This window comes from Sesamum indicum, linkage group LG9, assembly GCF_026168435.1.
Source record: "Sesamum indicum cultivar Baizhima isolate 11 linkage group LG9, ASM2616843v1, whole genome shotgun sequence".
Classification (NCBI taxonomy): domain Eukaryota; kingdom Viridiplantae; phylum Streptophyta; class Magnoliopsida; order Lamiales; family Pedaliaceae; genus Sesamum; species Sesamum indicum.
In genome coordinates, this window is record NC_142665.1 from 5,090,969 (window position 1) to 5,155,689 (window position 64,721).

The 64,721-nt window shown below is 31.4% G+C and overlaps 5 protein-coding genes across 9 annotated transcripts; 1 reads left to right on the forward strand and 4 right to left on the reverse strand.

The window, feature by feature from the left end:
• Nucleotides 1–221: 221 nt before the first annotated feature.
• On the forward strand, nt 222–5,021 carry LOC105170676 (putative respiratory burst oxidase homolog protein H). Its single transcript, XM_011091545.3, has 14 exons — nt 222–817; nt 935–1,097; nt 1,206–1,254; nt 1,336–1,449; nt 1,525–2,331; nt 2,768–2,860; nt 2,943–3,058; nt 3,139–3,241; nt 3,339–3,421; nt 3,509–3,656; nt 3,747–3,878; nt 3,965–4,093; nt 4,180–4,258; nt 4,603–5,021. The coding sequence occupies exons 1-14, from the start codon at nt 466–468 to the stop codon at nt 4,710–4,712; spliced, it is 2,478 nt and encodes an 825-aa protein (XP_011089847.1). The 5' UTR covers nt 222–465; the 3' UTR covers nt 4,713–5,021.
• A 2,081-nt stretch (nt 5,022–7,102) lies between these two features.
• On the reverse strand, nt 7,103–10,142 carry LOC105170863 (uncharacterized). Its single transcript, XM_011091785.3, has 2 exons — nt 9,676–10,142; nt 7,103–7,570 (listed from the first exon to the last, which is right to left on the reverse strand). Exons 1-2 carry the CDS (start codon nt 10,072–10,074, stop codon nt 7,367–7,369), a joined length of 603 nt encoding a protein of 200 aa, XP_011090087.2. The 5' UTR covers nt 10,075–10,142; the 3' UTR covers nt 7,103–7,366.
• Nucleotides 10,143–16,341: 6,199 nt separating this feature from the next.
• PHOT1 (phototropin 1) lies at nt 16,342–30,861 on the reverse strand. 4 transcript variants are annotated; one of them, XM_088885477.1, is made up of 25 exons: nt 30,536–30,861; nt 28,739–29,301; nt 28,489–28,666; nt 27,540–27,722; nt 25,480–25,571; nt 24,669–24,939; nt 24,331–24,583; nt 24,166–24,236; nt 23,714–23,820; nt 23,429–23,478; nt 23,203–23,307; nt 22,786–22,845; nt 22,611–22,700; nt 22,037–22,113; nt 21,441–21,525; nt 20,886–20,966; nt 20,498–20,601; nt 20,077–20,126; nt 19,731–19,837; nt 19,501–19,632; nt 18,626–18,677; nt 17,788–17,900; nt 17,363–17,503; nt 16,782–16,874; nt 16,342–16,680 (listed from the first exon to the last, which is right to left on the reverse strand). In XM_088885477.1, exons 2-24 carry the CDS (start codon nt 29,295–29,297, stop codon nt 16,785–16,787), a joined length of 3,051 nt encoding a protein of 1,016 aa, XP_088741603.1. In that variant the 5' UTR covers nt 29,298–29,301; nt 30,536–30,861; the 3' UTR covers nt 16,342–16,680; nt 16,782–16,784. The 4 variants fall into 4 exon arrangements, with proteins under 4 accessions (XP_088741603.1, XP_088741602.1, XP_088741604.1 ...); XM_088885476.1 differs by lacking the exon at nt 30,536–30,861 and having other exon boundaries at nt 28,739–29,525; XM_088885478.1 differs by lacking the exon at nt 30,536–30,861 and having other exon boundaries at nt 16,342–16,699; nt 28,739–29,525.
• A 9,796-nt stretch (nt 30,862–40,657) lies between these two features.
• On the reverse strand, nt 40,658–44,310 carry LOC105170864 (putative serine/threonine-protein kinase PBL7). Its single transcript, XM_011091786.3, has 5 exons — nt 43,950–44,310; nt 42,816–43,072; nt 42,445–42,634; nt 41,931–42,322; nt 40,658–41,248 (listed from the first exon to the last, which is right to left on the reverse strand). The coding sequence occupies exons 1-5, from the start codon at nt 44,065–44,067 to the stop codon at nt 40,931–40,933; spliced, it is 1,275 nt and encodes a 424-aa protein (XP_011090088.3). The 5' UTR covers nt 44,068–44,310; the 3' UTR covers nt 40,658–40,930.
• Nucleotides 44,311–57,203: 12,893 nt separating this feature from the next.
• LOC110012598 (uncharacterized) lies at nt 57,204–58,223 on the reverse strand. Of its 2 annotated transcripts, none has more exons than XM_088884630.1 (2): nt 58,075–58,223; nt 57,204–57,658 (listed from the first exon to the last, which is right to left on the reverse strand). In XM_088884630.1, exon 2 carries the CDS (start codon nt 57,642–57,644, stop codon nt 57,420–57,422), a length of 225 nt encoding a protein of 74 aa, XP_088740756.1. In that variant the 5' UTR covers nt 57,645–57,658; nt 58,075–58,223; the 3' UTR covers nt 57,204–57,419. The 2 variants fall into 2 exon arrangements, with proteins under 2 accessions (XP_088740756.1, XP_020552536.1); XM_020696877.2 differs by having other exon boundaries at nt 57,910–58,164.
• Nucleotides 58,224–64,721: the final 6,498 nt, after the last annotated feature.

Sequence of the window (64,721 nt, forward strand, 5' to 3'; positions counted from 1 at the left end):
TTATGGGAAATAAAATGCAATTTTCCCTTCCCCAACTTATGTTTACCAAAAAAAGGGTTGAAATAAGAAAGAAAAAGGATTGAATAGTATCTGTTACGCGTAAACTCTGCGCTAGCTCTTGTGCTCTGGATCTAACCTTAGAAACACATCAGTTTCCAAAGATGAAAAACTATAATAAGATGAAAGAATATTGATATATATTTCCATTTGAACGAGACAGAAAGCAACGCCCCGGAAGAGAAACTCTTTAAACATGGACTTTGTTGATACATTGTCTGAAACAAGAATTATGGAACAACTGACTTAACTAACTCTTGTCTCTTTTCCTTCCTTCACCTCTCAGACATCTTCTTTCCTTTCCCCTCCCCGGGAGCATCGTTCCATCAAAAATTCACATAATCCATTCACATATATGATATTTAGCTCTAGCCTGGAATTGTTCGAACTTGGAAACAAGAAATCTTCATGGCATCAAAGGAAATCCCAGAAGTGCCGGGAGGAGATTCTGGACAATGGGTTCTGGAGAAAATAGAGATTGACAGCATGGTTGATGTGCCAATGGGAGATGGACAATCAGGGTCTGCGAGCTATCTAAAGAGGAAATCGAGCAGCGTAAAGAAGAGGATCCCGGTTCAGGTTTCCACCCCTAAGATGGGAAGAATATCGTCTGGTGCAAGTAGAGGGCTAATGGGCCTTCGTTTCCTGGATAGGACCAAGACTGGGAAGGAAGAGGACGCATGGAGAGCAATTGAGAAGCGTTTCAACCAGAATGTGGTTGATGGGAGGCTGTTTAAGGACAAATTTGGAGTCTGCATTGGTATATATACGTATTTTTTCTCTTGAAATTTTGCTTTGGTAAAAGGTGTCAATAGTTCAGTAAGTCTCTGTTATCGATGTACAAGTGATTGTTTTGACAATGTGTTTTTTCTGGAAGGGATGGGAGACAGCAAGGAATTTGCGGGAGAGTTGTTTGAGGCCCTGGCGAGGCGCAGGAACATCAGCACAGAGAATGGGATAGGTGTAGAAGAACTCAGAGATTTCTGGGAAGACATGACAAACCAGGACCTGGATACTAGGCTTCATATATTCTTTGACATGTAAGAAAACTTGCAGTTTTTCACATGCCACAGAAGAGAAAATGGTAGGTTGACAAAGCTAGATTTAACGACGTTTTTGGAACATGACATTGTTCGATGACTATGCAGGTGTGACAAGAATGGTGATGGAAAGCTATCAGAGGAGGAGGTTACAGAGGTGAGGTTCAAGTTATCACAGCTTTGATTGTTTCTCTTTTTTCCTCAGTAACAAAAATTTCTCGACTTTCTTATTGTTAAGGTTCTAGTAATGAGTGCTTCAGCAAATAAGCTGTCGAAATTTAAGCAACATGCTGCAGCTTATGCTTCTTTAATCATGGAAGAGCTTGACCCAGACGATAAAGGATATATAGAGGTGAACACTTTCATCTGATTGAGAAAAATTGTCCTCTTAAAGCCCTTCATATTTGTAATCATCTGGTTGAAACAGATGTGGCAACTTGAAGAACTGTTAAGAGGGATGGTTGGCTCAGACGACGTCAAAAAACGTACCAAGAAAACGGACACGCTTGCAAGAACTATGATCCCTAAAGAATACCGTACGCCCATCACCAAATTCCTGTCTAGAAACAGTGAGAAATTCTACGATAACTGGAAGAGAATATGGGTCCTCGTATTATGGCTGACCATAAACTTGTCCCTCTTCATTTGGAAGCTCAATCAGTACAAACACAGGGCTGCGTTCCAAGTCATGGGATATTGTGTATGCTTAGCCAAGGCTGGTGCTGAGACTGTTAAGTTCAATATGGCTCTCATTCTCCTTCCTGTCTGCAGAAGAACTCTTACTCATCTCAGAGAAACCTTTCTTGGTAGAGTAATCCCATTTGATGACAACATTAACTTCCACAAGCTGATCGCACTAGCGATTCTATTGGGAGCCGCTCTTCATATACTGATGCACTGTAGCTGCAACATTGTGAAGCTAACAACTTGTCCCAAGAACCAGTTTGATGCTATCTTTGGACCTGCCTTTGATTACCACCAGCCAACGTATTTGGGTGTGGTGGGGACTATTCCTGGAATTACCGGAATTCTAATGATGATTCTGATGATTTTCTCATTCACACTGGCAACGCATTCGTTCAGGAGGAACGTAGTTAAACTGCCAGGGCCTTTTCACCACTTGGCAGGGTTCAATTCCTTTTGGTATGCACATCATTTGCTGGCCATTGTTTATATCCTCTTGATCATCCATGGTTACTTCTTGTTCCTCACCCGAGAATGGTATAAAAAGACGGTACGCCAAGTTTCTCTTCAATCCGAGTTCTATTTTTTTTGGCTCTTCTGCTGCACTTTTCCCTTTCTTTCCCAACTTTAAAGAGGCCCGAAACGCCCCCAGAGCGCACTAGTTCTAGAAAGTTGCTAGACAGATTTTGAAACACATAAAAATACAAGAATACGGTAGCATCAAAGGTCACTCATCATTTATAATTAAATAGGGAGCTTCTAGATATATAAAATTACAGAATTTCCCTTATACTAAACTTGGATCCATGAAAACTAGGCCAAGTTGCAACATCAAATCATTGTATACACTCCTACAACTAGTTCATTTCCTAAATTCTCATTCACCACATGGAATTATTATAGAGTTATTCAGTGGTAAAAAATGGAGTAGTACATGTGGCCGGCGCGCTACTGAAACTAATGGTTGAAACTATTTTCTTCTGTAGACATGGATGTATGTTTCTGTGCCAATGCTGGTGTATGGTTGTGAGAGAATCATCACCCTTTATGACCACAACCACAAAGTCGACATCATTAAGGTAACCAGCATTTCAAACAACTTTTTTTTGGTCTTTTACAAGTGTAGAGCAAGAACTACAATTCCTTCTCTTCGATTTGCAGGCTGTCATATATACTGGAAATGTTTTAGCCCTCTACATGAGTAAACCTACTGGATTCAAATACAAGAGTGGAATGTACCTTTTTGTCAAGTGTCCAGATATATCGAATTTTGAGTGGTAATCTAAAGATCTTCTGAAACTCTCAATGCCCAACTACTATGCCAACGCTCAGAAACTCCGTTAATTTTACTTTACAGGCATCCGTTTTCCATCACTTCTGCACCAGATGATGACTATCTGAGCGTCCACATCCGCACATTGGGAGACTGGACATCAGAACTGAAAAACCGTTTTGCAAAGGTCATATATTTTTGCTTTTATCTGCACATATGATGAATCTTTCCTTGTATTCTTCCCACATGGCTGTAATGGTTCTATGGAAAATATTATTATGCAGGCCTGTGAACCTCAAACTACAAAGCCAAGACAGGGAAATCTAGTGAGAATGGAGACTAAGGCGTATACAGAATCTCCACAAGAGTAAGAAACTTTAATCTCTAGTTATGTTTCAACGCTTCTTTAGATAGCACGTGTATGATTGTCTCGTATATTTCATTGTCGAGGCAGATTTCCAAGAATTGTGATTAAAGGGCCTTACGGAGCACCAGCTCAGAATTACAAGAAATATGACATACTCCTGCTGATTGGTTTAGGTATTGGAGCCACCCCATTCATTAGCATTATAAAAGACATAGTGAACAATGAGGCAAGAAATGTGAGTACTAAGTAAATACAATTTCTACTTCATAGACAATATTTATAGAATACTAGAAAGAAAGTATGAAACAGATTCAAACTTCCTCAGGTCCTAAACAACGTTGAATCAGGCAACAAGAATGGTCCCGAAAGAGCATATTTCTATTGGGTGACAAGGGAACAAGGATCTTTTGAATGGTTTAAAGGTGTCATGGACGACATTGCAGAATACGATCATTATGTAGGATTGTAACATTAAAGTTGCCATGTTTTCCTGTGTTTCTTTGGACAGCACATTTTCTCATGGAAGTTGCTGAATTTTTGCAGAATGTGATAGAAATGCACAACTACTTGACAAGCGTGTATGAGGAAGGAGATGCTCGATCAGCACTGATAGCAATGGTGCAGTCGCTGCAACACGCTAAGAATGGAGTAGACGTCGTGTCAGAAAGCAGGGTACGCATCCACTTCTATCCCCACAGATCACATACAAATCAATGTAAATTCTTACTTTCTTATTTAAACTCAAAACACTGACACAGATACGGACTCATTTTGCACGGCCCAACTGGAGGCAGGTGTTCACTCATTTAGCCGCTGCACATCCATGTTGTCGGATAGGTAATATCCATACATAAACCTGTTGTAAAAATAAAGTGTAATTGTTGGTCAAGGAAGAGCTGGACTCTTTCTCTTTAAGAGGGTTAAATGCAACAGCACTATAAAAGCATTAATAGGCAAATAACTCCTTGAATAAATTTTCAAGAAAACAGGGAATGCGACTCCTAAAGCAGGAGGCACTGAGCTCTTTTTCTTGGTTAAAAAGAGAGTTGTTTATGTGTTAGTGTTTTTATAGGGTCGTGAAATGCAATTAACTCCGGTATTTCTCATCTACTGTCACAAGCACAAGCATATATCCCACCTACAATTAACCTGGTAATAGTTGAACTTATGCTGCATTTCAGGTGTGTTCTATTGTGGAAGTCAAACACTAACAAAACCACTGAAGAAGCTCTGCCAGGAGTTCAGCATAAATACGTCTACACGGTTCCAATTTCACAAGGAAAACTTCTAGATCACGGGAGAACAGTTGAGGACCGGGGATTATCGTACAATAAGTTGTCGAGCTTTAGGCAGGCTTACAGCAATACTTGAATGTTTATGATCAGCCACAGCATTCCCTCCCCGAATGCAATTTTTGATATTCCATGCATTGTTAAGTCTTAATTTTTTATTAGCATTAAGAAAGTGGCCTGATCAATGCCTGGAAGGAAACTTGTATGCAGTCATGCATGTCCATTTCAAGTGCTGCGTTCTCGTGTTCAAGAACCTCCTTCCCAACTATTCAAATTCTGTGAAGTTGAAGAGAAATAAGCAATGAACAATTGGGAGAATTTTGATTAAATGTGTTTAATTTCATCTCAAAAAGGAAGAAGAAGATACACCACTATAGTATGTATATAGCAAATGGGCGGAGGAAAGGAAAAAGGATAACCACTGCAACTTAAACACGAATATTAGGAGGAAGGAACCATTCAAAATCAAACTCGAGCATTCTTACTGTATAATATGTTTATATAAAAATAAAAATCATCACAAAAAATGTCAAAATCCGTCACAATCTTTATCCAAATAATTGGCAGCGCCTTACCAGATGTCGCAATCCGTTGCAAGTTTGTTGACGAAAATACTAGTAGAACACGTCGCGAAATTTGCAACTTTTATCTCCATCAGAGACACATGAAACACTGTAGCAAACATTTGGGACGACACTTGCTTGTGGGAAATTCACTAAGACAGTGAAACCAGCTTGTATATTTCGTTGCAAACTTTAATCTTTCTCATCTTGTCCATTTTGTCGTAAATTACGTATTCTACATTCTTAAAATCGATGTCATTTGTGGCCAGTCACAACGTCTTCGCGACAAACTTATTCCGTGGCAAATATTCTGCGATGCCTATCACATTAATAACCTTGTGTCCGTCAAACCGTTCAGTATAGTGGAGATGACATTTTTGGTACCTTAGGAATCTGTTTTTGCAATATCATCCTAAAATATTTTGAAATTCATGAATTGCGGAGAATTTTAACTAATTTCATAAAAAAAAAAAAATCACATATGTTGTGCACGTGACATACTAATTTGAGAATTTCCAGCCATTTTCGGCCAAAATTATTCTCAAATTGTTAATTTTTGTTAATTATAGGATTAAATTACCAAAATTGTCATTCTTTATATTTATAGGGTTAGAATTGCTATTTTTTCAATTTTTTGGGGGATAGATTACTAATTAGAAGTTTAAACAAATTGGCAAATAATTGAATCTCAAATTAAAGTACATATCAACATTGGGTTTTATCATAAATTTCTAAAATAGATGAATCATGAATGAAGTACGGATTTTTTTTATTTGATTAGATTAATTGGACCAGTACATGTTTAAATATAACACATTAGAAAAATGATCTACCAAATTATATTCAACCCTGATTGAAGTGATAAGCTCCAAGCCAAAAACAAGAAGCTAGCAAATACCAATAATTTGGTAATTTTAAATCACATTTTGTGATTAAGGACATAAATTTGATAACTTTTATTTTTTGTTAATAACTTTACAACCCTACTATTGGCATCAAAAAATTTTTGGCACCGGCAAGATTGGCCGAAATTGTCCTCGTCAATTTACGAATTACAAAAAATTACTTAACCAAATTGTAAAAAAAAAATATCAACCCCATATTTACATTATCAAAATTACAATTTCCTCTAATTCTATCTTTTCGGAGAAGTTCTATTTACGGCCACCTAAATAGCTCAAATTAAGTGGTAGAAAACTATTTAGTTGCAAGCAAAGAGATTAAAAAAAATAAACTCTTTTTTCTATTACATTTTTTATTTTTTATTTTTGTCTATATTTTTTGTAAGTTAAATCAATACTAATTTACTGGTCAGGAAAACAACAACAAACATCATCGTTAATGTGGCAGATGTGAGACATCTTGTCTATTTATTAAATTCAACGATGCTTCTAATTATCATTTGATATTCCATGCGTGCTGACAAATTACGCACGTAAAATTCTGCTTCTCAAGGGAAATGCTTCTGACTCGCTCTCATCAACAAAATGGTAAATAGAAAAAGAATGAAAAACGTCAATTTCAATGCAGATTGATCGCTCAACTAGGAAAATGATCACACTAGTGATAAAATTGCATGTTTTCTTGTTCTATATAATTTTGAACAAGCACTTTGATACATTTGGTCATTTTTTGTCGAAATTGCCAACTTTGCTTGAAGAAGGGGTTGTCAAGTGGTAACAAGCATGTGTTTGTTCCCAGGGAAAGTGTCATTTTTCGACAAAAATCAATCAAATGTATTATATTATTTTTTCAAATTATTATGGTAGACCAAAAGTGTAACTCCACCATATTTATAGGACGAAAAATGCATTTTTCCAGTTGAAAGTAGAGTACAAAACAAGGTTCATTTGGAAATAACAGATGCAGTGAAAACAGCGAATACTGTCCACTGAACTATATACACTGAACCAACACCAAGAAATACAGATTATATATAGACTTTCTGCAGGTTAGACTACCTTAGAGACATAAATGACATACAGTGCCATTATTTATTACTAGGAATCATCTCAATTACTGGTGGGGTGGGAGGTGATTGCTGGAGATTATTATATAAATATATATAGGTAGTTTTCCAAGCTGCGGAATTAACGTTCTTGGTCCTTTACGGCGGGGGATCTGAGGGGGAAGAGTTCTAGGGTTTCAAGGCGCTTGTTCCTGCAGCAGGGGAAGTTGGGGTCGACGTCCATAATCATCATCGTCACATCATCGCCATACATTCTCATCACACAATCTTTTGAACGATGATGATTCATCACTACTGCTGGTGCCTCCTCACAGCCTCCGCCACCCTGTATCTATATATATAAGTAATGATTCGAGAGCTAAAACCCTAATTTTGCAGCCCTAATTTGAAGCATCTAGTGCTGGATATATAGAGGGTCCACCATCAAAATCATGAGTATTACCATATTTGTTTGGGTTGATCCGACTCCAATCACATCTTTCCTTTTGTTAGACCGACAACTCCCTTAAATTTATGATGCTCAATATTCCACATCAATTATTAATATCCAGATTATCGCTCTATATATTTGCTTTATTATAATTTTTTTATTCCACCTACTTTTGTACGTATCTCAAAACAAGTTTACTGACTCAAGCAGGAGAAATAATATTTTTAATCTCATAAATTAAACCAATGTTATTTATTTTCCCAACTCAAGCATTAGAGAAATACATTAACAAATATTAGAAATTTAAATAATTAGTAAATTAAAAGAATAATATGTAAAGTACCATTCATTACTATATGCTAACTAAAAGGTTTTGTGGTAGAATATAATTCATCAGCAATAATTAATTACATGTAATAAGAGTCTGGTAGTAAGAGTTTTTGTAGCAGTTTTGTTTGTGGCAATAAAAGTCATCGCTTCATCTTAAAAAAATAAATAATTACAAGGAATAATATATTAAGTAATCATATCATGAACATATATATATATATATATTGTCAGAAATTCACGACCCGAAGATATCATCGGATATTAATTATTATAAATGACTAATTAACTTCCTAATATATATAATTTATAAAATTATAATGATACTGATCACAGTACAATAGGATATATTTATAATGCATAAGTATTCAAAATATAAAAGATACTATTAGATATTATTATCAAATGAAATATAACCCTAGAAAAACTTATACCAAGAGCTAGGAATTAGAAAAAAGAATAAAATTGTTGATAATTAGTAATGAATTTAGCAAGGAATAAGAATTTTAAGTTCATGTGGTTTCAAAATTAACATTAAAAATGAAATATATTTTTCTTGGTATAATTAGAAAGGAATTTTAATGTTGCAAAACTTAGTGACAACCCTTGGCAATCAAAATTCCCCCTAAATTAATAACAAATAATTTCATTAGTAAAATTTCTAACAAAAATTAGCAAAAAATTCGATATTAATTAAAATCAGTAATGAACTATTATCAAGTAAATATTTTTCTTGCTGAATTCATTGTTAAACATGAATTAGCAATAAATTTCACTATTTTTCAAAGAATTTGTAGGTCTTATCAAATTACATTATTTCTTGTAGTGTAAAATAAAGTACTCAAATTAACTTCATAACTGCATAAAGATTATATATAACTCGAGTAGATATATGAAATGTGGCCATAGAATTTTATGAATTGTATACGAAGCCTGAATTTCTATGTAATTCCATGAAGTAAATATTTCATTGTACTGTTTCTTTCTTAAAGTCATGAAGTTCTGTGCACATAATGTAATAATTTTTCTTGTTAGAATAAGATATATACACATATATAAATATATTAAATGTCTTCTATCTTAATTAAGTTTAATAATTACTAAATTAAAGAAAGGTCTTTAATATATAATAAATCTATGTCTCTAAATGTTAGCATAACTTGTCAGTCTTTACTAAAATATAGTATTAGATCAGACAAGTAAGAAAAAAAGATCCTAATTCAATCTCATTAATTAAACATTGCCTATTATGTATGAAATTTTTTTTTTCACTAATCTAATTAATGAACTTCACAAATGAAAATTATTATGTGTACATATATAAAACTGTTAGAGACAACATATTATAATTCTTCTTTATTATAGTATTTTTTGTTCTTCAGAATTAATAGCGATCATATAATTAAAAGTTATCGACAATTAATGTCGTCTAATACTTAAATTGAGAACACATCTTTGAGAAAATTTTGATCAGCCTGATTAGATATATAATACTAGGACGACAAATTAATACCATCTCAAATTTTAGCTTATGGTAAAATCGTTAAATTATTAAGAATCAATATAATGAATCAGTTAAATACTAGAAATAAATTTAAAAAGGTAAATGTTTCTTTACATATATATAGGAAATTAAACAAAACAGGAAATGTATTGTAAAGAGTATCCAGTACCTGTGGATAAAGATTTCGGGCTGTGCAACGACTGGATGATAAGTGATGAGTGAAGCCAGAAAGATTATGCTGATGATTATGTTGATACAGACCGAGTAGGACGTGTTGTTGCAGCAGTTGGTGGGCGAGTTTCTTTCTCAGCTTTTGACGATCCCTGGCTTTGTGGTTCTGAAACCAGTAAAACACACTTTTGCCTTGAATCTGTCCGTAAAATGAGAGATGGGCAGTGATTTTCTGTATCTGGGAGGCGTTAGGGTTCGTCAACCCTCTTCGATACAGTTCCTGCAGTATCATGAGCTGCTCTGGGGTCGGACACCATCTGCTGGATTTAGGAGGAGACATATTGCCTGTGATCTTTAAGGTAGTATATAGGCTTCTAAATAGGCCATTACCATTCATGTACACACCGGTATAAATAGATAGGAGGCCGGATGACTCAGAACTGGGATTTTGGGGGTGGGGTGGGGGGTGTTAAAGAGGAGAATAAATTTGTACCAAACAAAATGTCATACTGACGTCGTGTTGCGGCTGAGGCACTCATCACTGGAGCTTTCAGTTCAGACACAGAGAGAGAGAGTTCTAGAGAGAGTTGGTTGTGTTGTAAATTTGTAATAAGAATTCATCATCAGCCCATCATTTAATTCTGATATTTAAGACTCTGCCTATTTCCTAACTCGCGACCTTCAAATACATATACATATTTTTAGATTGATATCCAATGTATGCTGATGATTTCCTTTCAGATTATAAAGCGTGATGAACGCTTTAAGAAAAAACTTTTTAAGATGGAAGATCGATTTGCAATGAAAAAATTATAACAAATTGAAAATGTAATAGAATTGTGACGTACGTCATGAACCAATGTGAAAAAATTGTCCCAATATTCGATCCAGAAGGACAAAGAAATTAAGTTTTCGACAAACAATTTGTTGCATGATCATATATAGGTGCAAATTTCCTGGGAGCTAGCGTAATTGGAGGAAGAAATTACCTTTTTTTAGTATTTTTTATATGCCACACATTATATTTGAACACTAAATTTGAATCAACATCGTCAATATTACAGTATAAAATTAAAATTATCGATTTTCATATTCGAGCCGGGAAAGAGCTCTAGAATTAATGAAAGAGAGACTAAATGCAAGTAGTGGATCAAAGATTCATTGCCAAAGGACTCTATCTTAGACTTTTAGAATTTGCCCTAGTAACAAACTCCTTTACCTTATATACAATTTTATTTAATTAGCAAGCTTTCTTCACAATGGGCCATCCAATTCCTTAAAGACTATTGGGCCATCTGGATCTATACACCTATAACCTATCAAACCAGTTGGTGCATTATGAACGTAATTAGTTAAATTGTATTGTGTTTAGTTAAATTATGTTAATTGTAGCACACATTTAAACATAGTATGCTTAATTTCTTGACCTTGTACGTTAGTTTCTTTTTAGCGTACATAAACCATTGTAATTATGGTATTTGTGATGACATGATATATATGCTACCCTATTTTTTTATAGTAGCATAAATTAATATATGTAGTTCGTGTATTCTTTGAAAATTATTATGTTCTAAACATAAACATTTTTAAATCGTCCTTTCTTGAAATATATTATATATATTCTTGCACAAATATTTGCACATTTTTAAGAAAATATATATGGGTGTTCATGTAATATGCAATATCGTTGTACTGTAAATATTTATATATATATTTTTTAAATCATGTTTTTATATTGGTTGCAACAATAATAGGGTAATTACACTTAAGTCCCTCTAAAAATGCTAAATTACACATTTTTTATCCAACTAAGTTCTTAAATTACACTTAAACTCCCTCCGAGAATTCACTGCACCTGATCCCCTTTTGTTAGGGTTTGGACGAAAGATGTTGACAGTAACAAAAAAATTACATTAATTGCTAATGTTACCTCGCATTTAATGTTTTTATGTAATAGGTTTGTACTTATAAGGGAAAAAAAATATAATGATATAACCTCATTCCATATATTTAAGTACAAAAATATACTTGAAAATATTAAATTAGGGACAAAATTAAAAATTCATGTAAGTTTTTTTGCTACCGTCAATATTTTCTGTTCAAACCCCAATCGAAATGGGTCAAGTGTAAATTGATAATTTTCAAAAAAAATATAAGTATAATTTCAAAAAAAAATAGAGAAAATATAATTGGAGGTCTAAATATAATTACCTCATAATTAATAATATTAAGAGAGTTAAAGTAAATGTATGAGAAGAACCTACTCAAAATGTAGGTATTAGACTAGAGTTTAAGGAGGGCATTTGTGAGTTTATACAAGTACTATAGTATAAGTTCATTTCTATTGAGGTTGCGTATGACCTATTTCGAAGAAGTTTCCTATAGATAATTATTATAATCAGATATAATTATGGGGTGGCACAATTAGACTTTGATGATCCTAATGTCCAGTAATAGGTACAGGAGAATAGGGTGATCAGTTACTAGCAGTTGAATGGGAATTTTGGCTTTTGAAAAATTGTACGTGGTTTTTACGAGCATATAAAATTTTTTTGGTGTGAAATAATAAGAAAAAAGAAATTTTTGAAAATAATAAATCATAATTATAGATTATAATGAATATGGAGAAATAAGGAGAAAAAAATGTGGAGTAGTGGGTAGTTAAGAAGAAAAAAATATAATTGTGATATTATTAATAAAATATTGAAATTATTAAAATTGACCAATTTTTTTAAAGGAAAAAAATGAAATAAAGGGTAAGTTTGAGTTTTAAAAAATGGGTACGCCAAGAGATCTTTTTTTCTTTATAATAGTATAGATTATAAAAACAAAATTAATTAGCAGACAAAACTACAGAATAAGCTGGTTATACTGTTACTATGAGCAGTGGCAGTGAGTTCAATCTCCATGTTTCATAGTAATTTCATGTATGAAGAAAGAGCTGATATATAAGGGGGAGAAATGTAAATTTAGTTTTGTAATTTATGGGGTTGTATTTTTTATTTTGTACAATAAAATTTAATTTTGTATAAAATTTTGGCAATTTTCATCTTTTTTGATTGAAAATTGTATGTGACTTACACATTACCTAATTAAATTGCAATTTTAATCCTGTAACTTAGGGAATGTCGCCATTTTTAATCCTATAACTTAGAGGAGTTGACATTTTTGAACCTGTATTAATTGAGTTATAGGACTAAAATTAGAATTTAATTAAATTATGTACAAGTCACGTGCAATTTCTCAATCAAATTAATTGTAAAAATACCAAAATTATAAAATTACAAAAGTAAAAGTGATTGCCAAAAATTTCCCCAAAAATTGCCAAAAGTAAAAGTAAAATTGCCAAAATTATAAAATTTCTCAATCAAGTCACATGCATCTTCACAACTGCGCATCAATTACAATCGCCCAAGATGAATAAGATTAACTTGATGGATATATTTTCTATGCGCTTTGAAATGGTCTACAGTAATAGCAATTTTGTCCTTTATGTGCTCTACATATACATGTGTAATGTTCTCGTGTATTTAATTATAATTTATAATGCTTAATTATATTTACTGTCTATATATAAAAAAAAAAGTGACAAAACAAAGACTTTAAATATTGTGATGGCAAATAGTAACATAAAATTAATTAATTTTTTATAATTGCAGGACGTTAGGCACTTAAATTTTAAATGTAGTGGAAAATTTCAGTGAATGAACAATTGAACCAAGTCCAACAAGTACCAAAGAAGGGAGGAAGAGATTGAAAGATCACGTCAATGTACGTCTCTTTTTCAAGATCAGTCTTGGGATCCTTCAGCTTCTTCACAAGGGATAGCATCTTAACCCCATGCTTCTGTACAGAAGGCCCTTCAATCATCTTGGCACCAAAAAATACTTTTTTCCAAGCATATCTAATATGCCGGTTTGGAATCGCATGTACCTAGCTCATGTGGAGCATTATCGATTGGACATCATCATGCCTATCGTACTGTTTCTAAATGTCATTGGTCATTGACGCCAATATGATACTATGAAACTTTCGGTTGTCCTCATGCCACTTCTCGAACGTCAAACGTTCTTCACATGTGGACCCTTCCGGCAAGGCCCGAGGAAGAGATTTATCCAGAATATAGGTCTGGTTCTCAAAATCTAGGGCAATCCTAAGATTTCGCAGCCAATTATTGTAGTTTGTTCCGTTAAATTTATTAGTCTCAAGAATTGCAGTGAGTGCTTAGACATCAACATCAAATATAAACAGAAATTTAGTAGATTATTGTAATATTATATATCAAGTTTAAGACTTGGTCTTCAGTCATTAACCCGTACCACTATTTTTTCAAAAAGTCTACCACTCTCAAGTGGGGTTTTCGAAAAATCATTTCCTAGTGGGTTTGGGTCTACAAACGCAATTCTCCATGCCCTGCTTTTACAATTCACACGGAGAAAAGCTTTATGGGAGGTAACCTATACCATTTTGATCCAATGAGATCCCCAAGTTATTTTGCCTTGCCTTTTCATGTGATTCCGAGGACTCCAAATTAAGTTTGTTGTAATTGAGACCTCATCATTATAAGATTTTGCATGCATCAATTTTAAATATTGAGTATAAACAGATGCATTCCAAACACATCATATTCCAAATATTAAAACATACACCACATGCAAAAACAAGCCTAGCACGCCCTTGCTGGATGATCACAAGCCTAAGTGACCCACTGAGCTCGCAATGAGTATATGATCAATCTAGGACGTGGCCTTAACTATTACAAAATAGTAACCCATTATCATTCTAATGGCATTTCTCTTTGTTCTTCTTCCGTCGTGAGCCCCGTCCAACGAGCCTAGGCCTTCATCTCCTTGGAAGCTTACATTTATTCAAAATAAATGAACCTCACAATACTAACTACACTCATTACAACTGAAATTGAAAACCCCAATCCAAAGTTGGGGGTGTACAAAAGGAGGGAGAAAGCAAGCCTTATTATTTCAAGGCTAAAAACAAAAGAAGGAATTAAAACAAAAAGGCATGCAGGCCTCACCCAACATAAAATTAAACAATGCATTCGGTCAATGGACTTTGTGATCATCCCCATTGTTTATCCAATAAATAATTATTAATACATTTATATCAAATATAAACATATAAAACAACTAAACATGATCCTTATATTTAACAATAGATATCCAATATCAAATACCAAAATCATAATTAAATGCAGAAAACAACATACTAATAATACAATTAAAAAAATAGATTTCAACCATACATTCAATGTACAATTTTTTTTTTTTTTTGTTTGCTTGGAAATTAATTTCAAATTAATTTAAGGCACAATATAATTTTAGAAAAATCCAATTTAACTAAAATTAAAATTAGCCCAAATTAATAATTCTAGAAAAAATACAAAAATTAAGAATCCAATTTTCCAAGAAAAAAAAAAGACAAAAATGGCCCGGCCGTTGGAATGAATCCATGCAGAAATGTTGGGAGAAAATCATAATTGCTTTCCCTTTGGATTGGATTGGATGCATGAAATGATGGAGAAGTGAGGAGAGGTGACGTGAGAAGACTTTATGAGCAATGGCCCCTTTCTTGAGAGCATTTCAATTTAATGTTTGGCTGTATTCACATTTGACATGCCACTCTCTCTCATGCCTATGATGACGTCAAACTTCCTACTGTGCCTCTTAAATTCCATGACCCATTCACTTTGTTTGGAGTTGAGTTGTATTACATATACTTTTAAAGATTTTTTTTTTTTAAAAAAAAAAAGGTGTTTTTATAAAAGTTTGAACTTTATATCGTGAAATTGATTTGCTCGTGTTTTTCAGGGGTTCTGTGTGATAATAATATATATATATATATATATATAGAAATGGAGAAAAGATTAAATAGGGTTGTAGTAAGAACAAGACATAAAGTTGAAATGCACTGATAAGGTTATCTACGACCTGATTAAAAAAAGGATTTTATAATGAATTAAATTAGCAGTGGTCCTTTCTTGTTTCTGCTGCAAATAGAGGGCATTAAAATATTGTCATGGAGATAAGGGACATATCATGCATAGAATCTACAATTAAAAGTCTTAATGAATTCTGCCTACCGTATGAAATAATCACGGATTTAATGACTTCTGCTCCTTACCTAATTCACAAAACAGATAATAATCATAGAAACTACAACCCACCGGATTCAAGATTCTGCAACCCGCTCCTTTCTTCTCCTATGATTTTCACATTTCTGAATTGCGGAAAGCATAAGCCACAAAGTATATGGCAAAAGCAAACCCAATGGTGGCCGAGACTGCAGTCTGCAGCACATCAATGATGGCAGCCGCAGGAGAACTACAAGACCCTCATCACCATTGCATGCACCTGACAGTTTTAGTTGTATACATAATTAATACTGCTGGATTGGGTTGGGTTGTCCAATCCGACCACTAATCGGGCACAACCCGCCATTCACACCGGGCCTGTAGCAATCAAATCGGCCTTCAATTATCATAGTAAACACTAGACTCGGGTGGATCAGATGCCCAATTCACCCAACATCGTTGAAGTAAAACGCCCCCTAAAAGATGTAAATATAACTTTTGATCTAGCAGAATTACGACAAATTTCAATGGATGTAAACGTAATTTACCAAAAAGTTAAAATAGTTGGAACAGAGATAAGAAGTGGGTGAATTAAAATACAAAACCGAATTGAAGGGAGTTTTGTACATTAAACAACCATAACATGTTGTACAGCTTTCTGTGTACAAATTACACAAATTCATAACTACAAACTACAGAATGCAAAAAGAATGGGATGCCTTAAGAACAACCAAACTATTTCACAACCTTCAAAATGTTCAAAAGAGCAAAGATGGACATTGTTTCAAACTAAAGGATGCAAAAAGAGTGAGGGGAGGCCACAACTTCCTCAGGAAGATCACCAGGATTATGCTCGAAATAAATCTCAACTACGAGCTGCCTCAGTCGGTAGATGTGTCGTAGTCTGTCATGGCCCTTTAAGAAGATGCAAAATCTTTCAGTTGGTGGAAGATGTTAGTAGAATTTTCCCAAGTAAAATAACAACAAAATAAAACATGAAAAGGATTATAAAATACCTTTCAGAAGACGTTCTTCTGCAGATCATCTAGTCCAGGATCGACATCATTTTCTTTCTCACTGAAAAGGGGAGCATCAAGTGCGGGCAGGTTCTGCAGAGTTTTAGAGATATTAGTTTATTTGTGAATATGAAGTACAATAGATGGATGATGGAGCATTGGTGGGCTTTTGTTTTCCAATGCATGTAGCCAACTGCGGAGCAAGAAACGGAACTTATTGAAAAGCAAACTAGGAAAGCAAGAAGAGCTTCTCAAGTAACTTTACATTTTATTTTGTTTAAATTCTATGATATATCATTCCCATATTAGCTGGAAAATAATTTGGTATTTAAGTAGTTTTTGAGGCCTCTGAATCATTTCATCAACACATACTAGTAATCAGCTTCCTTATGCTGCTTCTCTAGTAAGATAAACCTAATAACTAAATATATATCAGGAAAATCCATAATATGGTATTGTATTATATATCATCTCACGGACTGCAAACCGGACTCTTCTCAAGTATTTTAGATAATTGAATTTTCTCTATTGATAGAGACGCATAGCCAGAGAGATTCAATAACAGGAGTTTGTATCATTACCATGCAACGAACAAGAGCCCAATTGATTCCCCGGAAGAAAGGATGCTGCTTTACTTCATTCGCCCCTTCTCGCGATCCCAGTCTGCTTTTGGGATCTCTATGTAGCAAACGATAAATTAATTGCTTTGCTTGAAGACTGACCTGCAGCAGGGCAAAGATTGTCAAACATCTGCTGCATTACAATTATAAGCTAACAACAAACATCCTTTGTGAAGTATAAACACTGTAAAGGACATAACTAATATGCAGTCATTTCATAAGAAATATCTATTTGTAAGCAATGGCATATGTATTGCCTGTGCACAATTTTGCACTTAGAGAACAAAGATTTACGCATTCTGAGGCAAAAATTTGTTGTAGGCATCGTGTTTGTCTGTGCATGCGCTTTAAAAATTAAAGAATCCAGAATAGCTTTGGAAAAGCACCTCTTTACTTCTTGGAAACTTTAAATCCTTGTGAAGAATGTTTGCAAAGGTCTTCTGCCTCGTCTTTCCCCTGAATGGCGTGTATCCATAAAGCATTTCATATAAGAGAATTCCTACAAAGCAACAAGAACTCAATCAGTGATAAAGAAGACTAGGTTTGATAGTTGATATACAAGAGCAACGAAAAATAGTAGTTATTGCATGTCAGAATCCACTTGCAACTCAAAGAAAGCCAATGTTCCAAAGAGTTATCACAAGGTTCATATGCTTGAGGTATGGAAACTGTAAAGATAATCAACATTTAGTATTTCCTAGGAAAAAATCATTTGAAGATTGCAATTGTGTTAATCAGATCAAAGGGCTTTAGTTTCTTCATCAATGGGAACTTTGGCCCCTCAAGTGCATTTTCCGCATTTAATATCTAATGAAGCAGTCAATCGGAAGTCCCCAAATGAATATTTCATGGCCGTGTATTCTTGGTTTGCAAGTTGTTGGCATTTAAATAAACGTGGCCATTGTTCGACATATGCATTTGTTTGAAAAGATTAATGCAGCATAAAGTTTAGACGTATACTTGTATTATCAGTATGTCGAATAACCACGTGGGAAATATATTGACAATTATTTCTAGTAAAAGAACTTATATATTGCATGTATTAAATATTTATATGGATCTTAGCATTTCAAGACTTTGCATAGACTAAGACATGAAGGCCATAAATTCTGAGTGCTCGGAAAAATAATAAAAATGTAAACAAAGTACTGAAAAGTAGAGTTCAATTCAAGAAAACAATTTTAAAAAGCGCAAATGTCTAATCACAGAAAGAATACAAATTACCTAGAGCCCACCAGTCCACTGCACTAGTATGGCCTGCCCCTGTAATGATTTCCTGTTTTCATGAACAACCTAAACAGTCAGCAGCGCGAAAGTCCGTACTCGAGATGAATAGAACAGGGCAGGGGCAATAAACCTTTCCATTTTTCTCTTTTTATGAAAAACCATGAAAAACAATCTCGACATTTCTGTTACTTGCACTTTTAGAACATTTGGAAGCTGAGGGTAGGCATTCAATGCTTTTAATCTATGTTTGATTGAAACTAGCTTTGACTTGAACTAAGCATGTTAAATCAAAACCAAGTTTGCAAAAATTTCTGCTTTTGTGGTGGGATAAATTAGACAAAGTTGTAAGTTTGGCTGTGGTGAAAGTCGGGAATGCTTGAAAGCAAAAAAAAAAAAAAAAAGTGGAAAAAAGCTGAAATTGGAGTGCTGGTGGTAAAAACTTAATATGAACCATTTTACAAATAAGTTGCAAAAGTTGATGGGGAAAAAGCTTATTCTTCTTTTGGCTTAAATGAGTTTAATTTATGCAGCTCAAGAGCATAAAAAACCGCTCTTTTCAGCTTATTTTTAGTATGAAGCTGATAAGAACTTAAGCTATTGCAAGCACCCCTTAAGAAACATATTTTATGGAAGATGGCAAGAAATGGCAAGGAAACTAAAAGTAAGCCACAATTGGAAGGATAAGTACTCATAAAGAAAGTAATGTTCTAAGTTAAATATTAAAATTAACTTAACATGACTCCAGCAGTTCGGAAGAGCTACTATCTATATAAACGGCATGATGACAAACGACTAGAGCACCATAGGAAACAACCAAACAAAAGAAAGAAACAGAAATGGATGTTGTCTAATCTGTTGCAGAAAACACTGACCGGAGCTATGTATTCTTCAGTACCAACAAAAGAATTTGATGCTCGCATTGGTTCTGCCATAAAGATTGGAGCCTGCTGACATTTTTGACTTTTCTGATGCTTTTTCTTCTCATTTGCCTCTGGAATCAGAAGCTGCACAATGCATAATAATACTCAATGTGTTTTGCTAGATCATAAGCCATCTTCTTATAGTCTAGAAGGTAGATTCTAGTAAAGATATGAGAACACACCTGTGGCTTGCAAGATGTCAAGCACGATAAATCAAAGTCCGTTAAAGAGATATGCCCATTGTCCTGAATTAAAACATTTTCCGGCTTTAAATCCCTGTAGATAATACCTGCAACCAGAAAGGATTATTGCAGAGAATATACAGGAAAATACTAAAGAGGCCTCTCTCTTTCTCGTGTATCCGATCCAACTATATATACGCATATGAATATAGTTGGAATTTTCTCCACCATTGTACAGCTTCAATTTACAAAGCAGCAATGGAATTGAAATATTAAATGAGATAGAATTTTTGGGTCTTTTCTGGTGCGGTCTTGATTTTTTCAATTTATGTAAATAAAGCTCTACCTTGACAGTGAAGATACTCCAGTGCCACTATCACTTCTGTTGCAAAGAATCTACCAGAAACGATGGCCTTATATTAGTCCGATATCGGGGTGCATCACCAGAAACATAATAGCAATCAAGTTGTATTTGCACTAAAGCAAGTGGAACTTCTCATTTTTAACTGAGCCATCTACAGATCAATATTCAAATGTAAAAAGCATCGAAAAGATTGGATCAAAGGAATGTAATCAACTATCAATATCCATAGGTTGTGGCAGTGAAAACTTTAAGTGCAACAGCAAAAGAAGAATGAACACAAGTAACAACAGTTCTAGCATAAATATTCCACAACAGATTTTTTATGATGATCCAATATAAGTTGCCTTTAGGGAATACACCTTTTTCACATACTTCATACAAATTTTGGGTACTAAGTGCATACCTAACAGCATCTTCTTTCAGAACTTTTGTTGGCTGCTTTTCGAGAAGGAGAAAGAGCTCCCCACCGGGGCAGTAATCAGTTATCAAACAGATATGAGTTTTGGTCTGCAAAGCAATTCGAAGGATTAACAGCCCAAAATAGTTTCAGATAAAAGTGTGACCAAACAGTAACTAGAATTATCCATATAACTGGAATTCAGACTTAAATACTGGCAGAAATCATCTACAGACAAGAAACAAGATGGATATGCTTGGTACTTAAATGTGAACCAGTTTTCCTAGAGCCAAAGAAAATTTTACTTTCTTGATAACAATTTCTTTTCTAACCTAATCCAGAAATCAATATAGGGATGCATGCATGTGCAAAGATTTCTTCCTCGTAAGCCAACCTGAAATGAAGCATACAATGCAGGAAGAAAAGGATGGTCCAACATGTCTAGGATTTCTCTTTCTGCACAAGCTCTATGCACCTGCAGGATCCAAAGAAGAATATGAGCAGACCAAAATAGACAGGAAAGTAAACACCGGCATACGTGATGTTTAAAGGGCAAAAATCCTGGAAAATTTATGATGTTAAGATCCGAGACACAATAAACGTTCACCTTTTACAACAATTGTAACTAAATAATCAAGAATCAGTTCTTGATCTGCTTTCTTTATATGTTATGAGTGTGTGTGTGAGAGAGAGAGAGTGAGAGAGACAGCATAATTACGAGAATATAATCATACATCATTATACAACAAGGAGGTATAATGATGCAACAACTTCATGTGAGACCTTTAACTTGGCCATTATACATAAGCAACTAGGTCACAAACTAAGCACCGACGACACTAAGCCATCACAATTAAACATGATGCAACAGAAAGGTATAATAACTCATATAGTCATTGATCATCAAATACAACACCTTGTGAGAAAAATAATAAAGTTTTGCTTATACCTTGTTTCGATTGAGCATTATACCCTTGTCCATTGCTTTCATGGCAAAGTATTGCCCTGTTCCACATAGTTCTACTAGATGCACACTGCAAGGAGTTCAGTCAGTTTTATTGCTATCAACCAAGACAAAATTCCTCCCTAAGAAATGGAGGGACAATGTGCCCAGTGTACATGTTTTACGTGCAGTTGTCTACATCTATATATATTATTTGGGAATACAGGTAGCAGGACATCCAAAAGATGTCAACCATGTCTACTGTAGCATTTCTTCGTATTAACAACTACTTAAGTAAAACAAGCAGAAAAACTTAGAAGTTATCAAGTTTAAGTTAAGACCACACATTTTTTGACAACAGAAACTGGCAGATGGATATGTAAGAAGTCTAGTCAGCACATGAACTGATGTTGATCTTGTTTGAAATGACAAGTAAGAAGTCCAAAAGTAAACTAAATTGTCTCGCATGTAAAGAATATATGAAATAAAGAGTCAACATACTAGTCTGCAACTTGATACAATAACATCACGCTGTTCAGCTAATACAGACTTTTTGAAGATATAAAAACACGAGGGACTCATTATACAAGTAAAACACATACCTTCCAGTATCACCAGATCCTAGTGGTTTTATTGGCTTAAAATGTTTCAAGCCTATCTCTTCCCCACTATTTAGAATCTGAAAATGAGATAAATATATGTGCATGCATTAGATCAAGAAGGCAGTAGAACTAAATTAAAGAGCAGGTATAAGCTGCCATTTAAAATTGGAGTATGCCCTTTTAGACCTTCAGGCATGAAAATGATTTGCATCCATTACGAAATGCATGACACTGGTTGCCACATAATCTATAAAATGGCGACAAAACTACTTATTAATGGACCAAGCACAATTCAGAACCATATTAACAAGATTATCAGTTAAAGATATCTATTAACCAAGTGAATTCTACATGTTGCATGAAAATGAACCTTCCACAAGAATAATTATTTGAACCTTCTCTAAGATGAATTTCCATGTAAAAAGTAAGAGCTAACCTCTGTGTGTGTGTCTGTGGATTTCTTATAGATTTGTTTCCAAGATATAAACATTGCTATTTAAGTATGCATCCACCTCTTTTGAGCACATGAACGAGTTTGAGAAATCGTAGTTATCAGTTATACATGACAAGATACCTGTTGAATAGCTTTCCAGGAAGGGCTATCCTTCCTATGGGGCTTTGGATGAACAACTTTTGAGTGATTTTTCCACAGGTCCTCCGGTTTCTGCAGGTTGAGTTGAAATCATGACTTCCAATTTAAGTCCAAAAGAAAACATGCCAAAGAACTGATATAAATAATTGGAAATTACCGTATTGGCATCCGGAAGCTCTCTCACAGCTTCATCAACATTTTCAGCAGTTTGTTTCACCTGATAACAAACCAAAGCCAGTATTATTGTATCCAAACTTGAGTTGTTCCTTAAACATCCCCAAGTAACTATTCTACATATTAAACCTGTCTAATTCATGAAACGAAGGGAATGAGTAATGGATTTGAAGTTACGGATTTCAAATCCCTAGTAACAAAACCTTTGGGTTTGTTTGGATAATTCTAAAAATTCAAAAGGATTTCAAATCCTTTAAAATTGATGTTGAGCTATGTTTTGTTAAATATTGATGGACTTCAAATTCTTCACTGTTGAGTCATTTGAAATACTTTCCTCGATTCCAAATTTATCATATAGCTAAAAGAACTAATTCATGGAAACTGAGGGGGAAAAGATTACCAGTTTTGCACTTTCTGTTGCTGTGACCTCAGGGATACAGTTATGAACCGGTTCTACATATTCGCTTCCATCGAGTTGGACCCCAATAAAATACTGGACTTCTCCCTGCTCAAATAAACACAAATCAAATCAAGTAAATAGGGGCACGCCATAGTACACCTCCTATATTAAATCCATAAGCAGTAAAACAAATCATAAAAATCAGAAACATATCATGAATGCATACCTTCTGATCACGCATAGGCTGCAGATGAAACAAATTCCAGAACTTTTTGCCTGTGAATTAATCAAAGGGGGACAGACATTACGAAAAATCTTTGGCAAATTCGGCTTTTAAATACATAGGAAAAACTGCATATCATGTAGCTGATCAACAACTTAAAACTATGCTCATATATTTTCTTGCAAACGCAATCTATGCTAGCTAAATCTCCAAACAGAAAATTATAATAAACCATTTCCACTGTAAAGTAATATATCCAGTGAATTTATCAAAGTCCATGATCAATACCACTTTTAGTATAGTTGATGAGCTGGACGGTGACCTCGGTTTGGTTATCAATGGCTTCTCTTATTTTCCTGACTGTAGCAGGATCAGTTTCCGGGCCCTGAAGAAATCTGCAAAAACACACAACATGTTTTCATGTTCTAGATTAAAAAAACCAACACATATATGATATATTCCGATCTGGAAAATAATCATCTTTCCGTTGGTATACTTAGTATTATTCTGAGTTGAAATATGGATTTGGGATCTTAGAGATAATTGCCATGATATCATTACGGTGTTCAACCTTCCATTTTCCATGCAGCTAAACAGCAACAAAGAGGTTTTCTCATAATTATGAGGTCCACAAAATGCAACAAATGCAAACACAGAGCAAACAGAGATAACCTTGGCTTTATTAAGAAAAAAGAAACCCAAACTCATTCTCTCTATCAAATTCCAAAACCATGTTCTACCTGCAATTTCTCCCCAAGATTTCTTCTCGACTGTACTCTGTCAGCTCCAAGAAACTATCAGAAGCAAATATCTGGCAATCATATCAACAGAAATTGTCATCAGCAAAAGCAAAAGAAAAACACATCAACACACTCTAAACAAGTAAGACCACTGAATTTACTTACAATAGGATTATCAGGCAACCTTGGATCAGTAATGACAAAATTCTTCTCTATACGCTCAAGAGTGGTGGCCAAATCAATACCCTTTCTCATTTCCTTCTTCCTAACTTTATCATCCACACTGTCTGGCCTCACATCATCCTCACTCTCTGAAGAATACTCATTTTCCTTCTCGTCATCCCCATCATCGTCTTCCACTCCGAAATCCGGCTCCAGCTCCTGAGCAGAACTTCCCCGCCGCCCCTTCTTCAGAATCCTGCACATGACAAGAACAGAAAGACTTAAAACTTTTCCCAGATTTGCATGGAAGAAAAGCAGATGAATTTCGGTGAGAATCCTACGCCATGAAAGAGCGACGAGCGGGTTTTCTTGGAGGCTTCTCCGGGAGCTCGCTGATCTTTTGCATGGAGGTTCTAGTGCCTGCATGGGAATGACGGCGTGGAGGAGGCGGGTGGTCAGAGCTCCGCCTTGTTTGGGTGTCGAAGATTTCATGGTCGCCTGATTTTCTGAGAGGGGGGCGGTTGGTTGACTCGCTGAGCGCTCTTGCACGGGGTTTCTTCACTGCCTCCACTAGCTCTGTCACTGAGCTTGACGCCATCTCCTTCTGTCGGGCTAAAAAACCAAAAAATTGAAGAAAAATTAAAAAATAAAAATAATAACAATTCATGAAATTTTAATTATTTCGTTTTGCTCCAACCTAAATTAATAACATGATAAATTCAATGTATGTATTTAGTCCGAATTCCGAAAAACCTTTCCTATTTAGTTCCTTTTTCATAATTTTCATCTTATGATGGCAAATTTTGTCTATCATATTTATCTAGAAAGACACATTAGTTGTCACGTGGCAAAGAGTAAATATAATTTGATAACAGCCGCAGGGTAATTTCAGTAATTTCACATATAATAATTTGTATTTATCAAAAAAAAATTATAATAAGAATAAAAATATATATAGAGACTTTAAATGAGAAATAAAATTAAAAATTTATGTAAATTTTTGTTGTTGGGGTCAATATTTCTCATTCAAATTCTAATGAAATAGAATCAGGTGTAAATAGAGAATTTGATAAAACGCAGTAAATATAATTTAAATTTTTTTAAAATAAATATATAATTTTATATTTAAAAAAAAAAATAAACGTGGATTACCATCGTAACGGATCAAAGACTCGGGTAGGCCATTGGGCCGGGTCATTTTCTCCTTGGTTCCTTCTGTATGCTTGCTTACTTCAACTTGCATTCTGCACCAAAAATGTTGCAATTAAATATTATTCATATATAGAAAAATGAGAAAAAAAAAAACATCCCTCTCATTTAATTCGGAAAACCAATCCTAAAAAAATTATATGTCAATAACTTACCTTTTATAATGCTAACTTTATTTAATCAAATAATGGATCAAGAATATTCAAAATGCAATACTTATCATCAGTAAACTATATATATATATATATATATATATATGCAATCACCAACATTTTATTAGCTCCGCAACATATAAGATGTTCCGAAAAAAATTTAGAGGGTGTTTGGGATAACCGTATAAGCTTTTCAAAAAATCTTACGGTAACTATAAAAACCAATGAGCCATTTAATTTTAAGCTTATTAATATAAAATTATTATTATTAAATTTTATATATTTTATAGTCTTATTTTATCTAAACACTTCAAAAACTTATTTAAAATCTGATATTTTATAAGTTTTTAAAAAACATACGAATAAGTGCATTGTTTTTAATTTAGGTCATTTAGTGTTTTCGTTCTTTAACTTTTTAGAACAACATTTGGTCCTACATCTTTTCAATTTTTGTAATTTCAGCCCCCTTATTTTGTCGGAGTTCACATCCACCAGCAAGAAGGGTGAATTTCGGTAAAAACAAAAGAATTAAAATCACAAAAATTAAAAAAATACATAATCAAAATGCTATCCTACAAAAATAAAGGACAAGAATACTAGCAAAAATAAATAATAAGAACAATAGCCTCAATTTTAAAAGATCACTTGAGATGCACATGCATTTTACTAAGAAAAAGGAGTGAACTTCGACAAAAATAAAAAAGATGCAGGATAAAAGTGCTACCTCAGAAAATCAGAAATCAAATAACGTCAAATAATCTAAGTTACAAGATCAAAAACACATCTAACTAAAAAGTATCTATAAAATGCAAAAAATTATAAAAAAAAATTAACACATTTAGGCAAACTCCATCTGAATTGTAGACCATATATTTATAACTACCCATTAGTTACTTCAAATTAACTTTTAATTTTGATCAAATATATTAAAATCAAGATTTATACATTTTGATTATTTGGGGGGTGTTGTTCATGGGATAAAATGATCCACGTTTGTAGTAGTTTAAAGGGAGAAGAGAAGGGACCCCAAAAGGAAGAATAATTGGAGGATAAGAATAGGGTAGGGTGCATTTTCCAGCTCTATTAATCTGATATGACTTATGCATGTTCCCACGACCCCAATTGTTGCATTGCATGGACCACCCTTCATAATTATAAATCATTTTTTTTTTCATTCCTAAATATTATTATATTTTTCTAATAAATATTTCATTCTCAATTTGAATGTTTTAGTATCTTTTTTTATTTAGTAGAGTGTCTTCATATTCTTTTTAAAAAAATAAATTTCAAATTAATTTTGAATATCTACTGATTATCACGATTATTATCATGTTTGGATCTAACTTCAGAAATAATATTTACGAGCAATCAATAATAAGGAGAATGATTTGATTATATTTTTCTCTTATATATACATATGTATATCTTAAATGATTTGACTAAAAAGAAAAAGAAATATTTATAGCATTTTATAAGCTCAAAAAAGTTCAAACGATTCCATCAATCAAACTCACCTATACAACTCGACACTCAAACCTAATTTTTCTACTTTTTAAAGTGATTAATTAATGTCTATAAAAAAAAATATATGTAAAGTTAATTGTATTTTATCCTATAAAAAAAGGAAAAAAATGGCTCTGGGGCCCCTGAATTTTTGAAAAAGAATCTCATTACCTTTTTCTAAAAGTGCAAGGGGTTGCATTGGCCTTCTTTTCTTTCTTATGGGGTGTTTTTATGATTAATATTTTTTAACGGGTAAAATGCAATTAACCCCAAAATGTATATGAATAGCAACCTCTCCATTAAGAAATGGAAAAATAAAAAGGAAAAAGGGGGAAATGACAGTTATACCCAATATATTTGAGGACTTTTCCAGTTTCGTCCTTGATGGGTGCAATAGTGAGAAGATTCCAAAAAGGGGTTCCATCCTTCTTGTAGTTGAGCAATCTCCCGCAATAGTGCGTCCCCTTTTCCAGTGCTTCCCTTATTTTTGCCACGTCCTCGGGATCCGTATCCTTGCCCTGTAAAAACCGGCTGCACCAACCCCAAAATCTCATAAATGCCCTTCTCCAATCATAAATTAATTATCCCCGTCCAAATACACTCTATTTATATATTTAATTAAAATATTTTTATAATAGTTTTTTAAATAAATGAAAAAGGAAAAAGATAAGATGAATAATTTATAGAAAATTTGTATGAATAGAAAATTCTTGATCGAACCAATTAGCCCCATTTGTCACTGCGATTGAGCAGTGCAAATATATTTTTCGCATACATTACAATTTCTATGTTGTTTGATTCTCTTTTTAAGTAATTATTTTGTAGATTAAATGCATCCTTATTGTATTGTGATAAAATCTACAATTTATAGCTTAATTATTGTCCAATCCCAGTTATTCTTTACCCAATTGCACATTAGGTCCATAATATAATTTTTAATTTCTACATTAACCTTAAAAATGATTTTAGTTTTGATTTAACTACATCAAACGATTGTGAAATTGAGAATCCAAATAATATAATTATTTTTTCATAAAATTAATTATTTTATAATCAATTATGCAATTTTTAGACCAAATTCGAGCTGATTAGTTATAGAGATGATTATCTTGTCCAAAAAATAAATAAATATATTGGAGGGTATTTCAGCTAAATAAAATATTAGGACAACCAAATTTAATTACACTATAAGGAGTTGATTAAGTATTTAAAGACGAGAGTCAAAGTGTTAATTATATTATCCAATGAAGATATATATATATATAGATAGATAGATAGATAGATGTAATATTCTTACCAATTCCGGCCAATGACCTCCTTTGAAGTGTAGCCAGTCATGTTGAAAAATCCAGCACTTGCATACATGATTGGATAATCAGATTTTGTTGCATCTGATACCACAAACGTTTGCTGGAATGTTGACAGTGCATCCTTCAGATCCTCTGATACTCTTGGAAACCCTCTCTCTTTCCCTGCTATTTTTATTAACATTAATTAATTATTGCATGGGCTAATTAATTAATTTAATATTAATATTAATCCGTCACCTGTTCCGTCGTCAGACAGGTCGCCGGAGCTCCGGACGGAGTTGCCGGAATCCCTCCTGGAATTCCCCGCTTTGTTGGGCTCATCGCCGGAAGTCCTCACTTTCACCCCCTGTGGTTTACCCGTCTCTTCATCAGTCTTCAGGACCAGGCCCCACTCAGCAGCCCTCTGCGCCGCGGCGCCTACTTCTCCTTGCTTCGGGGACTTTGCCGGCGACTTCTGGCCTTCACGGTCCCTGAATATCTCTGCTATAGTCTTGGAGGCCACCGGCGGCGGTTCTGGTGGCGCCGCCGCCGCAGCAGTTGGGTCCTTGAGGGCCATCCATGAGGTGATACCCTCAGCATTCGTTCTCCCGGATTTGGAGGAGAGTCTCCGTTCTGGTTCGGGTTCCGGGTCGGGACTGGCAGCCCAGCTCTGCCAGGACGGCTGTGATGATCGGAAGACAGGGTGGGATGGCCTGGATGCAGAAGATGGATTGAAGACCTCGAGCGATCCCCGTGGGTCCCTCGGTAGAGGTGGTATGAGGGGCTTATTGTGCGGGTTTGGATCATTCATTTCCATATATCTGGAGGATGAATTCAACTGTGCAAGCTGAGTGAAGATACATACATATGTGTGTGTGTGTATATATATAATCTAGATGAACAGCGCAGTGTTAATTGATTGACCAGAGTTGTATTTCATGCATGATTGTTTTTACGTATTTCTTGAGATTTTTTTTCCTTCGAGGGAAGGACTTAGCAATGTTGAAACTGATGTTTTTGTCACTGCTGCACATGTGACTGTAACATAAACAAGGAAATTTATGTTTATAGGAAGCTTGAGGCAAAAGCTGAGGGACAGATGTGGGAAATTGATTTTTTTCTGACTGTCTATTTGTGATCTTCACTGGGCCGAACTCTTCACCACCTCACATTTTCAGGGGCAGTTTGGTCAAGATAATTCTATTGGATACTTATTGGGATCCATACCCGAATATCTCAATCTGATGTGGGAAGCATTCGGATCATACAGTTGAAATCATGTCAATGATTCACATATAATTATACAATTCAAATATATGAATAGATACTCTTCAAGTTCATCTTTTTCACACTTATATCACTTTCCTTAACAATCTATGGCTAAATGATATTTTTGACTATAAACATTGTGGAACTGCAATCAGGGCCTTCCCAATATTGCTTTTACGTTCTTGTGTCTTGCAAGCTTGTTGAAAGTCATTCACAAATCTTTGGACCTACTTGTGGGTTATTTAGACCCTAAAGACCAAATTTATTATTTGAATTAGTAATGCAACTCATATTCCCTTTCATATACTTTACAACTAGCTAAATGTGTATATTAAGTTCATATTACATATGTTTATGAAAAAATATTATACATGTAATTTATAGTATGTATATATATAGTAAAATGAAATATAAGATGTAATTAATACCGAGTGGGATAGGATTCAATTCGGTAATTAAATGTCGAAAATGACAATATATCTAAAAGGCAAATGTGGGTAGTTCATGAATTAAAGTTCTTGGTTATCAATGACAATGACTAATTGATAATATAGCAAACCTGGCTCCATACAGCTTGGTTTTAATTTAACACAAAATATAGTTTGTACATACATAGAAATTGCAAGTAGTCCACATCCAAGAAACTGAGTAGTGGCATTGATGATATGAAAGTCCCCCAGAGTCACAGACAGCCTTTCTAAATCAAACATATTTCAACACAAAATGCACACATGACAAACAACGACCATCATCAATTTACTCAGTACTGGGATGATTCGATCTTACCACAATTCAGTAATCAAAGATTTGCCTGAACTTGATCAAAGTACTCTCTTGCAGACCTGCAAGAACATATGTACGTGGCTGAAAACCCTTTTCAAATTTCAGGAAGAGAGAGAGAGAGAGAGAGAGGTGGAGTTTCAGGCTGGAAAATCAGAGAGGCAGAAGTAGGGTTTTAAATGGTGAAAAGGGGTGTGAAGGGAGAATAATTGTTGGAAACAAATTGGCATCCCATGCCTGTCCACCTACAATTCACATGCACCAAACACTGATCCCTATGCCTTTAAAATTCCAAAACCCCATCAATGTTTTGATCATGACCAACACACACAAAGTTTTTCTGTACGTTTTACCGCTGTTGGATCTGCCTTTTGGGTTCAGATAAACATTTACAGAGTGGAATATTGGGATGGCAACAAAAAATAAAGCATGCACAAGTACAAGAGAAAATGGGGGGGAGATGGGGTGGACTGATCATTTGTATTTGCAGTTTGCCCTACTTAATCTATATCATTGATCTTGATTTTGGGATGGATCGCTGGGGACACAGCAACATGCATGTTATAAGTAGTGTATATCATGAGATCTTTCCAAAATACTTTTTATGGTTAGAGATAATGTTGGGTCGAGTGCATATGTTGCCTAAAGTTCAACAACCCAAATTAAAGCTGAAGAGAACAAAAGTACAAAACAACCGCTTTTGTGAATATAAATTTGGGGTGCTAAAATATGACATTTTTGTCGCAATTAATTACTATGATTAAAAGTAATAATAAATATTAATTAATTATGACTGTGTAACGATTATTAATGATTTTTTTTGCAAGTGAAGCCAAATATTAGCAGTGGACACCAAAAATCATGACAATTAATATTTTGATCATAGTTAAAATCACGACAGATGTTAATTAATTGTTATCAAAATTTAAGGTTTTAATTGATTTTATTTTACCGTTGTAGAAAGTATTGATTTATCGTAATATTTTAGTGTTGTCATTTATAATATAGAAAAAGAATCTATTTTTTTTTGCAGTGGGTATATGTTAAGTGGGTGCATCACTATGCAAGAAACATTTAGAAGTAATTATATATTTGATTATATATAATGACAATTTTAATTCTATCAGACTAAAAATATAATTTTACCTAATTACAACACTAAAATTGAAAATTTTCCTTCTGTTATCCCCTTCTTTCGGGTTAATTATTTTAATATTTATAAAAAAAATTATATAAATATAATTTACATAAATTATATAACAAAAATATATTGAGTCGCAGATGTGATCCGCGACTCGACTCAAAAATTATTTTTTAAAAAAAAAATGGCCTTTATCATGGATAACATCCACGACTTAGTACCGTTTGTGATATCCACGACTTGACGTCAAATCATGGTTGACATCCACGACTTCAACTCGTGGATGTCAGCCACAATACTATTTTTTATTTTTATTATTTTTTTGTTTAATTTTATTTTTTATAACTTAATTATATTCAATTAATTTTTTAACAACATATTAAAATTCAAAAAATCATACCTTATGTTTGTTTTCGGTTTTGGGCCATCTCAGAGATGGCCCAAAACAGAAGCAATGTTTGCCCTTGCTTGTTTTGCCATGTTTTTGTCTTGTTTCTAAGTATTTTGTCTTGTTTCTAAGTATTTGATTTTTAAATACAAATATATTTTATTTTAACCACTTAATATTTTATACGTAATATTTTCTACATCATTGAAATAATTAAAAATTTTAAAAAATATAAAATAATATAATTATTCTACGCGGTTAATTCATATATTACATTATTTGAATAATGTATTTAAATTTATCACCTCGAATAGAACAACTAACAAAAAATATTGTTAATCCATTATTAGAGTGCATTTAATTATTTTTAAAAGTGTATTTACATAAATTATTTTTTTTCATTTCCATACATATATAATTAGGAAATAATATTTATTTTAATCCACTCACAACTAAATAAATTATATATATTTTTATACATATATATATAAATATATATAAAAGAGACATGATTTGACAATGAACAGTATTTTTTGTCTCCCCACTACCCAACATCAAACATAACATACTTATTTTATATTATATCCAAAAACAAATCCAAACATACACACTATCTCTAACTTATTTTTATTTATCTTTGTTTTTCTCTCTCTATCTCCATAAAATACCCAAAAACAAGTTAAAAACAAAACCAAACATAATGATAATGTTAGAATCGTAATAATTTAAAAAATACAATGAACTATACAAATATAATAGTGTATATTTTTTTATACAATTCTAAAAAGTACAATTAAAAAAGTCAATTATTATTGAGAACCCCGTACCGCACATTTGATTGTGTAGAAGAATCTGTTTGTTGGGTTTGTTGCTTTTCATGTGTTTGCGGTCAATCCATCTCATTGTGAATACGTGATGTTTGGTTTCGACTACGGCGTGTAGAGATACGAATAGTAGTGTTGTGGACCAACTCAAATTTCGGGACATCTCTATAATCTTCAGAATGCACGGTTCAAATGACTTAGAATACGTATTTTTGTAAACCATTAAATCATAATAATCATTTAACATCGATGCAACATTAATTATGTATGCAGCGCATACTTTTTTAGCGTGACTACAAGGAATACCAAATTGAGTCCACTTGCCACATGAACATTCTCGGCTCGCAATTTGACAATATGGATATTGAGTCCATGTTCATTCTGATGTTTTGTAAAACCAAGGCGAACTGTTGAAAGTGATGGTATATGGTGACCGTATGCTCAACAATATTTTGTTGCCAACGTGTGAATATCTTGTATGCAAAATCCGTCCACAGTTGGTTGTTGGTCAACATTACACTACTCTTCGCAAACCTCTCATGAAAATAATGGCCAGTATGACGAAGCGTCATCTTAACTATTGTTGTCAATGGTAGGCGGTGAACCCCTTTCAAAACTTCATTGATGCATTATGACCGGCTTAAAGACCACTTTTCACTTGACCTTCAATCTCTCAGTTACCAAATACTCGCGACGTATATGTTCTATTGAGTGATCTTCCACTTGACCGCGCGTCAGCCTTGAATTTAACATTTCAACGATAAAGTGAAGAATTTTTCGCGCGTTATTTTCTAAAACCTGGTATTATTACTATATTTTTCAAATTAGAGGATATAGAAGTGCTTGCATTTTTATACCGTGAATTAGGCAATGCCAACATAAAAGACAAAGTTGCAATTGGTGGCGCGCTACAATTGTTACATGTAAAATTTAATTATTAACTTATAGATTAATTTTTTTGTTATAAATATTAATTAATATTGCATGCTTGTATTATTTATAAAAATTTGGGCATGCTCACGGATCACCTCCATTTTGCCCCGGACTTGGTGCTGAACGATTATATATGGGCCAAGTCCAAATTGCACTAATCATTTGCTCCCAGCAGCACAGTATGGTGCTACATGGAATTGTGAGTACACCTTCACCCAAACAGTACGAGCCATTATCCGGGTCATAAGAGATATATTGGATGAGATGCAGGCAGATCAAGTAACTTATATTTAATATTATACGTACATTTATACCGTGAATTAAATGCGTATTAATTTACATCGTTTCATTTATTACAGTTCATCTGGCAGCCGTATGGCATAGACTCAGATGTCATTATGGCTTACACCGCTGATTTAAAGCCCCAGCTGTGGATATCATCATGTCCCTTAATATTTTACACAAGTGGAAATGCATCGTCCTGAAGGGGTCCTTCACCAATTCGAGATGGATTTTTGAAGCGATGGATACTCGGGACATGAGTCTACATCAGATCTTCCGAAAAAATCATACAGGCACAGATTGGAACCTGCAGCACATACAATATATCATTAGATGGCAAAGACGATATGACATGATTGTACAAAGGCTACCCATTTTCAATAGAAGAAATAAAGAACGAGGGTATTAGAATGATACTACAACATAACATGAAATTTTGTGTTGTCATCTACTGACTGACATGTGGAAAGCGGGTATACCAATCTGGAGAAATACCTATATTGCAAGTTGTGGTATATTATATAATATCGCATACTTTATTTTAAATATTTTTTCTACAGCATAACATTCATTGTTTTCTACATTCTTTAGGCAGAAGAGGTGAATGCCCCTGAAGCTCTGTGTCAATATAGACACTAAATATTGAAGGCATAGTCAATTGGTGGACAGATTCGAACATGGGTCATATATTATGAAGAAAGTCATAGCCCATCAGCCACAACAAATTGCTACACTATCGATTATACTCCTACCACATCCCACAGACAAAAAAGAAGTTCTAGCCGAATGTCTATTGGTTCAGTTGAACGACATGATATTGGGATGGATATAGTTGATTCTTCTATAGTGCATATACTTCGAGATTATTACGTGTCCCAACCGCCTCAAAATTACTACATGTATCAACCGCCACAAGATGATTGGTTTCTATTGGCTCCATATATGTCAATCCATACAGAAAATTATTTTTTACAAGTACATATTAACCTTGGCCTTGGCATTAATCAATCATATGCATCAGGATACAACATTTCACTAATTTCATTTCCATCATCTAGCGTATATCGTGATAATGTGGAGTCTAGTTCTGCAACAACATCAAGTCGGTTCGATATTAATCCGATGGTGATGATAATAAGATACAAAATGAGTCAATGCAAAATATGGGCGAGGAAATAAGAAGAAGACTTCGGGTCAACGCCACAAATACAATTGTGAAACGGGTGTCGTGGCTAACATCCACGACTTCAAGACAAGGCTATCTTTTAAAAAATAATAATAATTTGTAAGTGATCCGCGACTTGACATATTTTTGTTATGTAGTTTATATAAATTATATTTATATAATTTTTTTGTCAATATTAAAATAATTAACCCCCTTCTTTCTCTACCTTTTCTTTATGAATGAAGTGATGTAAGCAATTTTCCATCAACATATGACCACCATAAGTTTCTTTTCCCTCCTAAGTGGCCATTAACTGCCACGTGAGTTTCTCCTGACTGCTGCTCTTAAAAATTTAACATAAAAACTATCTTTGCAATAAAAAATTGACTTGCAGGACTAACCGTTGCAATTTCGTTGATTTGGGAGTCAAATGCACGTTTTTAATTTTATAAGACTAAAAATACCATTTATTAAAATAACTAAATATTAGACATATTGAAGAACATTTTAGAATTATCAAAGAAAAAGGTTGTAAAAATTAAAAATATATGTGGAATATTTATAAGAAATTTAAAAAATATAGAATAATTTGCTTAATTTATCCAATTTAATTATTTGCATCATAACTTTATTTTATTCTCAACCACCTACAATAATTATTTTTTGAGTATTTATGAATAGGGGTGGCAATATCCTACAAAAATGTATGTCAAATTAACAAAATACACTTATTAATGTAAAACAATAGTTTTTATAATATTTCATAAATTATTAATAAAAATTATTAAAAAATGTTACCTTTGTAAAATTCCACCGAAGCAATTATTTTCTCACTGTCAACATATTTACTATATTTATAATTAAAATGAGAGAGAGAGAGAGAGGTTTGATGCATTGAGAATTTGAGGGAGACGTGTGTGTGGTGAAAGGAGAGAAAGTTGGGACTTGGGAATAGGTTTAAAGGAAGGGTATTTTAGGTAGATTAATAAATTGGTATGAACTACCTTCATATATAAAATTTTCATTTTTGTCCCTTATAAATTGATAAATTCATTTTGTAAGCAAAAAGGAATGAAGATATTATGTAAAAGTAAAGGGCAGATTATGTGAAAAGCACATAATGACTTTCACATTAGACATAAAAGAATGTTTCTTTTTTATAATTAGTATAGAAATATACGGGGATGAGATGGAGTAAAATATTTAACTGTAAAATTAATTAATTATTTATCATATATATCTAAAATTAATTAATTATAAGGATAATTACACTCCTTTCCCTTAAAATTTGATATAGTTGCACGTAGATTTCTTGTGGTTTATTGAATTACATCTAGCACTCACAAAGTTTGTTTCTATCTAATAAATAAGTCCCCTGTTGGTCAAAAATTACTGAATTTGCTGATATTTAAAAAACATTGAATGAAAATTAACATTTACTCTCGATTAACTTATTACTAACTTATTACAGGTCAAATAATTTTTTGGAGACTAAAATACCCATATAACGATGAAAATATACCTCATCACATGCATCAAAGCGTGAAGGCGTATGTGGATAATTGATAATAAAAAGATTTATTTAACCTGCAATAAATAGTAATAACTTAATCGAGGGTTAATATAGATTATCTTTTTGATTGTTTTATATATATCAGCAAATTTGATAAATTTTAATTAACGGAATGATTTATTTTTTAGATGAAAGCAAACCTCAAAAGTATTAAATGCAATTTTCCAAATCACGAAAAACTTATATATAATTACATCAAACCAAAAAAATGGAGTGCAATTATCCGTTAATTATATAGAATTAAAGGCAATTTTAGTCTCTTAACTTCAGGCAATTATCATTTTAGTCCCGTAACTTACTAGGGTTCCAATTTAGTCCTCTATAACTTAAAAAAGCTTAATTTTGGTACACATTTGGTTGGAAATTTGCCTCAGTCACCCAGAAAAGTTACATGGCCTTCACGTGACTTTTTAAATTAGGGGTTTCGTTTTTATTGGCTTAAAAAGTCACATGGCCTAATGGATTAAAGGCAATTTTAGTCCCCTAACTTCAGGCAATTCTCATTTTAGTCCCGTAACTTACTAAGGTTTCATTTTAGTCATCTATAACTTAAAAAAGCTCAATTTCGGTACACATTTTTATTTCCACGTCATCGCCACATCGTCGCTACGTGAGTTTTTTAAGCCAATAAAAATGAAATCCCCGATTTAAAAAGTCATGTGAATGCCATGGGACTTTTTCCGGTGACTGGGGCAAATTTTCGATCAAATGTGTACCAAAATTGAGCTTTTTTAAATTATAAAGTATTAAAATAAAACCCTAGTAAATTACGAAACTAAAATGAGAATTGCCTTAAATTAGGGGACTCAAATTACTTTATTCCAATTATATATAAGGAATAACATATTTCACGATAAAGTGAAATTGTCAATTCTCATATAGAAGACAAGAGAATTGGAATAATTAGAAAAAAAGAAAAAGGTAAAAACATCTTTTGTACAACAAAAGCACCTGCGCCCAATTCCCAGAGAATTCTCACATGGAATAACTCAACAATCAATTACATTTATGCTCCTCACTTATAGGTTATTTTCATAAATCACCATTATTTTATAAAAATTAGAAATAAAATCACCAAAAAGTTAACTTTATTTACAAAAGTTATTCTACTTTTTTAAAAATTATATATACTTCCCTAGAAATTTCAGCATTACTACAAAAACTTCCGCTGCATTTTGATTGCCAAAGATGGTTTCTATAATTACACAAAAGAAATAGTGGGTTGTGTAAATAGATCATAGATCAAGAATTGTAAATATAATTATCCCTAGTTATTTTCTACATTATAAATTACTATAATTTAAAATTTATAAAAAAAAACTAATATTATCTATGTTAAATCAACAAAATCGATTCGAAAATTTAAGTTCTGACTATGAGTAATCAACATTTGTTACCTATTGTCAAAATATTTATCACGATTTTTAGCATTAGCTAATATTTTTCACTTGTATGAACAACTGTTAATAGTCATTGCACTATCGTTAATTATTTATTATAAATTTTCGTGATCTTTTACTCTATCACTATGTTAATTAATCATAACGAAAAATTATATTTCTTCGTAAGCAAGCTAAACCTGTTACAATAGTTTAACTTATGTAGGTCATGTTTGGTTTGACGAGGACTTCCACATAACGGTCGAAAAAGCATAGATTCTGTATTTTTTGCCACATTAGACGTGAACGGTGCTTCGGTGTGTGAGTTATTGTCAGTTCTAATTGAATTTTATAAGTTTGTTTTCTGAAAGACGTTTCATTAGGGAGACGAGATCTTATAATTTATATCGATCTACAATTAATTCAGGACGCATATGTATATCGTCAGTCGTTCAAAATATGTATCTGAAATAAATATATAATCTTATATTTAGAGACAACGCCAAATCATATGTCATAAAATATAATAAACTATGAATGGAAGGTCACATGTTTGTCTTGAAAATGATTGTGATGATAAGACAGAAGCGTCGTAGAAAGGTTCATACATGAAACTATGGGGGTACCAAAAGAGACGTAAATAGGGTGGCAGAAATTACCAAAAGATGCATGGGAGGGGAACAAGTGGTAGGTCCAGGGCACGTGAAGTGCCTTTTTTCCCAAATTTCTATCTTATCTGTAGGTCACATCACCCACTCCTATTCTCCTGATACCCCAATCCAAACACACAACCAAAACTCTATTTTCCAATTTGCAATATCAATAATAATGGATCATTAATTTTGTTAAATAAAAAAATAGTGTGACTCCTCTAATTTTTTTTTAAAAAATAATTATATTTAAACTACTTTTAAATATATAAAATTATATTTTTTTGCTAAAAATATTTAAAACGCAATATGAGTGGTAGAATCAACTGATGATTTTAAAATTGTCATTAAGAATATTTATTAAGTGGCAATAAATTTTATCTTATTCTTATTGTATTATTAGTAACAAAATTTATGCATAAAGTTGTCACTAATAGGGCTCAAGATTTTCTGTGAAAGGTCTTATTTTCGAACCTACGTAGGTTTCAAAAAAAGAAATTATCGATCACATAATATAATAATAAAAGCTATTTATCGTCACTAAAATATAATTATATATATTATTAATTATCTACAATTTCATGTACAATTGGTCGCCAATTCTTTAGTAACATCAAGCAATCAAAATAGATGTGATTTAAGTGGAGCCAAGTGGGACAAGGCTTTGATGATTTCGTCTTCAATGTAGGCTCACAACAACTCTTGAACCATTTCCTGATTCATCACTTATCTTAGTATTGGGCCTTGAGTTGGAGTCTTTTCTTGTTTTTGGTTTTTTATAGTTCTGTTTTTTAGTAACTTTTTTGGTGCACAAGTTGTGTGCTTCATTTTTTTTATCTGGACCCGACCTGAATTTTCGGGTCTGGTATACTAGACCCGTTTTCCAGACTCATCGGGTTGGGTTGGGTCCAGTCATAAGTAAATGAGTAATGGATGAATTTGGGTTTAGGTAAATTTGGCCCATTACAGGCCTAATCTCAAGTGAGCAATGTTACAGTTCGCTTCTCTGAGCCAATGAATTTTCCCCCTTCATTTCCAGTATTCACTGCCAGCTCAATCTCCTTTCCAAGTTTATGATACCGCGTCCTAATTTATTGCTTACTCTAATCGGAGTCATGCTTCAAAGTATCCGTCCATATTCATAATTAGATAGACAGTGAAAATTGACTGATTCGATATACTATTTGAAGTTATTTAATTCAATATTCAAAAAGAATTGCATAAATTTACAACTTTACTCCTCATTTAATATTTTTATATAATAATTTTATACTTATAAGGAAAAAATTACATTCATGTTAACCTCACTTGATATATATATATATATAGTATAAAAATAAACTTAAAAATATTAAATGGGAGGCAAAATTAATTTTTTTTATTGATATCAGTATTTTCCGTCCAAACACTAATGTGATGGAGGTCAAGTGTAAATAGTAAATTTTCAGAGTGGATTTAATTATAATTTTTTAAAAAAAATTAAAAAAATATAATTTCTATTTTTAAATAGAGTATCAGTATAATTAATCCTTTATTAATTAGTGTAAAAGGGATAACGCCAGTTTATGAACCACTTCTTTACGTGTTCACAGTGTTTTTTGCATCATTGGTTCAAAGTATCACTGATATTTTGATGACCAAACATGTTTTGATAAAATTTAATATTAAATCAATCTACCAAATTAATAAATAAAACTTTCAATCTCCTCAGCTAAATAAATTTTCATTTCCACATTTTACCAAGGAAGAAGGTATATATATATTTTTTTAAACAAAAGGTTGCCCAGAAACGATAACGAAAATAACTCCAGTCTCCAAACATAAAATGCGACTCCAGAAAACGTAATTACCAGCTTAAGTTGCTCAGGAAATATGGCAAAAATCCAAGAACACAACGATCCGATGTATTACTGTACAACTATGTGTCTGTGTGCAAGGGAACTCTCTTCTTCATCATTCTCAAACATAGCATGTGAAGGTAAATCTACAAAAGGTAATGAAGGGATGGATTTACAGTGCTGATCGGAGGTACATTGCATGACAGCAAACAGCAGAATGAACAATCCTCAAACTAAGTCCTCTAATTTCTCCTCATTCCCAAAGCCCAGATCAAATTTCTCTTCACTATCCCTTTTAAGGCTGCGCGAAGAATGGACGCTTCCTGGGCTCTGGATTGGATGGATCTTGGGGTCGTATTTCTGTGAAACAAGATAGTTCAAAGCATTAACGATATCTGCAATCTGCGGCCGCATGTTTGGCTGCTCCTGGATGCACATTGCAGCAATCGCTAGAGCTTGGTACAAGCCTCTAACGGGATATTGACCTTCTAATGCTGGGTCGGCCATTTGGAAGAATTTCTTACGATCCTTGAACAACGGCTTCGCCTGCAAAATGAACAAGTGTAAATTCATATCATATGCTTATTGGAATTTTACTACGAGCGTAAGTAAAAACAAAGTAAATGGAACAAGTTGCATTCAGGAACGTAATGGCATGATTGAAAGCAACAAATAAATGTGAATCACTAATCTATCATGTCTAGATGATAAAACAGACTGTGACAAGAATCAAGAAACTTTTGAGAAGTCCAAGCGTCTCAAACACCTCTAAGGTACTTGGTTCGTAGATCATGAAACCGACACCACATTCAGAGCAGGTTATGTGCTTTTTTACTGTAGGCATCATTACGTTTAGACGGAAGCTGGAAAGATAAGGAGAAGTACGAAAAAGAGAAGGCCATCACTACGAAAGAATATAGCATAAAGCATTGGATACTCCAACCATAACCAACTTGCAAAATCAACTAAGCCAGTGGAGCCATTTTGGATGGCCCTAAAGGGAAAACATCGAATCCAAGTGGACCACACAGCCCCCTGGTGAAGCCCTTTAAATTGCCACTAAGTACTGAAACTCAATCTCCTCCGCCAATGATTTATACTTCAACTGTAGCTTGTCAAGTGGTAGTGCCAGTAATAACAACTTAACTTGACAAATTGAATACAAGTTGTGACACAGATAAGAAATTGAATACAAGTTGTGTGTAAAAGGGAAAATCAAGATACTAACCCATTCAACAATACTTTGCTCCGGACCAGTTCTTCTGTTGTCAATGGCTCTCCTGCCCGTGACAATCTCCAAAAGTACGACACCGAAGCTATAGATATCTGATTTGAATGTAAGTTGGCCAGTCAAAGCATAATCAGGCGCACAGTACCCATATGTGCCCATCACTCTTGTGGAAACATGGGTTTGATCTCCACTAGGACCCACTTTGGCTAAACCAAAATCAGATAGCTTGGCGTGATATCCCTCCCCAAGCAAGATGTTGGAACACTTCAAATCACGGTATATAACGGGAGGTTTCATCTTGTTATGCAAATACTCTAAGCCTTTAGCCGCACCAGCCACTATCTTCATTCTAGTGTTCCAATCCAGGACCTTTCTACTAGCTCGACGGACTGTACAAGTAAAGCAAGTAAATCCCGTGACTTTATGGTACTTAAAAGCAACATCGCACAGGGACAAGAAGCATAACAACATCATATACGTGAAAGCAGGAGGCGTGAAAATTGAAAGATACCATGTAAATGATCCTCCAAAGAACCTAATGGCATGTACTCATAGACTAACAGCCTCTGGTCTCCCTCTGCACAGTAACCAATTAGTTTAACAAGATTAGGGTGTTCTGCATTACTTAAAGTTAGGACCTCAACCACGAATTCTCTAATCCCTTGACCCCCGTTGCGATCTAGTTGCTTGATAGCAACAACCTGCATCATACCAAACAGAATGAATTCAGATATTGTAACAGAACAGGCATCAAGCAGCTTTGTTATTTGAATTTACCAACAAATGAAGCAACTGAATTGCAAGAAAACGAAGATAGATAATTCACAGATTCCCTTTGATGAACATAATGCAATTGGATTACTTGATATACATCCAACTGACCTCACCGGTACCCTGCAAACGACCTTTATAAACTTTACCAAATCCTCCCTCGCCAAGAAAATACTCTGCCTTGAAATTCTCTGTTGCATCAACTAACTCAGCTAAAGTGAATTTCCTAGCTTTGAAGCTGTCCGACTCGGGTGCAGAATCAGGACTCAAACTAGTATCTCTTTCCCTTGAGCTGTTCTCCGTGGCAGAGCGAGACAGAAATTTATGCTCCTCCTTCCTAGATTTGAGCGAGCTCGATTTTGAAAAATCTAAAAGCATAACACAAAAGTAATTTGAGAGAAGGTGAAAAACAATAATGGCCCACCGAATAAATAATAAACATTAAAGACATAAAATGCAGATTAAAGATGTAAGGCCAGACATCCTCAAAAAGATGATTCTCCAGACAGTTCTAGCAAAACAAACATATTCACATCATAGCCAATGAACAAAAATTCAGCCTTTTGTAAATCATTCAATGTACAATCAACACAAAGTCAAGAATTCATCAATAAGGGCAACAAGGTATGTTATATCCATATACATGCATATAAACGTAAGATCATATTTATTTGACGAGAAAAAGGGAAAAAATAAACACACACACAAAGAATTAGATGTATACAAAAGCCATCATGAAAGGAATTGAAACATGGACTTATAGAACAAAGGAAATAACATTCAGGGATGATCTGAAATAAATTTCGTTTTTTAGTGTTCTTTTTTTCTTTTTCTTTTTTTTTGGGGGGGGGGGGGGGGTGGATAAGAACACAAAATCAATTAAAAAGAAAGAGGAGACGAAAGGCGCATGCAAGTCAACAAAAATGAATTTCGAAATAGAATGATCACAACCCAGCATGCAAATCAAGAAAAACGAATACCACCAAGATAAAAATAACAAGAAAATGAAGAACATCAAATCCTTGTTGATAATCACCCCCCACCCACCCAATAAAAACGAAAAGAAAGGGGTACGGAGAAAGATCGTTTCTTTTCTGAAAACCCACGTCAAAAATTCCAAAACGCACAGAAAAACAAAAGATCAATCCTTTTCGAACACCCACAAACTTTTTTCAAAATAAATAAAGGAGAAAGATGGGATATCATGTAAACTATGTTCCATAACATACACACGCACACACACACCTGATGATCTCTGCGCATGATCATCATCTCTTCTCAACCGCTGACTGCTGTTGCTCTTACTCTTTTTGTATTGCTTCTTATCAATGGATGAGTATCTAGTGCAAGGGAAACACCCCATGCCTTTCTCTCCTCTCCTCTCTCTCTCTCTCTATCTAAATATATGTATATATATAAGATTTATATCTCTCTCTATATATATGTATATGCAGCTGTATATATATATATATGGTTATTCACTCAGCTGCAGAAAACAGAGAACGGGGAAGAAAGAGTTAAAATCGAAGACAGAGTTTTTCAGAAAGAGAAGAAGACAGAGGAAAGAGAAGTGAACCTTAACACATTATTTCCTTTTGTTTCTTTCTCCCCACCACATACGACCTTATATTTTCTGCAATACTATGCTGCATCCAGCGTAATGTTTCATCCCAAACACCATCAAATCACCGCTCGCCACGTTGCACTATCTCCATCCGTTTCATGACGCGTTCGCTTTTGGTTCGTTAGGTTCACACTAGGAGTGCCCCAGATCTTTTATGTCTATTTCTTTAACAGGCATGGCTCGGGTCACGTACCTGTGACTGTACGCTTCGGTAGGGATACATGACAGGCAGAGGTAACCCCTTGGATCCCGAGAGTAAATTATGTGGGTCCAGCCTTTTCCCACACACGGTACGTCGAGCGTGGTGACGACGATCAATGCGATAATTAATTTGGTGGTGCTGGAATAGCATAGGCCTGGCAGGCAATGCGTTGACTTCTAAGAATGAGCCAATCGTTCGGCGACGCGTATCCAGGTGAAGTTTGGTTGCGGGAAGGTAATTACTGGGTAGTTTTAATTTTGGCAAACGCTGTTACCAATTTCCGTCAGAGAATTTTCTGAATATTCCGGAAATGAAGCAATTCTTTTTTTCTTTATTTCCTTTTCTTTTTTAATTATTTCCAATTATAAAATCTGGCAGCTGAAGAAAAGAATTTACCATTATGAAAAAGGAAAAAATGAGTAAAAACAATTTTTAAAACAGAAAAGATTGCATCTTGCATTTTAAGTATAAATTATAACAGGTTTCTTCAGTTTTGTTACAATCATAGATATTATCTCGTTATTTAAAAAATTATAAATATATCTTTTTAAATTAATAATTGTCTCACAAATATTTTCTTATAACAGTCTATTATAGGGGCATTTGTTAGATAATCGTTAATTTTAAAAAATATTTATAATTTTTTAAATAACGATAAAGTATTTATAATTATTATAACATGAGATGAGACTGTTATAATTTAATTGAGTTGCATAATATATTTTAGCAAAAAGTGATTATGATATTTTGATCCACAATTATTATGTAAATACCGATTGTAACTGAATTTAAAAAATTAACCTTACTTTCAAGATTAATGAAGGAATTCAAATTTATGGGACATAATCGATAATTGGATAAAAAGAATTATGATAGTATTAAAAGCTATAAATTGCCATTTTTATCGAAATATTGGCTTGGAGAAATTTAATTCCACAAGCTATAATGCCCGAATACTCTAAAAAATTACTCGATGTAATAGTGGACATAGACACATTATATACAGAATTTGCGTGGCCGAAAATATAAAAAAAAAAAAAAAAAAAAAGGACACGGTGTCGCATACTTTTTTAGATTTTTTTTGTAATTTCCAAAAGTTTCAATTGTCTTAAAAAAAGAAAAAAGAATTTTGGACTTAATAAAAAAAAAAGATTAATTCAATTCAATCAAACTAAAGACTTTGGGATAAAATTATTAAAAAATTTGAGAGATGATCATGATGATTTAACTAATTTAGATTATTAGAAATTTTTCATTCCTTACTTTTTAAAACAAACTAATTCTGTATATGTTTTAAGCCACGTTTGGTTAAAAAGTTAGATATAAGACATGCTTATTTTATATTTTATTTTTATATTTTTCATATTTTAAATTTAATTTCATGTGAAATTGATAATATATATAAAATAAAAAAAGATATCACACATAGTTGTTTCAATATTGTGTCGTGTCCAGTTTTCTAATTTTTTTTGTGTCTCAGTGTATGTATTGTTGTGTCCGTATCCATATATTACAGCCCACAAATTATTATAAAAAGAAAAAAAAATCAAACGAGATCAGAAATTGTATTTTCAAAGTAGAAACAGGTTTAACCCGCTCTTATTTAATCCCAATTCAATATCTCCCTATTGTTTCTTTTCATATATCTTTTTAGAAATGATAATTACATGTTATATCAATATCAATAAATTAACAAATACATCAACTCGATCAATAAACTCATAGCACAATAAATTTATATTAAGATAAAATAAGGTACAAACAATTTAGAAGCTTATGTTTAAAATAAGATCCAACGTCTTATAAGCTTTTAAAATATATTATAAAATATAGAAGTTTATAAGATACTTAAAAAAGCTTAGCCAAACAGCCTCTAAATAGATCCGTAATAAATGAGATTTAATGAAAGTTAACTTAATTGTTAAGATTTAATCGCTTTGAAGAGAAGGAAAAAGAAAAAAAAAGGGATTTCCTCAAGATTTTTCCATAATCTTCCTTAGAAGTAAGAACACAAAGTAGAGATTTTTCTTTCTTGTTGAAAGTTACAAAGATTACTTACATTAAAGAATGTGATTCTCACATATGAAACTTGAAAATTACAAAGCTAACCAAATCAAACTTTTCTAGAAAATAAAATTAGTAAATTACAAAGGGCTTTTTTTTATATTTGTATAACTATATATATCCTCGTTGTTTGGTAAATTACGAATATCATAACTATATTATAGTAGCAGCTTGCTGCATTGTTTTTCTCATTAATAACTATATTATAGCAATATCAGTTGAAGGTTTAAATGATCGAATTAAATCAACAACTTCTTCTCTCATCTCTTGCTCTCTCGAATTTCTCTCCAAACTCCAAGTTTTGAGCTCCAATTTCAGTACAAGGCTATTGAGTATTGTCCGAGGTGTTTGTTAGTATAACTGCAATACTAAACAAACGATAACTGTCTAATCCTGAAAAGAACTGCGTAGTACCCGATGCATTTTTGGACGGGACATATAATTTCTTCAAGGCAAGCAGTTTTCCTACGATTCGGTTAGTCTGCAATTTTCATTGGACGAGAGTTGTTATGATAAAACTCTCATTGTAAGTTATCATTTAATTTATCGTAAACAACAAATCAAACTATTGTCGTCATTATCTTGTTTCGATGTGAGTATTTGTATTTTAGTTTTAAAACTGATTAATATATCTAATTGTGAATTTCAAAAGGAAATTTAAATTATTTATGCAATTTTCCCAACACTAAATGTATCATTTATTCTTTCACAACTATTTATTTTTCTCCACAATTTACTTAAATACTCATAATTCGTGATGTAATATTATTATTTTTTTTTTCTTCATTCATTAACACACGCTCGCGCACACATATATATGCACACACATGACACAACAGGTGTGCGACCTAACAAATTTGCAGACGCGGCATGTGCGACCTCATGGAGTGCTGCAATGGGAACTGCATTCTGACTCGTAGGCTCAGTGCGATTTCAGGATGAGTGTCATGGACCACGATCTCAACGAATGCGATCTAGTGTTCGACCTCAAAATCACATGTCCGATAAGTAGAATTCTCAACACATAATACTGCAAAATGTTTATATAATTAAACTAACCTTAGGAATGTCAATATATTTACCGACAAGTAAAGGAAAAGCAGTTGTGTGCACAGATTGGGAGGTGGAGGTGGCAAAAGCAAATCCATTTTTATATTGTTGTAATAACATATGCGTCACTCATCGCCGAAAGAAAAGATTATAAAAGTATTAGTGGACGATGATTAGAGACAAAAACCCAACAGAGCTTTCAATTTTAATTAGAGCAAAGATGGGATTAACTAGTGATTACGTGACACCTAAGTATGCACGTGTACTGGGTAAGTTGGGGTCTGAATATCTTAGTCAACAACAAAAAAGCAATGACGATCTTCATCTTGTCCGAATGTTAATTCAGAGGCTTACAGGTGACGATGCCTAATAATTAAGTAATTACAGATTATGGCGTGCAGCAAATCTCTTGGTTTTCGTGTGTGCTTGCTCATAATGAGTTACATATTAATCAATTAATTTTCCAAGAAATTGATACAATTTGTTACTTAATTGATATTTTATTACGTTAATTATTATTCGCTTTGACTCTACATATGATTAGGACACTATAATATTGTAGAGATAAGATGAATTCCGGACTTGCTTATAAAATTTAAAACTGTACTTGATATAATAGATTTGAATTTGAGGAAAAAATCGGAAAAATGAATTTCAAAAGACATCGTACATTTAAAATTTATTAATATTTAATAAAATATAATTTAATAATAGAATAAAATGATTGAAAATTCTTTAATTTATAATAATCCAAATAAATTTGAAAATGTGAAATTTTTTATTTCAAATTTATAAATCCAAATGCACGTACGCAACATAAAGAGAGGGTTTGTTTGGAATTCTGTTTTTACAGTTGTTTTGATCAATTTTGATTAGTGGGCTTGGGTTCAAAGATGATTTGAATGTAGGGAAGAATTGGTTTGAATATTTTCATTTTAATTTCTGAGTTATGTATAAACGAATAATAAAGGTATATTTGGTTTTTATATTTTCAAATGAAATAAGACATTGAAACATAAAATCATATTTTGTTAGTGAGTATATTCATTATTGTTTGGTGCTATTATTATATTTTAAAGGACATTAATAATAATAATAATAATAATAAATAAGTGTGGCACATTCTACATATATGAATAATTTTTATAAAATATTTAAAATAAAAAAGTTTTTAAAATTTTATAGATTTATATGTGCACATTTTAGATTATGAGATATTAAAACTTTCAAAATGTATGTTACGTATATAACAAAACCTAAAAACTATTTTAAATTATTATTTGATTTATAATATATTATTTTTATATAATTAATGTAAGTGCAATATATAATTATTATATATATTATATAAATATACTTCATATGAATATCTATCAAATATATAAAAAAAATATATATATATTAAAACAATGGGGTCTAGGTTCGAATCATCAAGATCCTGGATCCAATTATGATTGAAAATGTGCTCTAGATGGAGCAGGTCCGGGTCCAGGTCCGAGGTTGAGAGTAAAATACAATGAGCTTCCCTAACATAATTATGAATACTTTTTATTATTTAAAAATTTATAAATAGTCCCTTGATAAATGATAAAATTATATAAATATTGGATGACTTTACCATTGTTGTATTTTTTTTAAAATAAAATAATAATAAATTATAAAAAAAATCAGACGAAATTGATGGAAAAATTTGAACCATTGTAAAAAAAAATATTATCCACTTAGTTCATAAAAAAATTTCAAAAAAAATTATAATTTCATAATCCATAAGGGCACATTGATCAGTTATGAGAAAAAATAAGTGGAAACCTAATGAAGATAAAGCTAATTTTTAGACGATCATTAAAATTATGAGAGTATTCATAATTTTTGAAAAGTAGAAAAAAAATGTTTATAATTATGAGAGTATTGGAGTGGGCAATGCTCTGGTGGATTTGGGCTTGTTGAATTTCAATTGACCTTTTTCGCGACCTGCTCACTGGATGATCAGTTTATCGCCTACGTGACATGAATTGATGGAATTATCTCTAATATCGGGACTATACACAAAAGTCATTTTGTCAGTGAGACGAGATTTTCGAGGCACAGGCTGTTGCTGGATTTCGAGGCATTTAAGGCCCAACACTGCATTGCGCCTAAACCCAACAACTACCTTAATATTCTTATTTAAAATTTTATTGTTATCGATTTGTCATTTGAATAAAATTAAATTTATAATTTAGATTTTTTAGAGTTATATCTTTTGAAATTTAAATAATTAGTTTTAATTTATAAATTGATGGATCATAAAAATTCACTAAATAAGTTTATTTAACAACATGTATTGTTTGATTTTAATGTAAATTTAAAATTTGAGAACTTACAATTTTCTAAATATATTGTAAATGTAAAAAACAATAAATAAATAGGCCTCAAATGTGTAAGACTCAAGTTTTACCCAATTATTTTCAAGTATAGTTTGGGTAAGATTTTATCGGCATTTTATAAGAATAGAGTATGAAAAAATTGTCATGGATATATATTGAATCTGGTTTTGGGTCTGAGTCCGAATGGAACAGTACCGACGTATTAACAAACCTATCAACAAGTTTGGATCGCTGAATCTGAAACTAAAAATATTCAAATCATCGCTAACATATTATTTGGAATTATTTGAATAATTACATATTATTTAATATTCCAAAATTCTGAACTCATATTTTAACTACATTATGCCTTTTGTATAATAAATTTTAAAATTTATTGAATACAAAATTATTATTATTATTATCATTATTATTATTATTTTGTTTTTGGGTACAGGAATTAGTATGTTCTAGAATTTAGGAAGTTGGATGCTTTTTGGCTGCTGACTTCATTCTTGAGTCTTTACTGACATAGCTGCTTTTTGAAATGAATGATGAGTGAGTACATCAGACTACAGCTAGCAACCTAAACCTAAACCCCAAGTAAAAGTGCAAAGCATAACCAGAAAGGGACATAATCCTTATCTGAACCCTGTCGATTTAAGGTTGTCAAAGGAGATCTACAAAGTATCTTATTATATATTTGAGATAATTATACGCCTTTCTTGATATTTATGTAATTTACTAAAAAAAATATGATTCTTCGTTACTAATTATTATTATAATTAAAAAAAATTATGATAAATACAAATCAATCATGATTTTGCAACGGCCTTTAACAGTTATTTCTGCAGGTGTAGTGAAAATATTAATCTTAGTCAAAATCATGGTAAATGTTTTGACTACAAATTATGAAAAATATTGATTAATTATGGTGAAAAAATCTTAAATTTTTATTTTGATTTTATTTAATCGTGATTAATAATATTGATTCACCACGATTCTTACGCCGTGATCGTTTATAGTGTATCGAAAATCCAAAAGTGTCTAAATCTAGACCCCTTAATGAGTGAAAATTTATCGAGTTTATTGATATTAGTACAAAATCGAATATAAATAAATATTTATTTTTAAATTTACTTATTACAGGCTAAAAAAATATTTTTTGGCGAAACTACTATTGTATATTTTTACACGATATATGTGATAAGGTATATTTTCAACGGGCATTTTAAACTAAATGAGTATCATACTTAGATTATTATTCTTAATAATTTGCATTTTAAACTAAATGACGAGATACCCAAGGAAGAAATTCTAGAAGATGATGTCTTATTTGACTTATGACTTGCATTTTCACCACAAATTCTAATCACTTATCTGAATTCTACAGATTCTATAGGCTTGACTTTCACTATGCCATCACATTAATTCTTTATCAAATAAATAATTAATTAAAAGAGTGAGTGAATTTTGTGCAAAATTCTCTTTCTTTGGCAATTAATTTCCTTTTGTATTTCATACAAGACATGAAAAGGTTAAAAAAATGTTACAAAACTCAAGTATTTAGTAATATTACAATAAAATGAATTATTTCATTTATTATAAATGACTACAAAATAAAAATTATGATAAATCAATACTATTTAAAAAAATTAAATAAAAGAATTCAAAATTTTAATTTTTGATCATAGTTAAATAACAATAGCTATCATTTTAACTATGTATAAAGCCATATACTCATGTATAGCGACAAAAAAAGGTGCACAAAATTGTCACTAAATATAATTAGTGACTCATGTATAGCGACAATCTAGTGATAATAAATCGCTATAAATGTGTCACTAATTGTATTTAATGATAATTTTATACATATTTTTTGTCACTATAATCATTATATAATGAAAGATAAAAATTATTGTCACTTAATATATATTATTAGTGATAACTTTAAAATTATCACTTGATAGTTTGTCACTAATACTATATTTTTTTGTAGTGAGATACACCATAAGAAATTTAACATTTAATTATAATTAGTTATCATGATTAAAAATAAATAATAGTAGTAAATAGTCAATAACCACGGTCACATGACGATTGTTAGCTCTAGTTTTTGTAAGTGTAATTAAAATATTTATCATGACTAATTTTTATTTAATTATTATTAGTAATAATTATATATCACAATTTTAGTTGATGACGGATAAAATTTAATTAATATTAATTCCCTAGTGATACTTTATCCGATACTCAGATGATACGAATCTCAGTCTTTTTCTTTGATGGATCAGTTGTCCACAGCTAAATCTTGGAGACCAAGCTATTGAATTTAATTGTCTCTACTCCCCATCACATAAATTCAAAAATTATGAAAAAATAACAAATTATTCTCTCTCTCTTGTATAGTATATTTAAATTATTATTCAACTAGAAAAGACGGAGATGTATAAATATCGTTTGATCAAAAAATATTTATTTGACTTGCTATAAGTTTGTAATAAGTGAATCGAGGGTACATTTCATTCAACTTCTCACTGATGTCGGCAAATTTTTTGAATTTTACTAACGAATAGATCTATTTGTTGGATGAAGACAAATTAACGTCAGGAGTGCTAGAGGTAATTTCTCAAGCTATGGATTTATGTATAATTAAATCAAATATCAGGGTTGGGTGGTGAAATTCTCTCTATATTTTAAGTGACATATTAAAATATTACTTCATAGTTTGTCACTAATATTATATATTATTGTAGTATGAGAATACAAATATAGTAAGAGAGTGTCTGCGAGAGTTTTAAAAATTGTTTTTCACCTTTCGGCTTCAAGAAAACACTTTTGAGGTCATTAGAATTGCAGTTTTTGCTTTTGAAATTGTTAAAAGTTAGAAGCACTATGGGAGTGATTCCAACTGCTTTGATTCTTCTTTTTAAATAATTTTAACTTCTTTTTGGACTAATTTACGCTCATTACAATAATTTTAATAAAATTTATTATTAAATTTGCACATCTAAATTGATATTAGAGTTTTCAAATAATTTGAATAACTTAACACCAATAAAATTTACACTTTTACATATTTAATATTTTAGAGCGTTTCTATTTTATTTGCTATAAATATGATATTATTCTTTACTATGATTAATTAATAAAAAAATATATTTTTGACAATCACGGAAGATTATTTATTATGTATGATAAACAATTATATGACTTAGTAGAAGCATTATTGAATTAAATATTCAATTTTTTTTATTAATTTTAATATTTTAACAATATATATATACATGACAACTATTTGTGTGAGAAATAAACTACTCTAAGTAATATCTATTATTTTTTGAGAAAAAAAATATTGTTAACATAAACATATGCAAATAAGAACAATATCTTTTGAACATATCTGGATAAAACGATCTTTAATCTATTAAGCTTATTTTGTGGTGTTTCTTTTACGAAAATACAACCTAATTTAACTTTTATTTATTTTTATTTTCTTTTATAAATATTACCCACTTTTAATTCTACTACAAATTTTAAGAAAAAAATAATTATTTTTACTCTACATTTATCGCTAGTTATTTATGATAAAAATCTCTACATAAATTATTCATCAGCAATTATTGTTAGTGACAATTTTTACAAAATAATTATTATTAATTAAACTATTACTTTATTATAGTAATTAAAAAAAATTCATGTAACAATATTGATATCTTCACCTTTTTTTTTTTTTTTTCCCTCAATTAACTAACATTGTCTTTGTTCAATAGTGTGAGGATATATACTATTTCATTTTCCGGAGGAGAGACATAGACATAATCATGTGAATCAGCAAGTAATCTGGACACTTTGACTTTAGATTTGCACGTGTGGTGCTGCAGAATCTGCGCTGAAATTCAGATGAAATTTTTGTGTGAATGCCCACCACATTTCTCACATTCAATCACTCTCACTCTTTTTTCTAGTTCCAGGTATTCACAGGGAAGTCAGAATTCCAAAATTCTTGATAATGATTTCCACATAATTACATTAGTATTTTAATAAATTAAGTAGTTAAATAAAAATAATATATTATGTACATTTATGTTAGTCTAATATTAATATAGATATATAATTGATATTTTCTTTATTGATACAATGATAATTTCTAGTCGTAGAATCTATAATACCTTAAATTTATATTTTTCAGTAAATATAATTTTTTATACCAATCTTATTTTTATTTAACTATAATAATTTATTATTAACTAATGAAGTATTTTTTTTATTTAAATGTTAAAAAAATTAAATAGTAAAAAATATTTTTTAAATTCTAGAGAGAGAAAGAGTGAGAGAGATAGGCTTAAAAATTTATAACAAGTGAAAACAAACCTAAACAAAAAGAAGGAAAACACGGCCCCATCGTTATAAGATTTTATCTAAACATTTTATAAATTTATTGTTAAAATAAAATTTAACATCGTATAAATAATTTCTAAAAGCATATAATAAACAATATGAACTGATAATTTTTTTAAAATAAATTTAGTCACTCAGTCTCTAATAAAAATAGTAATATAACAAAAAGAAGACCCACAAACAGAGTTAATTATTAAATATGAAATGAATATATTATAGAGATATTTACTTGGAAATTTCAAGAATGGAGTTGAACACCAAACATTCAACCCATTTCACACTTGTAACAATTTTCCCCCGTCGACTTTTAATTTCCCAATTTTAAAATGCAATATGATATTTAATTAAGTGCGTTTCGTGTCACCTTCTTCTAGTAGTGGTCCAATTTTTCTTTTAGGCAATCCAATTCATTGAACTCGATTTTATCAAATTGTACAGTGTTTACATATAAAAAATTCTTGCTCGAATCAGTTTTAAATGAATTAAATTAATAACAGAGTAATTGCATCACACTAGTTTTATGATTGATCATTTTTTCTGAACTGTACACCAATCACACAATAAGTATACTATACTTGTTATATGATTGGTTTATATTTGCTCGAATCGAATGTGGGCTAAAATTTCCCGTGTATATATATAAATATATATCACAAAAGAAATAAAAAAAAAATTATTAGTTCCCACACTATAGGGCACTACAACTTAAAAATAGTAGACAAAATCAATATGAAAGTAGGCCAAATAAGGGGATAAATTGCATCTTTTAAAAGCTTACGGATTATCTTTTGTTTTTATTTAAAATTATTTTTTTTTACCATTATAAATAGTCAAAGAGCGGTTACATTTAATATAAATAATAATGTAGAAATAATAGCGACGGAAATCTAGGTTAATTGGCAAATTGAGGCTCCACAACTCTAACTTTATGGGTTTGATCTCCAATACTCCAATAACGTTTGAGATGTTATTTATTACTCTAATAGTAGGTGTTGATTAAATATAATTATTTAATATATATAATTAATATATAATTATTATTAATTATTGGATATAAATATTTGATATTGATGATTGTAATTAATTTATTAAAAAAAATAATGTGAAAAAGTAATACAGGTGGAAGGTGAAAATAGGAAAAATATAATGTGAAAGCAATTAAGTCATAGCTGCTTTTTCCACTAGAAAAACAAATATGTGATCACTAGTCAAAACCACGAGGCATATGGGGCCCTCAACGACTTTAAATTTGATTATTTTTTAATAGTCAATTTAATCTAAATAATTAAAAAGAATAAAAGAAAAATGAGGATACATTCTTGGCCCAAAAGGGGGGAAATTAGATGCTAAAGAAATAATAATAATAATAATAGTAATAATATAATTTGTATTGAACTTAATTAAATAATTAAAATCAATAAAAAAATAATGGATTAAATACAACATGACCCTTCTGAAAATATTATAAATGAAATAACCCTTTAAACCACTAATAATATCTTAGTCTAGTGGTCAAGATTAAGGTAGGATTACATGAATAAATTTGATATTATTCATTATTGTGATTTATTTATCGTTATTTAGAAAAAAAAATCCTAAATCATAAAAAGAGAATTGCAATCCGCTTAACTTTAAAGAAAATGACAACACTATCCTTTGCACTTGCAACAATCATTTTTCAAAAAAATAAAAAAAAATAAAAAAAAATAAAAGCGTTGCTTTGCTGAATTTTATTTTAGTTTTTTTTTATGAATTTTATATTTATTAGTATTTTTATAAGAGGGTGAAATGCAATTTTCTCCAGAGAATTATGCATAATTATTTTGAACATTATTTCAGTGAAAATAAGTCACTGACTCAAGTGTCCAGAGAAATTGAGAAATCAATTTTCATCATTTTTTGTTTTCTAAAAAGATAAAAATAAAATTATTTTGAAGGTCATCAAGACCGTCAGAAACTATTCACACATCCGATTGTACTGTTGAGTATAACAAGTGTTGAACCTTAAAATACTGTAAATATTCAAATAGAAAATAGTTGTATTTATTTTGTAAGTTTTTGTAAGAATGGTAATTGTTATAATTATACTAAGAGGTTAATTAAGGATTATTAGGATACAAATAAAAATGGAACACAAGGTATAATAAATTAACATGAAAAGAGATAAATATGCAAAAAAAAAAAATTGACGTAATTTACGAAAAGATTCAAACAATGAGGGAATATTTAGTGTACTAAAAGATTTAAGCATACTGATCGGGATAAATTAAGACATCGTCTCAAGATGTATCCTTGTAATTTTTTGTTAAAAAACATGAATTGTTTGTGAGTAATAAAGAGATATATGAGAAAAATAAAGACATATAAAAGATTAGAGATGTCAAATTCATTACATCATATGTATGCACAAATGAAGATAAACAAAAGTGGACAAAAAAGGGCAAAGAGTAATGAACTGAAAACGAATCTCTTCTGATTCTTATCCTTTTTTAGATCATAAATCATTTGAAATCAACTCACAAGTTATTCATAGCTTTATAGTTGTTGTAAAAGTGGATATTTTTACTATTCTCTTCGTCAAGAATTTCAAGCCAAAAAGCTTTTCTCCTCATGCTTTTTCAAAATAGTTCATTACCCATAAATTTTATTAATTTGATCCAATCAAATAAATTATAAAATTTATATTATATGATTAATTATTTTTCTTGAACTAGAGCAAAAGCCAATCTGAATAGAATTTTAGCAAAATAAGAGAGAGAGAACTGATGATGCTGTAACTACGAGAGAGAGAGAGATGTAATAAAAAAAGTGGATGAGAGAGAGAAAAACACACTGAATAATTATTATATATTTTTACAAGAGATGAAATGCAGTAAACCCCAGTTCCAACCCCATCAACTCCATACCAGAACTCAACAAACAAGGGAGGAACAGCGAGCGCTAGCTACTCACTACCCGCACACTGGTATATATAATACAGCACAATGCAAACGCGAATACGCCGGAGGTTTCAGCCCTGATCATCTCCGTCACCCATCCGAAGCGTAAGCGCTCGGCGGCTCACTCGTGGTGGTAGAGCTGTCTCCACCGCCGCCGCCGATGCCGATCTTGGAAATTGCTTTCGAGGCCAGAGATGAAACTGTTCCGGCGAGGCTTGCAAAAATCTGGGCTTTGACGCGGCCCCTCTTCGGCGGAAGGGTGGTGTCGCCCTCCTTGTTTTTTCCTGGCAGGGGGGCGGTAGGGGCAGTGGCCATGAAGTTTATGTGATCTGCAGAGAGGGAAAGGAAAAAACCAAGAAACAGAGTGAAAGCAGAGTAAAACTGTAGGACCAAATAAACAGAACAAGAATGGATTTGAAACTAAGGATTCAATTTCATAGTTACAAATCCGTCGCGTTTTGTTTGTTTGATTCAATGCCGCAGAGAAGATGAGAATTTTGATTTCATATTCGTCTAAAATAGAGTCAGAATCATTATAATAAATGAATAAAAAAAACAGAACAGGAATGGAAAAGGGTACCAATCAATGAACTAGTAAAGAAACACATGAGGCCCTTCAAAAATTTAAGGTATAGGAGGTAAGTATGGAAAGAAAAATTCGCATGAAAGAAGCAGAGAGAGAGACAGAGAGACGGAGAGAGAGAGAAATGGAAATCAAGATGAACAGCAGAGAAAGGGTGATTACCGGGCTATCGATGAACAACAGAGAAAGGGTGATATCCGGTCTATATATGGGCAACACCTATGCGTAGAGTATGGTAGTAGATCAATTGAAATGTTTGGGACATCCCAATTGGTCCACGAAACTGTGAGACATCCCAAGTCTTCCTAAGTAATATGCTAAGTTGCTAATCAAATTAATTTATGTGTCCGACTCACTTATATAATGAAGTGTTATTTTATTTTGATAATAGTTATTGATTATGTTTAATTATTTAATATGGATAATTAATGTATGATTGTTATAATTATTTTTTGTTGTTAGATATCAATTTTTTTATATTAATAATGATAATGTATTTATTTAAAAATAATAATAATTCATCGTTTTCACATTAAAAAAAAAAAAAAAACTTACCATATTATTTCTTGAAAAAATAAACAAAAACTTAGCATATTATTCGTTCCACATTATACGGAAGGGACAAAATGAGAGATTTAATTTTTTTATTCAAATATTAAAATTTATTCGAACCCCTTTAAAATATGAGAATTTTTAATAATTCCTCATGTTCATTTTGTCTTCTACTTTTCTTGATATATCACTACAGTTTCATAATTTTCAAATATATTATGCTATTATTTCAAAGTATTAAAGACAAACGAAATACTAAGTATATAAGTGGACTTAATATTCCATAAATAATACAATAAAACTGCACAAGTATAGAAAAAGTCATCATATATATGACTCTTGTGTTTATGTTGTTGCAAGGAGCTGTGGTTTTTGGTATTTGGTCAAAGCTGATTGGTGGAAACCACCCCACCACCAGCACATGGTTTCCCTCCCACCCTTCTTCTTGTAGTAAATGAAACAAAGAAAAAGAATTATTCAAAATATATAGGCCATGTAATGTTTGCTACGCTATATTTAATTATCTGTATTATTTTGAATATGGCAATTTAATAATGTCTTTACTTTACATATTTTATTTGAGATAATGTGTTAGGATTATAATATAATGTATTTATCACCATAGATGATAAGAGGGATTGAATTAGAATTTTACTATTTTTGGGGGTTGAGTTATATAACTTAAATAGTGTCTTCTATCGGATTTGACCCTTTGTATCCTATCCCCATACGCTAAAATAAATGCACTGTAGCAGATTCTGCTTTTACTTATCTTTTTGTTCTCAGTGTTTGTTTTTTATTAGTATTCTAGCATTTAATTTTTGTTGAGTATGTTGACAGTTAGAGTCCAAAGTGAGTTAGTTTTCTTCTTTAGTTAAAACTCTATTCTTTATATATAGTTTCACATCTTTGTAACTTCAGGACTTGAGTTTAGATGAATAAAGCATAGTTTTTCATATTTTCGATTCTCTAATTTATTGCCATAGATGTACTCTGTTTTCCACACTTCAAATATTCACACGCACTACTAATTTATACTATTTTCTTTATCCGGACTAATCATACCAAGTCTTCATAAATGATTAAAAATACACTCCAATCTTCTTACTTATATAACACTATATGTTAATTATTCTACAAATTAATAAATATTTGCATAAAATCACACTTATTCTTTGTCATTTAAAACTTGAATTGCATTAGTTATTGAATGCTCTTTCTATATTTCGATAAGAAAATGTATTTTTCCAATTTTAAGTTGAATTTATAAATATTATATATACCAGTGAGTAAAGTAATTATTTTTTATAATTATATATAATTATTTTTTATCATTTTAATTAATTCGTAAATTTAAGAACAAAGTGAGTAATTGATTAAAATCAATAAGAATAATTTATTTTATAAATAAAAAATATTAATATAATTTTAATTAAAAAATAGTTAAAAAAAACATACAATCATTTGCCATACCACACACACTGCATTTCGGCTGCTGGATAATATCCGACTAAAGTATACAAAAAGAGAAATGTTTCCCAAAATCATAGCATGTCTGACTACTGCCGTACGGCTACCCTTTTCTTTTCTTTTATATATACAGATCTTTGTATTACGATTTTTATACGTATATATACTAAATAATTTTTTATATTTTAAAATATATAAATCAACAAATCATATATATAAAAAATAATTTAAGGTATTATTAACACAACAAAAAAATTGCGTAGTAAAAATGAGGCGAAGTGAACTTTGTAAAAAAAAAGAAAAGTAGTTACAATTATTTTCTAAAGTTATCTAATTATGAGTACAATTATCGTACCTAAAAAATGGTGTAGTGGTGTTATTAATCGTCGTTTGTAAATATAGATAAAAATTCATTATTATATTAGCGTACATATATTAGGAAAAACCATCACATATATTATTTGTATTATATATTATGATAAGTTACATTGGCACCTATTGAGACAACGTCTAACAACATAAATATTTCTTATCTTTTGTAAAATTATAGGTATACTATCTAAAGAATTCTAGTGTAATGTACTTGACGAGGTGTTTGTTAAGATTTTTGCAATTGAATAAGGACTATGTTTGTAATTACAACTATAATATCAAGAGATGTACTTGCAATTTTACAAATGACATAAGCTGTTCAAGATGTGTCAATATAAGTTACATGTATATATTAATGATATAGTCCAATATGGCAGGTAATAAATGCACTAAAATCTTTGATGCACTGAAGAATAACTATTAGATAAATTATATCGACACCTCCTAATAAAATTATATTTAAGTATACTGTAAAATTACAAATAAACTCCATACAATTGTACTTATTTCAACACCTCTCAAGAGGTGTATTTATAATTTCAAAAAACAAAATATGTGTATAGTAAAACCTAAGATCCTCAGAGTATGTCAGTATAATTTATCCTAACTTTTAGACATTAAATTATGAATTGGATTGTTTATGTGATGATTTACAAAAATTATGTTTACAATACATTTTACTGTCCCATAAAATTTAGCTTGACTGTTAATATACACGTTTTTTAATTTTGTTCATACCAACTACAGTCATTATATTTTAAAATTAATAAGATAATTGCGTCGTCCTCCCCTAAGGTTCGATGTCTTACTCGTAAACCCCCTATGATTTTGAAAAAAATTACATCTAATATCCATATAAAAAATAGACCATCTGTTTAGTCAAAATTCATCGAATTTGTTGTTATTAATAAAAGAATTGAATGAAAATCTATGTTTAACCCCAACTGATTCATTACTAACTTATTACAGATCAAATAAGTATTTTATCTTTATAAGAGTAAAAATATATTTTCTCACATGCATTAGCGTGCTATTAAAGTGTATAATAGTAGTTTGGTAAGAAGCATGTATTTTTTTTGAAATAGCTCTATCTAACTATATTATTTTTATTATTATTATTTTGAGAGAAAGAGAGAATCAAAATCCAATAAATGAGACAACAACCTCAGTTTTCAAGTTAAATGTATCTTCTGCATTAAGCTAAGAGTCTACTGTGTTGAGTCCCTTGTCCACCTTTATGATTTCCGTATTTCATTTGAGTTTGAGCTACCAATTTTGATGGCCCTACTAATTAATATATTCCCTTATATTTTTAATTCCATCAAAATAAGCTACCATTATCTTTGTATAGGGAAAAAAAATGCTATTTTAATTTTTAATTTATGGGTGGTATTTTTGGTGTTAAACAAATTGATTTTCGTAATTTAATCCCGTAATTTTAAAATTATGATTATTTTAGTCATTTTTCTATTCAATTCTAATCATGTAATTTGTATATAATCCAATTAAATTGCAAATTTGATCTTACACTCAGAGAGGTTATATTTTTGCTCCTATGTGGATTGACTTACAAAATTAAATATGTCAATTGTTATGACGATGATATGACATTATGCAATTTAGTCAATCTTGCATCATAAAAAGTCAATCTCTATAATGTTAATTAAATGATATAAAGATTTTACTTGTTATCATATTAATGAGTTGATGTTGGTTTTTAGATCCCAAACAGATTATAGTATATGATGTAATGTCATTATAATAACATCTGAGACATGATTTTTAAAAGTGATTGTATATTTCATTTTATAGGGGCCTACATTGACATTTATTTTATATATGCTCTCGTAATAAAAAATTAAATTACACTTACACCCTCTCTAAAAATTTATTATTTAGATCTGACCATATTTGGATTAAAAAAATGCCAAATTTAACAAAATAATTACATAATTTTTTAAAATTTTACCTCTTGTTTAATATTCTCGTTTGATAATTTTGTACTTATAAGAAAAAAATATAACGATGTTAATTTCACTATATATATAAATATTATATTTATTCCTTTATAAGTACAAATAAATACATGCGAATGTTAGATGAGGGACAAAATTAGAAGTTTATGAAAATTTGTGTTTTGTTAACATTAGCATTTTACATACATATCCTAATGAAAGGGGGTTAAGGGTAAATAGAGAATTTTTTGAGGGGTGTAAGTATAATTTCAAACACTAAAAGAAAATAAAAGATTAGTGACAAAAAACACCAATTTAAAATTATCACTAATTATAAATATTTAATGACAAGACTGTTTATTTTGTCACAATTAGAAATTTCATTCTTTTAATAATCATTATTATTTTATAAAAATTATTATTAACATGAATTAATGACAAAAAAATGTATACAAAGTTATCACTCAATACAATTAGTGACTCATGTAAATGACGATCCAGTGACAACAAATAATAATTGTCACAATTTTATGTTGTCACTGTAGATGTGTCACTAATTATGATAGTTTGTAACTAATATTATATTTTCTTGTAGTGAAAATTCTTAGAGAAAAATATAATTTCACAATTTAAATGGAATCCACATCTAATTAACCCTAATTTTTATTTCTGTGATCAAAACAAATTATGAAAAAAGTTGTAAGTATTTTTTATAATTTTAATTTATTATAAGAGGTGGATAAGTGAGGCGACTTCACAATAAAATCTAGGACCGGCCCGAACCCATTTACTTTGGATGGGCCCCAAACGTGTTATTAACGTGTGAGGTGATTAAGATTTTCCGTGTTAAGGGATTATTTTGTTGTGATTTGTAGTGTGTGAGTTGACATATGATAAACGTGCGACCTATGTATCGTGTTTTTTTTTTTTTATATTATATTTAGAGTTTTGTCATTTCAATTATAACTGATTTTATATTTTGGTATTTAATTTTTTTTAATATCAAATTATTATTTTAATTTTATGAAATTTTATACTTTGTCATTTATAACTATTTTTCATCAAAAAAATTTTATCGAAAAAACACCACATGCGGTATATATGTGATATTTAAAGGTTATGTGCTGTGATATTTTTTTATATATGAGTATGTATGTTTTTCCAACAAAAAAATCAACAAAAAAAGGTTATATATGACAAAAGTAAAAAAAATTTAAAATTAATATGATAAATTGATACAAAAAAAAAATATATATATATATATAATGTATAATTCGAATATCAAAATATAATTTACCCTCATATTTAACGAGTAGTTGTCTCAATTGTCAAACCATCCTTGCATTCTTGCCTCATACTCATTGCATTCCAACACCATCACTTTACACTTATAATTAATAATAAATTACATTAACATCTTACGAGGTTAACTCGAAATATATAAATATTTTTGTCCTGCACAAAATTATAAATATATTTACTAACATTGTAGATATAATTACAACTATATTTTTTATTCAGAATCGGCGGTTTATACGAACACCTCTTAAAAAAAAATTATACTAACACTCCACGTGGGATATATACATAATTTTACATATGACGAGAAGTATTTGTGTGTTTGCAGAAAGAAAAATTATTTAAGTGACAGATATTTTTATTTTGTTATAATACTATTTTTGCATATTAATAGTTTGTTCATACTAATTTGTAAAAATTGTCAGCAACAAGAAAATAATCATAAAAGAGAAGGGATAATTACGCTCTCTTTCTATAAGATTTAGTATAATTATACATATATCTCCTGTGATTTTAAAAATTATATAGAGCACCCCTAAGGTTGCATTCATTTAGCAAATAAGTTCCTCCATTAGTTAAAATTCAACTGAATTTACTGATGCTAATTACACACGGACTCCTGCAGTTTGAAAAATTATATTTAGCACCCATAAGGTTGTTTTTATTTAACAAATAAGTCCTATTAGTAAAAATTCCATCAATAAATTCGATAAATTTTGGTTAATAGAGGAACTTATTTGTTAAATCGAAGCAAACCTCAAGAATGCTAGATGTAATTTTTGAAATTATAAAGGATCTACGTGTAATTATACTAAATCTCACGAGAGCACAGTGTAATTATCTCTAAAAACAAGTTTATGCATAAATTAGTCATCCCAAAATAAATTATTAACTTGTATCCCTCTATCTTTTATTTTGTGTAATTCCTGTAATAATACGATCATTTATTTTGTCTCCCTCTCTTTCTATGAAGACTACGAATGAATAGAGGTAAGAATTTAATTAATCCGAAAACGTGTTGGCGTCATTATGATTACATATTAATTGTCATTTGTCAAACATGGTACAATTAGCATCAAACTTAGAAAACCCGATTTCTTAAAAAACCAACACTTTTAATTGTGATGATGTTTAAGTTGTGGCAAATTATATGTATTAAAT

Excerpts from the sequence above, each read along its gene's own strand:
- LOC105170676 (XM_011091545.3), top strand. The coding sequence starts at position 466 with ATGGCATCAAAGGAAATCCCAGAAGTGCCGGGAGGAGATTCTGGACAA. Across the intron at positions 2,332-2,767 it reads GAGAATGGTATAAAAAGACG|ACATGGATGTATGTTTCTGT; the intron begins GTACGCCAAGTT and ends TTTCTTCTGTAG. Across the intron at positions 3,657-3,746 it reads TGAACAATGAGGCAAGAAAT|GTCCTAAACAACGTTGAATC; the intron begins GTGAGTACTAAG and ends AAACTTCCTCAG.
- LOC105170863 (XM_011091785.3), bottom strand. The coding sequence starts at position 10,074 with ATGAATGGTAATGGCCTATTTAGAAGCCTATATACTACCTTAAAGATC. Across the intron at positions 7,571-9,675 it reads CCCGAAATCTTTATCCACAG|GGTGGCGGAGGCTGTGAGGA; the intron begins GTACTGGATACT and ends ATATAGATACAG.
- PHOT1 (XM_088885477.1), bottom strand. The coding sequence starts at position 29,297 with ATGGAAATGAATGATCCAAACCCGCACAATAAGCCCCTCATACCACCT. Across the intron at positions 27,723-28,488 it reads GAGGTCATTGGCCGGAATTG|CCGGTTTTTACAGGGCAAGG; the intron begins GTAAGAATATTA and ends GGGTTGGTGCAG. Across the intron at positions 25,572-27,539 it reads AAAGTCCTCAAATATATTGG|AATGCAAGTTGAAGTAAGCA; the intron begins GTATAACTGTCA and ends TTTTTGGTGCAG.
- LOC110012598 (XM_020696877.2), bottom strand. The coding sequence starts at position 57,937 with ATGTGTTTCTTTACTAGTTCATTGATTG. Across the intron at positions 57,659-57,909 it reads CTTTACTAGTTCATTGATTG|ATCACATAAACTTCATGGCC; the intron begins GTACCCTTTTCC and ends CCCTCTCTGCAG.
- LOC105170864 (XM_011091786.3), bottom strand. The coding sequence starts at position 44,067 with ATGGGGTGTTTCCCTTGCACTAGATACTCATCCATTGATAAGAAGCAA. Across the intron at positions 43,073-43,949 it reads TCATGCGCAGAGATCATCAG|ATTTTTCAAAATCGAGCTCG; the intron begins GTGTGTGTGTGC and ends TTATGCTTTTAG. Across the intron at positions 42,323-42,444 it reads TTTGGAGGATCATTTACATG|TCCGTCGAGCTAGTAGAAAG; the intron begins GTATCTTTCAAT and ends TTACTTGTACAG.